Raw genomic sequence first — 72089 nt, forward strand, 5'->3', positions numbered from 1 at the left:
TTCCAAGGTCTTTTATGTACTTACGGAAATATACCACATATTAAGTGGAGGTTTGATATGTCTTCTACGTAGGATACCCAGGCTATTTCTTAAATCAAATTAACAAATTTAAAATGCTTTATTATGCCAAAGGATTCCCAGGGACTTCTGTACTTGAATCATGACATTTTGTTAAGAGGAACTATTGGACGGACATAGAAGAAAAAATCCTATTATATGCTGCGCTGTACTTTAGAAGATCATTTTTCTTATAATGTTCTTGGGAAGTGTTTTAATATACTCAAGAACCTTGAGAGATTATAGAAGATAGAGAATGCTAGGCTTACCTGAAATTGCATTAATGGCTTTGCTGTTGAATGTAAAACAAATCCAGCCAGGGGAATTTGGGGGCCCGTTAAACATGTTTGTGTTTTACCAGAAGGCAGAAAATCCACTCACAGAAAATCTGCAACAGCAAATCACTGAGAATGCTCTGTGGTTTACTTCGTGTGTTTTTGTCTCAGAATTTCTGAGGTGATGAGGTTTATTGCCGGCCAATACACTGGATTTTAAAGCTCTTCTCTTCAGAATTTATTGCACAGACATATGCTTTGGAGAGTCCACACACACTCCCATGCACGTGCAAGGCGGGAGCCAGGGCCCTGCCGGTGAGCTGGGGGGATGGTGGGCGCGCACTTCACTGCTCCTCTGACCCCAAAGGTGGCCCACACAGGGTCCTGCTTTACCTCAGGAGACAGCGGTGCATTGCCAGCTCCTCCTCCTGCAGATGTGAGAGCTCTCCTCCCTTCCACCCCCAGACATTGCGTCTTTAATCCCTTTTACACAGTTTGGTAAAACTTCTTCCCCACTCTTTTCCTGGTACCTAAGAGAAGGTTGCTTTTTGTAAACTATCCCAAGTCTGGGAAGGAGATTAGGGCCTCTTTGGTCTAGAACGGTTTGAAAGAATCAGAATGAGGTTAGACTTAGCAATGAGTTTGGTTTGCTTGTCTTTTAAATACTCCATTCTGGAGCCAGATCTCTGTGATGGCCTCTACCCTGCCTGCTTCCAGCTTCACCATCTGAAGCTCCCTTACATCCCCCCTCCCCATCCAGCTGCAGCATTAGAATTTGTTAAAAATGCCAATAACTGGGGTGAGAGCCTGGGTGGAGGTGGGAGACAAAGGGGCTACAAATATCTAAGGGTTTGGAAGAGCGAAAGGTGAGAGAGTGGTAATGAAAGGGTGTGGCTATGGATAAGGGATGACCCTGTGGTGTCCACCAAGAGTACAGAACTGGAGTCCTGCCCCTGTGTACAAAGGGAGGGCCCAGATTAAGATGCACAGGAGCCACTAAAAGGCCCCCAGTACCACCCTGTACAGACTGTGTCAGTTGGTGTACAGGACTGACTGTATGTTCCCCAGGATTCCATGTACATGCTCAAGCAGCTAAAAGTGAGACCTTCTATTTTTTTTTTCTCAACTGTATGCCCTCCTCTCTCTTTCCATGATAAAGGATATAGTAATGATGGCATAACACCAGTAATACAAGTTACCTGCAGCAAAGTCAGAAAACACAGGTGAGCAACAACAACAACAAACCGTATTCTGAAATCTCAGTATCCTGTAAAAAAACCACAATTTAAGACTTTGGTGTGTAGATTAGTAGATCTTTCCTATGCAAATAGGTACAGAATCAGCCTAGAGAACAGCAAGTACAGATTGGAGCTGGAGGGCAGAATTCTAGCAGGGATGTCACTTAAAAAAATAGTAACTGATGAGTTTCCTAACGTGGTCAACTGCACTGAGAAGGAATTTATAGTTCTGACATTGTTGGAAAGAATTGGTACTAGGTAAAAAGCAAACCAAAGCAAATAAAATGTGAGGGAATTTTTAAATCTAAGGGAAAAATGTCACACAAGAAAGGAAATGTGATGAGAATACTCTACGTGGCTCAGCTGCGAGCTGTTTTTCATCTTCATAATGTAAACACTAAATATTGGCTTTTTAAAATGTTTGTTTGGAAATAATTATAGATTCACAGGAAGTTGCAAAGATAGTACAGAGAGGTCCCATGTACCCTTCCCCCAGTGGTTACAGCTTACATATCGACAAAAAATACCAAGTAGGAAATTGACACTGGTACAATGAGTGCAAGTTCTATGCCATTTTACAACATGTGTAGATCCACGTGACCATGACCATCGAGGCAGAACCATTCTATCACCACAAAGATGTCCCTCTGCTACTCCCGTATAGCCGCACGCTCCTCTCCACCAGCCCTAATGTTACCCTGGCAACCACTAATCTGTTTTTCATCTCTCTAATTTTGTCATTTCAAGAATGTTATATAAATGGATTCATAAATAACGTGGCCCTTTGAGTTTTATTTTTTTATTTTTTATTTTTTTGGAGATGGAGTTTCACTCGTGTTGCCTATGCTGGAGTGCAATGGCGTGAACTTGACTCACTGCCGCCTTTGCCTCTCGGGTTCAAGCGAGTCTCCTGCCTCAGCCTCCCGAGTAGCTGGGATTACAGGCGTGTGCCACCACGCCTGGCTAGTTTTGTATTTTTAGTAGAGATGGGATTTCTCCATGTTGGTCAGGCTGGTCTTGAACTCCCGACCTCAGGTGATCTGCCCACCTCGGCCTCCCAAAGTGCTGAGATTACCGGCGTGAGCCAACGTGCCCAGCCTGAGATTTTTTTTCACTCAGCAAATGCCATTGAGATGCACCTAGTTGTTGCTTACATCAAGAGTTTCTTCCTTTTTATTGTTGAGTGATATTCCAACTAAATATTCTTTTAAACAAAAATTGCAATACAACACATGACCAACCGTGAGCAGAATCTGGTCATAGCTCTAATAATGACAGCAGTTAACAATTCTTGAGTCCTTAAGATTTGCCAGACACTGTGCTTGGTGCTTTCCCTACCGGATCTCATTCAATCCCCACCACAACAACTTTCATTATCTCATTTTATTGATAAGGAAACTGAGGCTCTCAGGGGTTAAGTACTTTCTCAGGGTTAAGCAGCTACCAGGTTGATCCTGATCTACAGCCTAAGCTCTTAACATGTGCATGTGCTGAGGAAACAGGACACCATTTTATTCGTAGGCCTCAAAGGGAGAAAAGCCATAGGCTGAGTCTCTTCATAAATGTCGTCTCCCTGGAGGCCACACTAGCTGTCCAACCCCTCTTTTAAAGACAGGCTGAAGAGCACAGACTCTTTCTAAATACTCAGAAACTCAGCTGCTGGTGTTAAGCCACTCAAATAAGATTTTACCTTTACAACGGAATTAGATTAACTTACAACTGGCTTCTTGTTTTTATAACTTCTACCAGCGACTCTAGGATCTTCCACTCAGTAGAGACCATTAAGAGAATGTAAGTGACTACCCTAGAACTTAAAGTATAATAATAATAAAAAAAAAGAAATAAAAAAATAAAAAAAAAAGAAAGGGTAAAAAAAAGTAAAGAAAAAATTATCAAAGGGGATAATTTCAGATTAAGGATAAATCTTCAGAGTTATAGGGTCTGCCAAGTATACATTAAAAATATGTCTTGAAAATATAAAAATTATACTTAGATGCACCACTGTAAGATTTTTAGATTAAGAATAAAGAGTAAATCCTAAAAAATAAAAAAAAGAGAATGTAAGTGACAATATAAAGATTTAATATGCACAGAAATACAGAAATCAGACTGAGAGCCAATTTTGAGATGAATGCCTTTAGGCCCTAAATATGCCTGAGTGATTTTTATAAAGCCTTATAAAATTATGTTTGTTGTAAATGAGCAACCAACTGTTCTGACAATAGGGTTAAATTAATTTACTGACTTGCCAAAACCAAAGGAAGAGTAGATATGTAGTTAATAGGAGTTTCCAAAGAAAGGACATCTTGGATCAGAGCTGTTGCTCAAAGGGCACCACGGAATCCTTTCTGTGTCCAACATTCTTCCCTGGGAGGACGGGACTGCCCAGGCCTCCACAGGCCTCTGGCACTTGCCTTGCTGTGACTCCCATGGCTGACTCCTGTGGGTCTTCCCTGGGCCCTCTCTGCAGAGCAGATTGTTGATTACTGTCATAAGCATCAGAAAAAGCTCTATGCAGAGGGATGACTGTCTTTTTTGGGAACAGCTCCACTGATGGCTGCAATAAGCCTGTGGTAATGACAAGTGATAAAAACCCAAACCCTGCTCAGCATCCTCGTGATGCGTTCTCTGGGAGCCGGTTGAAAAATCCTCATTCTAACAATGAAAATAAGGATACCAGTTCACCTCCATGAAAGGCTTACATGTCAGGCCCCTGCCATGTGTTATTTTCTTTAATCTTTATAACAATTCGGAGTCGGGTCATATGATCATTCCCATTGTATAAATGGGAAAACAAATTCAGAAGGATTGGATGATTTGCCCACAGTCACGCAGCTAGCTGATGGTGCTCCTGGGGTCAGCCGAGCAGGCTGACTTTCCTGCACGAACTAAGCCTCAGGGTCACCAAAGAGCTGACAAAAGAAGTTTCCCTTCATAGGAGTATTGCAGCTAGTACATGAAAGAGGAATGATATCACCATTTTGCAACTCTCTACTGAATTAGTAGAAGTGATTGTTAAGCAATGATCATGAATAGTTTCTAACATTATAAAACTAGAACCTGAACCAGATCAAACATTTAGATGTGATTACCAATGTACTGGAAATAAAAGGGACAGAATAACAGGTAAAGAAACTATGGCATGCAATCAGCAAAATCCAAAATGTGGGAAATTCTATAGGGTAAACAGTCCAGTTTCTTCAACAGAAGAATGGCAGGAAAAAGAAAAAAAGGGAGAGAGAATCTATAAGTTAAAAGACACTTTAGAGACATATTAAGCAGTAGCAACATATGAACTTCATTTAGAGCCTGATTGAGACAAATAAACTGTTTTTAAAAGCTATTTATTATCAGACAATTGGGGATGTGTGAACACTGATTTGATGCTATTAAAGAGTTGTTGTATTGGGGGGAGTGTGGTTGGGTACATTGAGGTTCTGATTTTATAGATGGAGTCTTGCAGAAACACACAATGAAATTCTAACCGCTGAAACGATGACTGGGATTGACTTCACAATCCTCTGGGAGCAGGGAAGTGGAGTGGGGGATCTCTAGGGCAATTGAGATAGGCCACAAGTAGATCATTGTCAGAGCTTAGGGACAGATATGTAGGCCTTCATTGTACTATTTTCTCTGCTTTTATGAATGTTCGGAGTTTTCCATAATACATTTTTTTTAAAGGACTCTCAGAAAGAGCAGCTATAATGAAAGGAGAGGGGAAAACCCAGGCAAGTGTCATATCCCTGAATGCAAGGAAAGAAATGCCTCTAGAAGGAGGGTGTGGCCAGGTGGATGAGATGCCGCTGATGGGTCAGGCGTCCAGCACTGAGCCTGTCACCCGGTGTCTCCAGGGAGGGACCCACATCCCTCTGGACCCTCTCACTTCAGGGTGTGCTCCCTGCCACCCAGGAAATGCTCCTGGGCCAGGGATCCCCTTGTTCTCCTCACTTCCCAGCATCATCCTTGGTTACTCTGGAACATTAGCAATTTTGCAAGTAGGACTCAGAGCCTTTGAGGATGGTGGGGAGGTTATTCTGCTTCCCTTTCTAATTTATGCTGTGCCAGGGTTTCGTTTTAAAAGATTTGTTGACACAGCGTTCGAGGGGGAATTAGTGAAGCTACCAGCATGATGCAAATTTAGTTTCCAGAATCTAGACCAAAGGTTACTGACTTGTTAATTATGACCTCAGGAAACCCTCTTGTTGTTTGGCAAAGATCACCTCAATCATTTTTTAGGTTTTGGTAGTGATTTGGTTTTGCCATAAGAAGGGAGGAAGTCTTCCGGGGAAGATATTAACTGCTTGGGCCACAGTTTGTCAACTCTAGCTGTACTCTTAAATGATCTCTCTCTCTCCCTGTCCCTCTGCCCACCTTTGTCTCACCCGTTCCACATCCTCTTCTCTTTCTCCTTACCCTTTTATCTCTCTCCCCTAACTACCTACTGTAGGCAGGGAATATGGTGTCTGGAAGTTACTGGTTTTCAGCCCCCTCTGCCTGGCTTCTCTGGGTGAGCCAGGCAGCAGCCTCCCAGCATGGGCTTTCTGTATTCCAGGTACTGCCTGAAGAACACGGCCCTGGATACTCAGAATGATGTGTGACTCTCACCTCTCCTAGCCGTCAGCCTTGCTACTTGTTTTTGTTTATCATCTTCCCAACCCTTCAGATTTGATCCTTTCTCTTTTGTTGCCAGTGATAACAAAGGCCTGGTTTCCTTTCAGACTGGCCTGCCTCTGCCTCTCTGTTCCAGCAATTACGCCCTCGGAATGTGGGCCATCATCTGGATGGATGGCAGCTCCACCTGCCTCTCCCCAGCCTTAGGTGTGAGGCCAGGACAATTGCTGAGAAATCCCTGGAGGCCAGAGATTTTTGAGTGATGTGTGGTGCATAGCGAAGGTGTGTGTCCACCATTTTCTGACCTTAGGTGGAGTCCCTGATGGTGTGAAACAGTGTTCAGAGGTCCTCCAGTGGGCCTCACTCACCTCTGTAGCGGAAACAAGGCATCAGTGGAGATGCATTATCCAGAGCCATCAAGAATGGTTAAGAAATGAATCTTGGTCTCTTGTTTGGCTAATTTTTGTTACTGTCTGCCTCTAGCTCCCATGGGAGCACCTGTCTAGCTGTACCTCTTCATCAGGCTGTTGTAGGACCTCACGGGAATGATTCCATCCCCCTCCCCAGGATGATCACACACACACACACACACACACCCGGAAGTTGTATGCCTGTTGTAATTGCTTAATTAAAAAGGAAACTTAGCAGGACTCAAGGGCTTTCTTCTGATTGTTTTACATTTTCATTGAGTGGATTCTTCATCTTTGCTTCTGTGTTGGTGGATTGATTATTCAAGCTATAATAGGATGTGGGTCCTGTATTTCACCATCACTGTCAACTATTGTCCTGTTTCTCACGCACACTTCTTTTGTGTTAATTGCGAGTCTAAGTGTCTTCATTTCAATATCCATTATTTCTCTTGTATAGTTAAATTGCTGGTGATTTTTTGCTTTCATAGGGTCCAGAAAATATAGGAAGTTACACTAACAACACAGCTCTCAAAAAATTAATTTTTATAGTTAGCTTCTTTCCCGTGGGGGACACAGAGACTCACTCAAGTTGCCTAAGAAAAATGGTGTCTAGAGTGAAGATGCACATGGACAAATCTCAGCATTCTCTCCTCTCCATGTCGGCCTCTGCCTCAGAGCATTGCTGCCTCTCTCTGTGCATTTGCTTCCTTCTCTGTCTTCTACCAGCTTTCTTAGAGAGTCTGCTTCTTCAGCACTTCAGATGGCCCATGGTACATCGTGGCCTTATGGGACACAATTCAATTCTACTTGTGAACATTCTCTTTCAAAACCACCCCTAACCACTTTGCCTTGTTTCCCAATTTACATTCTCCAGAGTTAGGATCAGCTAAGTACAGCTCGTCTTTTTATCATGGTCACTGACCAGTCTGGTTGGCCTGGGGTCAGGTGCTGCACTCATTCTACCACACATAGTGTGTGTGATGTGCTGGATCTTGGTTAAACAAGGCAAAACATGGCCACCAAAGAAGTAGGGGCTGTGGTAGCTAGATAGTTTCCCTCAAAGGGGGTTGTGGGCAGGCAGGTACCAATGGATATTGCTAGTGCACTGGTTAACTACCAATCTCATTAACTATTGGCCTAGAGAATCAGAAAGTTAAAATGGATGTTATAAATTCCATTCACAAAAACCCATGTTTCCTTCTCACAAGAAATCCTCTCAGCCATTTGATGAGTATTTACCCTTTTTTCAGGCAAAATATGCCTAAATATCTGGGTTTCACACCCACCACAGGTTATAAATAGCAAAACTAAGGGGGCAAAGAAGCACTAATACAGACAGACACTAATAGCATGGAGAGTCAATAACTGAGAGGCTGACAGCATGGCAGAAAATCTATGAGAAGCAGACATAAGAACTCAAATAGCACAGTAGTCTGGGACCACTTAAAAATGTAGGTTAAAAACAGTCCTACGTACTTCAACAGTCCCCGAAGGCATTGCTGTCTTACAGCCTCGTTAACTGTAGCTAATGTTCATGTTGGTGAACCTTGAGTCTATAAGGAAAGGCTAGAGGCTAAATTATGTTTAGAATATCCAGCTTAAGAAGCCAAAAAAATTACATAATACACTTAAGAAACATTTCCATACACATTAAAAATTGGTGTTTAAATGAGTAAACCCTAAGCTTTCCAAAGCAAGTCATTTGCTAAGTGTTCCAGAATAGCCACAGTCATAACCACGTGCTCTGAGTTTTAATGTTGGCTATCAGGAACCAGGGTGGTAAAATGTCCTTGCTCCTGCAAGCTGCCCAGGGACGATCACCCGGTTAAATCTCCCAAACCTCTCTCAGGAGGCAGAGAGGCATGGCCGCTGAGAGCATGTGCTCTGCAGTCAAGTCAGTCTGGATTTGAATCCTGGGATCCTGAGCAGTCTCTTGACAGGCCTAAGCCTTCATTTCCACATCAGGAAAATGGACACAATAATATGTATCACACAGAGTTGTGAGAACTTACTGTCCATAGATTTTTTTTTTTACCTTATTTGGAATTTTTAATTTTTATGTAATCTTCTAAATAAACAAATGCAATCCACTTGCTTTGAATTTATACGGTTCTCAATTATTATTTTTTTCCTATGGGGCAGTGGCTCCTAGTAGGAAAAGACTAAAATAACACCTCAGCTTGAATCCGTTTATCGGATTAGCCAAGGAGTCATGCAGTTTTTCTAGAAGGTGGGATAGAGAAGTCCTAGAAGGGACTGGGGAGGAAAAGGATGGCTTCAGTGTCTACACGTGAAGACAAAGGGTTGCTTGCAGGGAAAGGAAGTGAGAGGAGAGTGGGATGTTTGAAAGGGAGAAGGGGCCACAGGACAGCAAGCAGAGAGGTGCAGAAGAGAATTATAGTTACCTCTACAACTTTCCCAGGATTATTCCTTGGTTAAACTATGATTTTAAAATGTTCTAGAAAGGACAATTAGAGAATTTCAGTCACTGTGACTTTTTCTTTCTCTCTCCACCCCACCCCTTTTCCACAGGTAATTTGCTTGAAAGCTGAAAAGGCCACCATGAAAGAATAAGATAGATGAGTGTGAGGTCTGCAGAATCCTTGCAATCTTGGGTTAAAAACTATCTCAGTCATGTGGCCTGCCTGCCTGCCCAGGAATTCAATCACCTCAGTCATTTTCTTCAAATAACCGTTATTACATTCCTTTTAAAAATAAACAACTTTAGGCTTCCCAGAATCCCTGATAGATGAGAGACGAAATTTAGCTGTCAGTTGTAGGTGAAGACATCGAATTCACAAACAGAAAATTGAAAAAGAGAGGGCATATTCACTTCATGCTCTTTCCTAGACCTGTTAAAATAATGTGCATTGAACAAACATCAAAAATAATATAGCCAGGCGCAGTGGCTCACTCCTGTAATCCCAGCACTTTGGGAGGCCGAGGCAGATCGTGAGGTCAAGAGATTGAGGCCATCCTGACCAACATGGTGAAACCCCGTCTCTGTAAAAATACAAAAATTAGCTGGGCGTGGTGGCAGGCACCTGCAGTCCCAGCTACTCGGGAGGCTGAGGTGGGAGAATTGCTTGAACCCAGGAGGCGGAGGTTGCAGTGAGCTGAGACCATGCCATTGCACTCCATCCTGGGTGACAGAGTGAGACTCCATCTCAATAATAATGAATAATAAATAATAATAGTAATAATAATACATGTACCAATGGGCCCTTTCACTGTGTGCTCACCTCATCAAACCGAAATCAAAGACCCTGCCTCTGAACTATCCCACAAAGCTGGCAATCTTCAATCACCGACTGGACTGTGGGTTCATCTCATCATAATTATCTTTTTGTTTTTTTTTTTTAGAGATTCTTCCCTGTTTTTTTTTTTTTTTTTTTTTTTTTAAGGGGTTAAATATTTTTCTTATATACCAGGGATTTGGGTTTATTTGTTTTTAATAAAAGTGGTTCTTGGCATCTACAGATTGCTATTGTTGTTTTATGGCCAAATTCTCAAAAACCATGATAAAAGCATGTCCACCGTGTTCATCTACAAACCTAATATAACAAAATTTTTGCAAACAGTTTCTGCAAAGCCATACATTCTTTTGTGTGCACCTGATTAAACAATAGTTAAATCCTTCTGTCTGGGGATGAGCCAGTGAAAACCAGTCTCAACTCTTGCAGAGAACACCGGGGTTGGCAAAGTTATTTCACATTGTGTGCCAGCCCTGATCACTTGGTTTTCGTGTTTTGCTGGGAGCTTTATTGAGAAGCATTTTAAGGCAGGATTCTTGCTCATTCGGAAAAGTTCTATAATTAGTGATGTCTGCTTAGGTGCAGAGTAGGAGAGTCATGCATGTTTGCCACTTACTTACCATTTTTACAGAAAATCTTTGACATTGAAAAATTCAGACTTTGTGGTTTTGAAGTTTTATTGCAGATAAATATTTATTTATATACACATAGCATATACATAACATATATCTAACAGATAAATAACATTATATATATAATGTTATATATATAACAGATAATGTGATAGCTATATATATGTGTGTGTATATATATATTTGAGGGAGAGTTCCTATTCCATGTATATCTTGATGCATAACAATTACTACAAATTGTGTTGCTTAAAACAATAATTTTTTAGAAACATTATTTATTTTATTATACTTTAAGTCCTGGGATACATGTGCAGAATGTGCGGGTTTGTTGCATAGGTATACATGTGCCATGGTGGTGTGCTGTACCTGTCAACCCGTCATCTACATTAGGTATTTCTCCTAAGGCCAATAATTTTATTATACTTAGAGATTCCGTAGGTCAGGAATTTGGAAAGAGCAAGGTGGGGACAGCTTGTCTGTGCTCCACAAAGTCTGGGGCCTTCTTTAAAAAGACTCAAAGGCTGCGGGTGACCCGATGGTTGAGGGCAGAGCCATCTAAAGGCTTGTCACTACTCACATGTCTGGCAATTAATGCTGAGGACCCAATTAATGCTGACTTTGGCTAGAACACCTACATGCAGCTGCTTGTGCTTCCCGATGTTCCAAGAAAACCACAAGGAAGAGGAAGCTATATGCCTTTTGTGACCTTGCCTCAGAAGTCACATAGTGTGCCACGGCCATAAAAACCTGCCAGATTCAACTGGAGGGAACATAGGCCCCACCCTTCAATGGGAGGAATGCCAAAGTCACATTCGATAAGAGCATGGAGGAGGAGGATATTGATGCAGCCACTTTCAGAAAATACAGTCTGCCACAGTCATTGGGTGAATGAGCCAGTCATTTCATTTCAATACACTTTGTAGTTTTTTCTGTTCCCGCAGTAATTACTTGCCTAGATTAATAAAAACTTGATTTTTGTGTGAAAAGTGGTTAACAGTAAAAAATCAAAATCAAACTTCAAGGAAAAGTTCAAAATTCTTAAATTACGGTATGAAAACCTGTATAGTAAACCACTGATAAGGAAATAAAATTCAGAAGAAAGTCATTTGCCTTTATATTCATTTTAATCTTTACAAATACGAGGTTTTGCTAATGGTTTGTTTCCCTGAATAACACCATAATGGTGACAGACCAGATATATCCATCTAACTTAGGGCTTCTCAACCTTGGCACTATGATTCTTTGTTGTCCGGGACTGTCCTATGTTATTGCAGAATATTTAGCAGCATCTCTGGTTTGTATCCCTTCCCCCCATCGTGGAAACTGAAAATGTCTTCAAACATCGCCAAATGTCCCCTGGGGTGCAAAATCTTCTTCAGCTGAGAATTGCTGATATATGAGGCTGCAAATCTATTCTCCAAAATTTGTTTCCTAGGACACTCTTAAGAGGTTTGCATAATCTAGTTTTTGAAAGTTTGCATTGCCTGATGCTATAGGAACCTCTATAGTTCATAATCATTTAACATGTGCCATTCATTCAAGATACTAAGTCTCTAGTAAACTGAGTCTTTTTCCTGTTAACAACATTCATTCTGCAGGGCAGAGGCCCCTCCTCTACTGATAAGACTGGAGGATTAAGTCAGGCAGAATAATTTAAGTGAAAGAATAATGAGGATATTAATGTCTTGGCTCATCCTACCTGAGAATACGTGGGTGTGCCTTTGGGGGGAGTTGCAGCTGCACACACTCTTCCTCATCACCCACCCATCACAACCTACCCCTCCCACTTTCCAAGGAGAAGGTGTGAGTGGAAATAAAAAGCAGTGTGGTGATCACTTTATTTCTTGCATTCACAATTTGCTAGGGGCTGAGAGTGAACACTGAAAAGGTGTGAAAACAAGGAACAATTTCTGCACTGGGGTGCTACAACATTCAAGCTACAAGGTGCAGGGTAGAGTGCAGAATCACTGCATGTACCTTAGGTGGAAATCAAACCCTTTCCTGTAGACTCACGGGTATTTAAACTGGTTGGAATTTCAGGATTGAGTGGCAATAGGGATGGCATGGATAGGCAGTTCTCAGTTTATAGATAAGTGGATTCTGAAAGTAGATTAGTTGAAATGAGTAATGCATGTTGCATAGGAAAGTAATGTTATAACATGCTAGTTATACCCCTAGACCAGTTGAGAAAATCCTGCTTAACTCCTTTGGGGCAGTGCCGTGGGTCTAAAGAACATAATCACCATGTCTAACGGTGCTTCTCAGGACAGTTGCATTCAGATTTCTAACATGGGATGCCAGAAGTTGGACAGAGAACCTGCTGACTGGCCTGCAGCCCATGCTCATTGCAGCCAGCGCTCATGGCAGGCCAGAGCTCCCTGCAGGCCAGTCAGCAGGCTCTCTCTCCAACTTCTCTTCAATTCAGCAAGCCTTACCTGAAAAAAAATAATGTGCCAGGCAGGCTATAGGTGTTGGGGGTTACAAAAAATGTATTCCTGTTTTTAAAAGGCTGAACTGCCAGCCTGTGCCATTCTTCCCTCTTGTACACACGAGAAAACAAACTCCCTTTCAAACCTGGAGGTGACCTCCAAGACAGCCTGAAAGGTTGGAGCTCTTACAGAAGGAGGTAGTGAGGGAAATGGATCTGGGGACTTCTGCTTTTATTTTCTCTTGTTTGTCAGGGCCTCTGACTAGTGTTCCTGTCCTTCCTAATAACCAGTTACTGCAGAACAGAAGGTGACTTCACAGTTTCTCCCAGTCCTCTAGTCCCTGAAAAATATAAATATTTGTGGAAAGCTGTTTTACCAACCCAGGGATGGGGTGGATTTTGATCCTCATTGTCTCCATTCCCTGCTGCCTACTGAGAATAAGCAAGAGGTGGCTTAAGGTTCAGGAAAGTGTCATTGCAAAGCTGATGCCAAGTTTTTAGGCATTGTAGTATGGAAATTCCCTTATGTAGTGGTATTCTTCAAGTACACCACCAGGTAAGCTATTCCAAGGGTCACAGAAGGGAAAGACTCAGAGGTCAAATTAAGGTGATTCAATAACGGGGTTTATTAAATCCATTTAAAACTTACAGCAAGAAGCAAGAGGAAAGAAATGAGAGGTTAACACTCAGGGTAGGGTATACATGGGTAGGACCACACTATCTCATTCCTGGGTTGTGCGATGCTTCTGCCTTCTGTCTCTTTTGCAGCAGCATCAGACTTGCCTGATAATGGGGAGGTTAGAGAACTGCAGTTGAGGGAGGCTAGTGATAGTTAATCACATGGGCCAACTTGGTTAGGCCACGGTACCCAGATGTCTGCTTAAATATTATCCAAGATATTTCTGTGAAGGTATTTTTGGATGGGATTAAGATTTAAACCAGTAGACTTTGAGTGAAGCAGTTTGCCTTCCATACTGTGGGTAGGCCTCATCCATTCGATTGAACGGAGTCCAAAGTCAGTCACTCAGGTAGAATTCCCTATCTCTCAAGGGAGCTCTGACAGCAGACTGACTTTGGATACTTCCCTGGGTCTCCGGCCTGCTGGCCTACCCTGCAGATTTTAGGCTTGCACAAAGCCTCCACAATCATGTGAGCTGATTCCTTAAAATCCCTCTCTCCCTCTCCCTTTCTCCACATTCTCCACATTCTGTGAGTTTCTCTTGGGTGTCACAATTCTCCCATTTAGGTAGGTCTGACATCAAGTACTCTTCATGCAGTCATGGTGGTAGGGTGGAGCGTTAACAGTCATGGTGGTAGGGTGGAGCGTTAAGGAACAGGACAGAAAGGGAAGGGCAGCCTGCCTTCCATCACCCACTGGGGGAGGGAGAGATATCCTCTCAAGGGGTCTCTGCCCAGGAGATCTAGGCACAGATGTGGGCAGAGACATGAGTGGCAGAAGAGGCACCTGCCAGGTGGATGATTCGGGGGTCATCCCTGGGATAAAGGGAGACGAATGTCCTCAGTCTCAAAAACAACAAACTTGACTATATTAATAACACATTTTGAGTTTCTCCTGAAGCTAGTTTACTTCCTTTTTGCTTCTACCTCTGCTATGGCTTGAATATGTCCCTCAAAGTTCATGTGTTAGAAAATTAATCCCCAGTGCAATAGTGTTTGGAGGCGGAGCCTAGTAAGAGGTGATTAGTCATGAGGGCTCTAGACTTCATGGATGGATTAACGTTGTTGTCACAGGAGTAAGTTAGTAATCAGGAAAGTAGGGTGGTTATAAAGTGAGTTTAGCCCCCCTTCCTGTCTTGCTCTCAAGTGCTCTCTTGTTCTTCGGCCTTCTGCCATGGGTCGATGCAGCACAAAGGCCTTATCAGATGCCAACTCCATGCTCTTGCACTTCCCAGCCTCCAGAACTAAATACATTTCTGTTCATTATAATTTACCCAGTCAGTGGTATTCTGTTATAGTGGCAAAAAAATAGACCAGACTAAGACAACCTCCCAGAACCTGCAAGAAAAAGGAAAAAACACACAAAGCTAATAATAGTTGGTCTTAGACTATACAGAGGGCTAGAGTGAGATTCATCTGAATATTTGAGGAAAGTTCAAACTCAATGAGGCTTCAAGGCATTTTTGGCACACAAACAAAATGAGGCCTCACCTTGGTGGCCTTCCCCTCCCCACTTGCTGCACAGGTCCTGTCTCAGGTGACCCAGGTCCCACTAGTTCCCTCCCCTCTGCTGGAGTGGAACCCTATGCTGGTTTCCTTTATCGCATGCTGTCACTGCCTGACTCCTTAGGTGCCTCCCCCACTGCATTGTAGTTTATTGAAGTTAAGGAGCAGGACTTTTGCACCACTAAGCACAATGCTTAGCACATAGTCAGCACTCAAAAGAAATTTGTTTAATGAATAATTGACCCAGCACCAGACCAATCTAGAATGAGATGGGAAGCAGGACCTAAGGATGGGAGCCCCAGGCAGACTGAAAGTCAGCTGTCAGGTAAGGAACAAAGAGAAAAACATCGCTGTTGGAGACAGCTGAGGCCACGCAGCTGAACAGCTAGTTCCCACGAAGGTAACAGGCATATAAAGTAGGGGGCAACCTTTATTAGAAAAGAAAAATTTCTAACTCGTATGCAGAGAGGCAGACAATCTTATCAAACAACCAAATGTCAGATCTCAAATATTTACACACTGTCTTGCCATGGAACATGTTTTTCCACCAGGGAAACTGGTGAAACCCCATTCTACCGTGTGCTGTTGCCAGAGTAATACTCCCAAAACCTGCTCAAGAGGCTTTTATGCAGTGTTTGCTTACTGTTCGTGGTCACAACATTTTTGAGAATCTGATGAAAGCTATGGTTTTCCTAGAAAAACATACCCAAATTTGCATTCAATTATAGGGGCCGGTGGTTTAGCCCACCCCCCTTCAGGTGGTCTCCCATTTCCTTGAATAAAATCTATCCCTTGCTGCTCTGCCTCTTCCCCACCTGGCTTTGGAGTGACACTGTCCCATCCACTCTGCTCCTTTTCCCACACCCCAAACACACCTTGTGGCTTTCCCACCTTTGAACTTGGAGTCAAAGGTCCTAAAATTCTTTTAAGGTGCCATGGGGACAGGAGCTGGGCCCCCACAGCCCACTCACTGCCAGGGGAATCAAAGTAAAGGGAACAGTCATAACCTGTTCTGTAGCACAGTCCTGGCTGGCCCCACCCGTCTTTCTGTGACTCTGGGCAGTGCAGGCTTCTGACTTGGTGTAGTCTCTTGGCCTCTCTGACTCAGATCTGTCCCTGGACTTGCAAATCCTGCTGCTTCCAGAGACTCCCTAATGGCTCAGACTCCTAGAAATTACTGATACAGAGCCTGCTAGATTTGACCCCGGGAGAGGGCTCATGCTTTCTACCTACTCATCCAATAAACAATCAATCCAGTATCCATGCTGTGTCATGGAGTGCTCCGGAAAGCTGTGGGAGTATAGCTAAACCCAGTTCCTGCCTCAGGAGCTCAGTCTTAGAGGGGCGGCCGCTACACACAGAAATGCCTCCACAGGGATGTCATAGAGAAACAATCACCCCTGGTGTTAGCAGGAAGGAGGTGACTGCTAAGATGAGGCCAGAGGAACAAGGCCTGACATGTTCCAGGAAAAAGAAAAACATTCAAGGCCAGAAGAAAGAGAGGATGGTGTGGGAACTGCAAGTTTTTTGGGATGTGTGGACTCTGGAGTCCCTGGAGGGAGTGATGAAGCTGGGCAGGTCCGGAGGGCCAGGGAGATGAGGGGCCCTTGTGAGCAGGATTAAAGAGACCCCACCCTACCCCGAGGGTAGGGGAAGCCATGGAAGTGGGGTCTGGATCAACTGGTTTCTCTCAGGCCCGGGCAGTTCTCTTGCTTCAGTTGCCCTGGGCTTGTTAATGCTGCCACCTCCTACTCTATCCCTTAGGGCTTTTTTGAGTCTGAGCATTACAGAACCACAAATATGACACACACTTTCATCTCATTCCTCTTTTTTGCCATTGAACTTCAACCAGCACCTCAAAAACAGCTGGTCCAAGATGGAACTCGGGGTTCCTGTGAAGCCCCTCATCCTCAGGCCTGCTCCCATGGCACTGAGAATAGGACACAGCCCTCCTTTCTCCCTCTGCCCCTGCCAACGAGGACACAAGTCCTTATGATTTCAGGGGTTGGTGTTTCTTTTTTAAACTGTTGATCCCTAAAAGGAGCCAGAAATGGATATCATAATAACCTGAGGTATGGGTGGGGCCTGTGGTGGAGTGGGAAAGGTTCCAGCACCTTCCAGTACCTTCCATTCAGTCTCTATCCTTAGTCCTGACTCCCTTGGTCATAAGAGTACTCCCTTGTGTTTTGTTCTTTGGATGGGCTTAATAAACACTCCTTATACCTCAATCTTCCCTACATTTGAGCAGTGGCTCATATACTTCTTTGACCACTAACCATAGAAAGAAAGACATTTTATATCATGAACCAGCACACACACACATGTAAAACAAATTCCCTGAAATAATATTATACTTTCTACAAATGATGCCCTCTGATATTTTAGTCCAGTCTTTCCCTCCCTCCCTCCCTCCCTCCCTCCCTCCCTCCCTCCCTCCCTCTTTCCCTCCTTCCTTCCTTCTTTTTTTCTTTCCTGGTCACAGCCCACCAAACTGATTTCAATATCCAACTAATGGGATGCAACTTACAGTTGGAAAAGCACTGCTCAGCAGAAGAACATGCAGAGACCTTCCCTAAGAGTACCTGTCTCCAGCCAAGGCAATCCAGATGAAGTCAAAAGTGCCCCCTATCTTAAAGGTTATTTTGAGTTTTGAGCTGCTTCCTGGGCCTTGGTTGACTTAGAAATGTTCCCTTTTGGTAACTACCTTAAAGAGTATGGATCCTAAAAGAGTGTTAGGTCTGTGTGTTGTTCCACCCACAGTCTGCTGGCAAGTGAGAATGGCAGAGGGAAAAGGAGCAGACCATGTTGTCAGTGTCTGGTGATAATAACAGCAATGATAATACCAACAGCTATCGATCTTGGCCAGACACTGTGCTGGGCTTTGTCTCACTCAGTCCACACTACAACCACTGAGTTCAACATTATCCCCATTTTACAGAGCGTCAAAGGGAGGTGCAGAGGATTCACCCAGGTAGGTACTAGCAGAAGACCAAGCTGGGATTCGCCCAGGTCTGCGGGACACCAGAGCCTGGGTCTCGACAAACCTGAGTGTTCTGGGTGTACTCCGTGGTCTAAAGGTGCTGGGGAGATTGGTCACCTCTAATTTCACATAGAGTGTGTGTGTTCCATATGTTGCCCTGTCTCAGGGATTCCTCATTGAAGTTGGTTTCATTCCCAGAAGTTTCATGAGCTCTTGAAATGGTGAAACAAGACTTTGAATGCACATTTTTCTGGCTACCCTCTCAAAGCAGTCCTTGACTCACTGACCCATCTGGCTGAGCTAAATGATCTGAATATAATTACAGTCAGCTCTTTGTATCCACAGGTTCTGCATCTGTGAATTCAGCCAACCACAGATAGAAAATATTTGATAAAAAATCGTGTTTGTACTGAACATGTGCAGACTTTTTTTCTCATCATAATTCCCTAAACAAAATAGTATAACAGCTACTAACATAGCATTTACATGCATTAGGTGGTATAACTAATCTAGAGATGATTGAAAGTATAGGGGTGACTGTGCATTAGTGATATGCAAATACTACACCATTTTATATCAGGGACTTGAACATTCATGGATTTTGGTATCCACGAGGAAGTCCTGGAACCAGTTCCCCCACTGGTATCGAGGGACGACTGTACATTTTGGCAGCAACGATCGATTCAAGTATGTGTATGGTTGGGAGGGGCCTGGTTGTTGGCGATCAGTACAATAAGAGAGATTGTCTATTTGTAGGTCCCTGTGGGACAGGAAATTCATGTGGGAAGGAGATGCATGCAACTGAAGTGGGTGGGTGATGGGGATGTTCCTGCCCAGAAAAGGGGAGTGGAGGCTGGTGAGAGCACAGCTTCCTGGTCTATAAATGAGGGATTGTTCTAGACTAGGTTTCTGAGAGCCCCGCAGAGTCTGCAGAGACGCCTTGAGGCCGAGGCTCTTCTGCTATTACCTCAGGCTTTAACCATAGCTATTCCCTCTTTCTGTTGGAGGGAGAAGGAGGCCACCTCTGCTACATTAAAAAGGAGGGGAAGGAGAGAACCTCAGACAAATCCCAACTGAGGAACGTCATACAAAATACTCAGCCAGCATGCCCCGAAATTGTCAAGGTCATCGAAAACAAGGAAAGCCTGAGAAAGCACAACAGTCTAGAGGGGCCTAATGAGACACGATGCCTAAATGTGGCCCTTAGTCAATAATGTATCAAAATTGGTTCATTAATTGTGATAAATATACCAGTATAAGACAGTAATCATAGGAGAAACTGAGCATCGGGGATACGGGAACTCTGTACTCTCTTTGCAACTTTTCTGTGAATGTAAATCAATTTTAAAATTTAAAACTATTAAAAGAAGGGGGTGCTACTGACTAGTTGACCTCTGAGGTCCTTCCCAGCTCTGACAATCCCTGAGTAGTCTGTGCAGTGGCCTGGCCTGGGGCCCTAGGGAAGAGGGGGTTTTCCAGAGGTTCTGAGCATGGAATCCAGGGGTGCATTTGACACCCAGATGCTTTGGGGGAATAGAATTTCAACTTGAGCCTGGGTCTTGCCCTTTGTGTCTGGCTAGAAAGCTGGCAACCTTTGCGTCCCAGAGCCATAGATGTGACCCACACTTTGATGTCTTTCCTCTTTTTTGCTCTTGAACATCAACAGTACCTCAGAGACATCTTGGTCCAAAATTGAGCTCAGGGCCCCCCGCCCTGCTCACTGCTCCCCCCTAGGTCTGCTTCTCTTCATGTGTCCTGGGCACAGCACCACCCTTCTCCAGTCACTCGTGCAATGACCAGCAAGTCATCCTCAATGCTCAACATCTCTCTCCACTCCTGCCATGCTCAGCTAGTCATAACCCCCTAAGGATCCCTGTCCCTGGTATGGTGGGTATACACAGACCCTCCTCATCCTCGCTGCTACTGTCTTAGCTCAGCCTCTCCCCACTGGCCTAACTGGTGTCCACTCTTTTTAAAGTATTATGATAAAATGTTTCAGGCAAACCAAAGGATGCAGGTAGTAAATGAACCTACTACCAAGCATAAGAAAGACAACCTTACTGATGCAATTAAGGGTCCCTGCATTCCCTGTCTCGTTCCCCACTCTCCAACCTATTTCTTCCCATTCTCAGACCTCTTATGTTGTTCCTTCTCAACATGGCCTACTCTGACCACTCAATTTAACATTGCAATCCAGAGCTCAGCTTCCTCAGCACCACAATCTCTTTTACCTCTGCTCTTTTTTAAAAAAAATGCATTTGATCACTTTTTTCAGGTTAAGGAAGTTCTCTTCTATTTTTAGTTTTCATCATGGAAAAAGTCTGAATTTTGTTGAATGCTTTCTTTGCATCAGCTGAGAAGCTCATGCGCTTCTTCTCCTTTAATCTGTTAGCATGGTGTTTTGTAGAACTAGATATGCTGGCGTTCCCGGGATAACAGTTCAGGGTTTTCATCAGGTGATTAACATGATCTACTTTTCATTCTAACAAGTTCACACTGACTGCTGTGTGGAGAATGCATTGTGGGGAGCAAGGGTGAATGAAGGGAGATTAGCCAGGCAGCTAGGACAATTGTCTGGGCCAGAGAGGATGGGAAAGTGGCAATGGAGATAAGTGGGAGGATTAGGAAGATATTTTGGAGATAAAACTGACAGAGCTCACAGATGGATTAGAGGAAAAGGGAAGAGCTGAGAATGATGATTAGGTTTTGGTGGAGCAGCGAGGTGGTCCCACATTTCTTAATGGAGAGCACAGGGAGAGTCAAAGCAGGGAGGGCAGGAATCAAGGTTCTTTTCCAGATTTGTTAGGATTCAGATACCTGTTAGACTCCCAAGGGGAGGTATGAGCCGGTGGTTGGGTATTTGAGTATGCAACTCAGTAGCAAGAGAGTTATCAGTGTACAGGTGGTGTTTAAAGCCACACTCATTGATGCGATCCCCAAGAGGGAGAGGGAGACAGAGAGGATGGGGCACAAGGCCAAGCACAGGGCTTTCTAGCACCAGTCAGGTAGCTAGTAAGGGCCACCAAAGGAGACTGGATAAAGGAGGCTGCAGGTGGGAAGAGAAACCCAGAGAGGAGGAAGGTGAAGGCAGGGCTAGCCAGCCATGCAAATGCTGTTGAGAAGTAGAGGAGGGTGAGGGCAGAGAAGTGTCCAGTGGTTACCAATGGACTTCATTAACTTAACATTCCTGAGTTTTGTTGTTTTCTGTGCTCAGTTATGTGAGGAAAACACCAAGGACCATTTATTTTGCACACGGTACTGAATAAAAGCAAACATATCCTCAGCCCTCTTTCAGACGTTTTAGGGACAGGAAGGTGACTTTTCTGAATGTCTTCTCAAAAGAGCATCTCTGGATTTGCCTCTGGTCACCAGCTCCCAGTGTTTTTGTAGCTGTGACACTCCACGTTGAGTTTGATTTTGCTGTCTCCTAAGCTTGACTCACAGAGCTATAAATACAACTGTTTCCACACACACACTGAACTCATTCTCCACATAAAGCACCCTAAAGGGCTGTGGAGTTCACAGAGAGGAGCACTGCCTCACCCCTGCCCTGAAGGTCCATTAAAAAAATGAAACTGAATTTAAATTACCTTCACTTAGGCAGTTTCATCACACACCCTTTGAGATAACATTTACACCTAACACTGGGACTCCTTGCAGTAAGATGTCAAAACAATTGCGGCTGGGGTTTAAGGTATGCATGTAGGTTACCAGAATCTGGAAAGACAGCCTTACCTTAACCCGGTGGCATTCAAGTTTAAAGTTTCCACCTTGGGATTTATGTTTGGCCAAGAAAGTGGTAAGGGCCTCCTCTTAGCCATCGTCATTTAGTTGTTCCTATTTCAACAAGCCTTCCCTTTCTTAAATAACCAAGATTATTCTCAACAAAGGTAATTTTCTGCTTCTCTGGTTCAATTCAATTTATCTTTTAAAAAGTAATTAGTATCCCTTTAGAGTTCCTTTATGCCCGACTAATTGCACCTTAGTTCAGGAGTTATAAAGCTCTCTCTATCCACTTAGGCAACTACAACAATATCTAGTTAAAGTCCAGGTCAGACAAAAATGCCCATTTTGGATAACACAGTCTCCTTAGCTTTCTAAGTATTTAAATTTCCACCAGTCAGGGAGAGGTAGGGGATCCATTTATATTGTAAGGCATTCCTGAGAAGGAGGTATTTCCAATTAACTGAGCATGGGAGGAATTGGAAACTAGCACAACTAGAGGACTTAAATATGCATTAAGAAAAATTCCACTACTCATTTGAAACTAGTTGGTAGGCCCGTAAGTATCAGCAACACCATGTAGCTTGTATTTTTCCTTTGTAAACCAACACTACTTGTTTACTTAAGCCTGGTAAGTCAATCTGGACTTAACCAACACAGCGACCCGATTAGACAGATCTTTTTACAGGATAGATAGCTTTAGAGAAGTGCCAGGTGTTACAGAAAAACAGCTGGCCCTGCTATGTTCTTTGTTTCAAAGAGAGAGACCAGTTGAAAGAGAATCATAGAATTTTAGAGCTCAAATCATCTTAGAATAGAGTCATTCATGATTTTTAGTCCAACAAATTTATTAACGGCAAAGGCAGGATTTGAAAATTGCTAATTTTATTCCCAGCCCTTTGGTCTTTCCACTAGAGAGGTGGTTCTTGACTGTGCAGCATACTGGAATCAACAGGGAAATTAAAGCAAGTGAAGACACAAGAAAAAGCCTTCTACAGAGATGGAGATTTAACTGATCTGGGGAGCTCTCTGGGCATTGGGATTTTTTTTTTTTTTTTTTTTTTTTTTTTTTTTTTTGAGACAAAAGTCTCCATCTGTTGCCCAGGCTGAGGTGCAGTGGTGGGATCACGGCTCACCACAACCTTGACCTTCCTGGCTTAAGCAATCCTCCTGCTTCAGCTTCCTGAGTAGCTGAAACTACAGGCACATGCCACCACACCTGGCTAATTTTTGTATTTTTTTGTAGAGATGGAATTTTGCCTTGTTTCCCAGACTGATCTCAAACTCCTGGGTCAAATGATCCACCTGCCTTGGCCTCCTAGAGTGCTACGGTTACAGGCATGAGCCACTGCACCCCGCCAATATTGAGATTTTAAAATACTCCTTCTCCCACCCTCCCACCCCCCTGCACCCCACCTGCTCTGGGTACTAGAGGGAGCAGAAAAGGCAACTGAGTTGCAAGACACATACTATACATTTGCAAGGTATTTACTGTAATCCATCTGACCTCACCTACCAGTGGCATGAACTTCTGAATTAAAAAAGCCTCTTTTTGAAATTCAACCCCCAGACTTTCTTTTTGATTTACAATATATAGCATTATTTTCTTCTTTAGTGGAGAGGGCCAGGAACAGATTTCTTTTTTTTTTTTTTTTTGAGACGGAGTCTCACTCTGCTGCCCAGGCTGGAGTGCTGTGGCCGGATCTCAGCTCACTGCAAGCTCCGCCTCCCGGGTTCACGCCATTCTCCTGCCTCAGCCTCCCGAGTAGCTGGGACTACAGGCGACCGCCACCTCGCCCGGCTAATTTTTTGTATTTTTTAGTAGAGACGAGGTTTCACCGTGTTAGCCAGGATGGTCTTGATCTCCTGACCTCGTGATCCGCCCGTCTCGGCCTCCCAAAGTGCTGGGATTACAGGCTTGAGCCACCGCGCCTGGCCAGGAACAGATTTCTATTTGGCTCCTGGACTGGTGTATTTATTTGGTAAACAGAAAATGGCCTTGCAGAAATATAGAGGTTGTGGGAGCCAAAAGAATCATCTCATCTCCTAGGAACCAATTAGGATCCTTAAATGGCAAAACTCCCATTAACAAAAAAAAAAAAAAAAAAAAAAAAAAAAATATTACAAAGCCCCTCGAAGAGGCACACTCTTAGAATTACCCCCCGAAAGTTTCCACTAAACTGGCAAAGGAGGGAGGCTCTGGGACACTTTGGTAGAAAGTTAGGCAGCAGTTTGACACGAAGCAATTAGGGAAGGAGACGGAGTGTCAAACCTGCGGCAGGCAGACATACAAACAAACATGATGTATCGATTTTGGCAGTGGTTCCCATTAGTTTTTGTCAGAAGCCAGCCACATTGAAAAACCATTGGCAGCCTAGGTCGAAAGCTGAACTGAGAGCTGGGGTCCAGTGGGCCTCTGCTCAATTCTGTAGCCTTGCATCTGTTTTGGGGGCCTCATGTCTAGCTGAAAAGATGCTAGAGCCATGAAACCTAAGCCCAGGTTGCTAACCTTTCTCAACAATCCCAAGTAAACCATTCACCTAATGAAGCTGAAAGTTTCGTCTGTTCAACCGAGTGGTAAGAAATAAAAGGGAACTCCCTTAACCTGCCCAACTGGTTCTGAGGCTTGAACTGGGTCCAGCACCTTTATATAACATAGAACCCAGGACGCGAGTTCCAACTCCATTCTGACTCTGATCACAGCAACACCCCAAAACCTACCATATACACCACCTCCCCGTACAGATTTCCCTCTCTGTAACAAATCCTAAAAATTTAAGTGTCACGCATTTGTCTTGAGGATCCATAGGAAGGCACATAATTTTAAGAGAAGCATTTTGTGGTAACAAAGAAGAGGGAAGAATGCCTGAGTGAATGACAATCGTAGAAACAGCCAATTAACTGGTAAATCCCTGTGGTCTGCAAGCTGAACCAGGAACAAGTGCGGGAGGAAGAAAAGCAGCTGCAGCCCAATTAAACTCAGTAACTCAAATACCTCAGGAGGATTCTTACTACTGGTTTACCTAAACAGACCTGCTTTCTCAGAGATCTTAGGAGACGCCGTACAGAAGCACAGACTCTGATGATCTCCTTCTTTATTATTGTGGGCAACTGAGCTAAAATATGCATATAAGCAAATTAAGAAGATGGAAGGGTCACAAGCCTCAGAAAACATACTTTTCTTGGCCTCTGGGTAGAAGAGAGAGAGAATGCTAGATCTCGCAATAAACCGGATTAAAGCAACTGGATACACGCACAGTCCAACAGCTGGAGGAAATAATTCCAGAACTGGCATCCACTTAGTAAGTCTTTGAGAATCCAACTGATCCTTCAATTAATGAGTTCAGAGAATCCAGAATACCCTGTTTTGAAATGGGCTCTCACAGAAAGATGATGTTATGAAACCCTAGGGGTTGGGCATCCTGGTCAGGCCCATGGAATATTCTCTTTGCCTGTTTTTATCATGTTTCTTTTTTTCCCCATATTTCTTTCATACGGATAGAATTTTCCAACTTCAATTCCTGACTGAAATACAGACTTCACCTTCATTCAATAAATCCCTATGAAGAGCTTGCCTCCTACCCAGAGCACTGTTCAACTAGGGCAGATTCTGTCAGTCTGGTCCTGGACTATCTGAGTCCAGGGCTGAATTAAGCCACCTGGGCTGCTTGCTTAAACGACCCCTAACATAGAATTAAAATCTCCTTGTACCCAAAACACTTGTGCTAATCTTTTTTTTTGAGATAGAGTCTCACTCTGTCACCCAAGCTGGAGTGTAGTGGTGTGATCACAACTTACTGCAACCTCGACCTCCCGAAGCTCAGATGATTCTCCCGCCTCAGTCTCCTGAGTAGCTGGGACTACAGGTGCACGCCAGCACGCCCAACTAATTTTCTGTATTTTATGTAGAGATGGGGTTTCACTATGTTGCCCAGGCTGGTCTCGAACTCCTAGGCTCAACCGATCTGCCTGCCTTGGCCTCCCAAAGTGCTGGCATTACAGGCATGAGCCACTGTGCCCAGCACTGTACCTACTTTTTAAAATAAAAAAAAGTTTTTTACTATTTATCATGAACATGTTTAAACATTAGAGAGAATAGTATATTATCTATTAGAGAGAATAGTATAAAGAACCTCATGCACCCATCATTCAGCTTCCATAACTATCAACATCCTGTTATTCTTGTTTCAATTCTACCCAGCTGTACCACTTTTTTGGATGCGAAAGTACTTGAGTATTTTAAAGTGAATTCCCAACTCTTATCCTCTTATCCTTTCATCCATTAGTTCTTCAGTGCGTTTCTGTAGCAGATAAAAACTTTTTTTAAACATAATCACAATGCCAGCATCATACCGAGCATTAACTATATTTCTTAATATTAATTATCAAATTCTCAGTCTGTGATCAGTTTTCCATAGCAGTCTCAAAATGTCTTTTTGCATTTGGTTTATTCAAATCAGGATTTAAAATGATCCATACATTGTGTTTGTTTGGGATGTCTCTTTTAATTTATAATAGCTTCATTATTTTAGTATCATTTATTTGTTGAGGAAACTGTATCATTCCTCCTGCAGAATTTCCCACTTTCTGGATTTGACTGATTATATCTTCGCAGTGCTGTTTTTAACATGTTTCCCTATCTCTCTTATTTCCTGTAAGCTGATGGTTAGAAGTTTGATTAGATTCAATTTTTTTTGCAAGAATATTCCACAGGTGGAGGAACATTATGTCTGGCTGTTTCACTTTTAGTTAAGGTTGATCAGTGGGTTCAAGTGTGGTCAGCCTGATCCATCCACTATAAAGTTCTCCATTAACATTTTATTTAATGGCTCCGGCAGGCAATTCGATCACCGCCTGGTTCTACTATTTCATTGATTTTCTAGTTCTGTCTCTCATCTTGCATTTATTAGCTATGATTCTTCTAGAGAGAAGAAATTTCCTTGATAAAATATTTGGTTACCAAGAAATTCACTCTGTACAGGAAAGGCAAGATAAAAGCTTTATTTTTTTCCTTTTATTTATCATTTTCATATTTATCCAAATGATTGATGCCCTAGTATTCCCCAAAGATGACTGATGAAGTTTTCTTTCTTATAGGGGAGGGACATTATGAGCTCATAATTTTAACATACTTGATGTGTTTTAATCTATTACAGTCATTACTTTTTTTCATGTTCAAACTGTCCCTCCTTGGCCAATGGGGGCCACTTCAAGTTGGCTTCTCTGTTTGTCTTTTTGACATGAACTTGTAATCTCCATGATTTTCTTGCTTTCAGATATGGAAAGATGTTCCAGGCTCATCTATTGCAGATCTGTAAGTAGCCATTTCTCCAAGGAACCCTGATTCTGTTTAGTGGGTCATGGTCCTTAGAGACTATAATCTGGGCTCTAGGGGTGCTCACTGCTCATCGATCCTGGCCATTTTCATTGGATAGAGCTAGGAAATATGCACTATTTTAAAAGAGAAAAAGTAAATTATGAGTTTATACTTATATTTCCAATTCAAATAAAGATTATATTTTTATATACTTTGGTTTTATATTTTTATTCCTTTTCTCTTATGCTGAAAAGCTTGGCTCCTAATGATATTAGCATAGTTATGTATTTTCTCTCTTTCTCTTTCTCCAAATTGGTACGAAATACCAATATTGTAACTAGCATAATAATACTGAAGGGAATACAAAATTTCTTTGTGTGTATATTTGTCCTCAAAATATATGTGTGCATATTTGTTTCAAAATCATTTAGAATAATTCTGTTTATGTTTATAGAATCAACTTGATATACAGCTAGGTTTATTTGCTTTAGATTTTCAAGTAAACTTTTTATTTCATATGTACAGAAAAATGATGAGGATAATACAAAGAATTCCCATCTATCTCACACTCAGTTTACCCTATTATTTACATCTTATATGAATGTGGTGCTTTTGCCACAATTAATGAACCAATATTGATACATTACTGAAGTCCACACTTCATTCAGATTTTTTTTAGTTTTGACCTAATGTCCTTTTTCTGTTTGACATTTGGAAATCATGTCTGCTTAGGCTTTCCTTGGCTGTGACGGTTTCTCAGACTTTGTTTTTGATGACCTTGACAGTTTGAGGAGTATTGGTCTGATATTTTGTCAAATGTCCCTCAATTGGTATTTATCTGATATTTTTCTCATGATGAGACTGGAATTACTTGGTTTTGGGAGGAAGACAACAGAGATAAAGTGTTATTTTCATAACATATCAAAGGTACATAGTATCAACATGACTTATCACAGTTGATGTTGACCTTGTTCACCTGGCTGAGGTAGTGTTGGTCAGGTTTCTCCACTGTAAAGTTACTCTTTTTTCCCACCCTTTCCATATATTTTTTTTTTTGCGGGGGGTGAAGAAAGTCACTATGCACAGCGCACACATAAGGAATAGGGAATTATGCTCCATCTCCTTGAAGGTGGATATTTACATACATTATTTGGAATTCTTTTGCATGTGAGATTTGTCTCTTATTTATTTAAAAATTTATTTATATCAGTATGGACTCAGATATTTACTTAATACTTTGAGTTATAACCCAATTCTATTTTTATTTATTTTATTGCTCAAATTGGTCCACCATTAGCCATTGGGACTTTTGTGTTCTTTATAGACATGCCCCCTTAATTTTTTTTTCTTTTTGAGCACTGTCTTACTTTCTGGTACTACAAGATGCTCCAGGCTTATCTTGTAGTTTTCCTGACCCAATCCTAAAATCAGCCATTTCTACAGGGAGCTCTGGTTCCCCTCATTGGATAATGGTATTGGAAACTAAGATCTGGGCACTAGATGTGTTTGTTGCTACTGGGGTGTCATTGCTTCTAGCTCCTCTCAGCTGACAGGCCAAGGAAATATATGCGTGTAGACTAACCTGTGCATATATGCATCTCTCTAAGTATTTCTATGTGTAAGCATCTGTGTCTATATTCAGCTAAACACGAGTTCATACTAATGTCTCCAACTCTAATCCATTGCTGTGTGGCTCATTCTCTTGCTTATCTGTAACCTCCCACCCCAGCAGTAGAAACCTGGCTGCCAATCATTTACTTGATTGTTTAATTCCAGCATACATACATAGCTGTTTCCATTTGTTTTTAACGTTTTCTTTTGATTAATTTTGTTTTTGATTTATGTAAAATACTTGGTTCCAAAGTCAAAACATAAACCAAGATACATTCAGGAAGGTCCATTTTGACCCCAGTTCCCTCCCCACTGATTTCCCCTCCATCATAGATAGCAATTTTTGTTGGTTTTCGGTTTAATCTTTCATTGTTTCCTTTGGAAAACACAAGCAAATGTATAAATAGTCATATTCCCTCCTTTCTTGCATAAATTGTAGCATATCACACACATTTTTCATTGTTTTTGGTTTTAATTATACTTTAAGTTCTAGGGTACATGTGCACAATGTGCAGGTCTGTTACATATGTATACATGTGCCATGTTGGTGTGCTGCACCCGTTAACTCATCATTTACATAGCATATCTTCTAATGCTATCCCTCCCCCCTCCCCCTACCCCACGACAGGCCCCAGTGTGTGATGTTCCCCTTCCTGTGTCCAAGGGTTCTCATTGTTCAATTCCCACCTATGAGTGAGAACATACAGTGTTCGGTTTTCTGTCCTTGTGATAGTTTGCTGAGAATGATGGTTTCCAGCTTCACCTATGTCTCTACAAAGGACATGAACTCATCCTTTTTTATGACTGCAGAGTATTCCATGTATATGTGCCACATTTTCTTAATCCAGTCTATCATTGATGGACATTTGGGTTGGTTCCAAGTCTTTGCTATTGTGAATAGTGCTGCAATAAACATCATACGTGTGCATGTGTCTTTATAACAGCATGATTTATAACCGTTTGGGTATATACCCAGTAATGGGACAGCTGGGTCAAATGGTATTTCTAGTTCTAGATCCTTGAGGAATCGCCACACTGTCTTCCACAATGGTTGAACTAGTTTACAGTCCCACCAACAGTGTAAAGTGTTCCTATTTCTCCACATCCTCTCCAGCACCTGTTGTTTCCTGACTTTTTAATGATCACCATTCTAACTGGCTCACACACATTTTTCTTCACCTCGCTGTGTTTACTTGCCAATAGATCCTGGAGATCATCCAGAATAACCTGTAGTGATCTTTCCTCATCCCTGCACCGTCCTCTTTTATATGGATGTACCACAGTTAACTAGGCCTGTACTGATTGACATTGACGTATTTTCCAGTCTTGCACTTTTATAAATAGTAAAAATAGTAAAGAATAGCTTTGAACACACAGCATTTCAGATTTTTGCCTGTGTATCTTCAGGATAGATTCCCCAAACTGAGACTTCTGGGTCAAAAAGAGTGTGCATACAACATTGCTGGATGCTGCCAAATTTCCTTCCTTAAGGGATGTATCATTTTGCATTCTCACCAGTGATGTATGAGAGGTCCTTTTTCCCTATAGCTTTGTCATCAGACTTTTTTTTTCTCAGATTTTTGCTTATCTGGGTGGTGATAGTCAGTCAGTGAGATGGTGCATGTCTCTTATTCTAATGAGGTCTAGCATCTTTTAGAACATTTAAGCGTCATGTACAGTTCTTATTTTGCAAACTGTCTGTTTCTACCTATGTGCACTAAAGTTTGAGAGCCACTGCCCTGGTGAATATAAGAAGAGCATGGAACATAGACCCTTATTCTGGAAGGAACGTACATGGGCTTGCCCAAATCACATACCCAAAATGACAATAGAGAAACAAACGTCATGACTTTAACTTTTGAAGTCCTTGACACAGACGAAATGTTTTGAGAGTTCAGAGAATAGAGATAACTGTAGAAATTAAGGAAGGCTTCATAGAAGAGGAGGCGTTTGAGCAGATCTGAAAGATATCTGGGATGGCATAAGCAGAAGAAAGGGAGGCAGGAAGACATGCCAAAAGTAGGCTGAGAGCAAAGAATATATTAATACAAGGAGAGGAAGCAGTATGCTTTGCTCTGGAGTCAGACTTCTTGGATTCCAATCACAGCCTCTCCGTTTTATTAGCTGGTTTCAGACTCTGCATCTGTAAAATGAGGGTAATAATAGTACCAATCTCAAAAGGTTGTTGTGAGGATTAAATGAAAAAAAAAAAAAAAAAAAAAAAACGCCTAGCACGAAAACACAGAGGACCACCTGACTGGAGTCAAATGTTTTCTTTTTGGAATTGTGGGAGGTTCTGTTGAAAAACATAGGCGAGCTCAGATAATAGAGGACATCAAACTCTATGCTCAGGAGTCTGGATTTCATCTAAAAGTGAAGAGAGAGGCACTGAAGGGAGCTTTTAAAGCAAGAGACTGACAAAGTGAAGGTGTCTTCAGCTGTGTATAACCGGAATGCTGAACAAGGAGGACTCTTGAAATGTAATCAGAAAGAGACTTTATTTTGGACTTCCACTGCATCTAAAATGGGGCAAGTTCTTTCCCTGCTCATCATTTTAATTCAATAGTTAATAGTGTGCAGGGCCAATATAATGATCAGAATTCAAAGCTACGCCAGGCACGGTGGCTCAGGCCTGTCACCCTAGCACTTTGGGAGGCTGAAGGAGATGGATCACTTGAGCTCAGGAGTTTGAGACCAGCCTGGCCAACACGCCAAAACCCTGTCTCTACAAAATAACACAAAAATTAGCTGGGTGTAGTGGTGCATGCCCGTAGTCCCAGCTAATTGGGAGGCTGAGGGAAAGAATCAATTGAACCCGGGAGGTGGAGGTTGCAGTGAGCCAGGATCTTGCCACTGCACTATAGCCTGGATGACAAAGTGAGCCCTTGTCTCAAAAAAATAAAATAAATTGAAAGCTAAACCTTATTCTATTCTCTATTAGGTCCTTCTGCAGGTGGGAGGAAAAGGAGGGCTGCAGCTTCTCTCTCACTTGCCTGGCACATCCCCTCTCCTCAACCTTCTAGCCAACGGGGATTTCTGTCCTCCCTGTGGCTGAAGAGGGGGAAAGGAAGAAAGCAGGAAAGTTCTTATTTGACTAGTACTATCCCAATACTGCTTCACAATTTGGACACCTAATTTAAAGCTGACTTATGGGCTTTTCTGTGCGTTCTTGGGAGGCTTCATTGGTAACTTTGAGCAGCATTTCCTGTGACAGTTTCCTCTGAATGACACCCTCCTCAGCCCCAGTTTCCCAGCAGCCCTCTCTCTCTATGCAGACCTCCAGGTGGTTCTGTCAGGCCGACTTCAAAATGGCTCCAGGCCAGCTCTCATCCTGATACGATCCACATCCATTCCATGAGAATTACCATCACATTTTTTGTCTCCACAAATTGCATGTGCGGGCTTCCCAGTGCAAACTATGCTCCTCCACCCTGGCCATCAGAACAACTAGCCAGCCCATCTTTACCTTTTGGATTTTCTAGTCCAGAGTCAGACACCAGTCTATGAGGTCTCCCCAACTTTGGTGCCACATGATCCCCTGAAACCCATCTCTATTGACTTGAGGAGAAAAGGGAAGCAGCCCCTCCCCTACACTTGGGAGGAATGGCATTCACAGCCGGGTCACACATGGTCTTTGCTCCCGTCTCACTATCTCCAGTCTCAGGTCTTTGATATTACAGTGGGATCTTATTGGGCATTTAAGGATCTCCTTGGCCAATGACTTTGAAATTTTTGCATGGTAGCGTTTTTAAAATGTAGCACCTATTGTCTTCCTGTTTTAGCAAAACGGAGATAGAAGAGTCTAATTTTAGAACTCTGTTAACGTATCTTTCTCCAGTACACGGCAGTGCCTAGCCCTTGGTGAGTAGTGCCTGGTGCACTAGGAAGATGACTCTAGCTCAAGTTCATATGATAGATGGGTGCATGGTAGAAGGAAGACCAGTTTGAATCTGCCGGGATCCAGAAATAAGACAAAATTTGTGTAGATTAGGGATATTTCACCCAGAAAAGAATACTTAGCGGGGCATAGTAATTCTCAACCTAGGTAAAGAAAATGACAGTCATGTAGGAAGGAGGAAAGACAATTTCATTTTATTGAAAAGGAGGAATTAAGACAATTGGGCAAATTTGGACAGAAACAGAATTGAATTCAATGCAAGACTTTTCTGATATCAATGGCATCATAGCCTGTCCTTGTAGTGAGTGTCCCATCATTAAAAGTGTGCAAGCAGAGATTTGATTTTCTATATCCAACAACCTATCCCACCCCAGACTATTCCACCTCAGGAAATAACATCACTATCCACCCATTGCTTGAGCCAAAATCTAGGAGTCATTCTTAATTCCTCTTTTTCCTTTATCCCCACGTCCAATCCATCAACAAATCCTGTCATTTATACCTCAAAAATATTTTAACGTACATTTGTCCACTTGTGTCCACTTACACTGTGCTCAGCCATCCAGGCTGCCGTCATCCCTCAGCGGGACCCCTACCTGCCCTCCCTGCATCTTCTCATGAGCTGCAGGATTCATTCTCCATACACTAAGCAGCTAAAGTGATCTCATGAAAATGCAAAGCAGGCCAGGTGAGGTGGCTGAGGCCTGTAATCCCAGCACTCTGGGGGTCCGAGGCAGGCAGATCACTTGAAGTCAGGAGTTTGAGACCAGCCTGGCCAACATGGTGAAACCCCTGTCTACTGAAAATACAAAAATTAGCCGTGTGTGGTGGCACGCACCTGTAATCCCAGTTACTCGGGAGGCTGAGGCAGGAGAATCACTTGAACCTGGGAAATGAAGGTTGCAGTGAGCCAAGATCACGCCATTGCACTCCAGCCTGGGTGACAAGAGTGAATCTCCATCTCAAAAAACAAACAAACAAACAAACAAAAAACAAAATGCAAAGCAAATCATATCACTGTCTTGCTTAAAACCCTCCTATGACTTCTCTTTGAACTCAGGATAAAACTCTGATCCCTCAACCTAGCTGAAAAAGCCCCATGTGGTTTGGCCACAGCTGCCTCTGGAAAACCCATCTTTTACTGTTATCTCCTTAGCTCACTGCATTCATAACACACCCATCTTTCTTGATTTCCCAAACAAAGCCAGATTCATTTCCACATAAGGCCCTTCACACCAGATGTCCCTTGCCTAGGGTACCCTTGGAGCCTGGCATGATTGTCTCCTTCTGTTCATCTGGGTCTGAACTAAAATGTCACTTTCTCAGAAAGAACTTCTCTGACTACTCCATCCTACCCCCTCAACCATCTCTTTCCATGACATTATCATATGTTGTGCCTACCAGTTTTTGCTATCTGAAGTTATTTTATTTATTTTCATATTTGTTGTCTGTCTGAGTATAATATTCACTTTATGAGAGCAAGGACTTTGTCTTCTTTGTACAGCACTGTATTCCCAATTTACTTAATAGGTACTCAGTAAATATTTGTTGAATGAATAAGTGATGGAATGATCTTGGCTGGGGACATTGGAGAGGGAATTCTAGTCAACAGAAGAAGATGAGGCTAGACCTTTGAGGTCACTTCAAAGTCTGTATGTTGGGTGGATGAGTCAACAGGAATGGAGAAGGACTGTATCTGAGATGAGCTCATCACTGAAAAAGTGATGACTTATTATAGGAGGAGGCTGAGAGCTGAGGATAAGAAAAATTAACTCCACAGTTGGAATTATGGTGGACTCAAGAATGGTAATACTCACAGAAGCTTGGAACCTGAGAAGGGGTCTTTGCAGAAACATTTTAAAGCTTATTTTTGGATATGGATGATTTTAGGTTGGAAATATGACAACAGAATCTGAGGAGAGAAGTTTGGGCTAAAGGTGTGACTTGGGAGTCATAAACTGATAGTTGAGATTTAAGCTGGAAGACCACATAAATTTGGGAATAGTTGATGGCAGGAAAAGTAGACAAGCTCCCTGAGGACTAGGCCAGGCAGCGAGCAGGAGCTGAGTCTCAGTCAGTGCTCACGATGAGGGACTAAGAGAAGGAGAAAGAGCTGCAGAGAAAGGAAAGAGCATGGTGGCCACAGAGATAGAAAGAGACTCATGAGCCCTCGGTGTTCAGCAAATTCAGAACAAGAGTTTCAAATGAGAGGTGAAGGCAAGATAAGGAAGAAGCTCTTGCTGGTTACATATACACACACACAGAGATTCTAACAAGAAGGATAGGCAGAAATGATGGGTGACCTTTAAGGGAAATTTCAATAATGTGATGCAACAAAAATCATATGGCAAGACATTCGGGAGGGAACACGTGGTGAGAATATGGATAAGCAGACGCAGAAAGTGCCACTCACTGAAAGGTATATATAGGAGAAGAGACATAGGAAAATGGCTGGAACAGCTGCATCGCACAGCATTTTAAGGTTTAAAATTGGAGATCTGTGCATATTTAACGAGAACAGGAAGGAGAGTGGGGTTCAGTGTGGCAGATCCTTCAGGAAATGGTAAAAAATGGGGCCTACAACTTAACTGCTGAGGTTACTTTTAGAAAGGAGAAGGGTTTCCCACCAAAGCTGGGCCATCTGTGCTGCCAGAATCCTTCTCTGTTCTTGTCCCAAGGCATCCTGTTCCTCTCAAAAGATGTTCTAAACCTTCTCTCCTCTCCTCAGATCCCCTTGCCCAGCCATCCCTCATTCTCAGCACATGGCTTTGTTTCTCAGTGCACTGAGGGTGATGAAGGCCTTGAACTCTCCCCTTCAGCTCGCTCCTTCTTGCTTCCCCCCACGCCCAGTTTCCCCTGAGGTCTCAGTGTTGACGGCTCACCTCTCCACTTGGGCTCACAGCATTCTTACCTCTTCCCTTCTTACAGCGCCAGTGTTCAAGCCTGTCACTGCCTTCATTAGGGGCCACCCAATCCCTTCGACAACCAGATGGGATAAGAATGAGTTAATACATTAATAAACTGAAAATAAGTCTCACCATCTCCAAAAAATTAGCCTTTAAAAATCTAAATCTGATGGTATATTTTTCTACTTAAAACTGTCCACAGCTTCCATCTAGGCTGGAAGCAAACCTCTTTTTCGTGACCTGTAAAGCCCCGCGTGATCCTGCCCCTGGCTCCAGCTCCAGCCTCCTCTCCAACCACCTCCCACTTGCTGGCCACACTTCAGCTGCACCAGCCTTCGTGCTGCTCCTCCAACACGTCAAGCATGTTCCAGTCTGAGGGCCTCAGCACTTAATGTTTCCTCTGCTTGGTGTGCTGACACCCACATCTTCCCTCCATTCAGATCTGGGCTCAAATGTCCCCTCCTCGGAGGGGCAGGACTGGCTGCAAAGTTTGCAGAGCCCAGTGCACAGTGAAAATGCAGGGCAGGACCCCTTGTTCAAAAAGCAGGAAGAAAAGCTTTTTCCTTTCTTCTGTGGTCTGTCTCCGTCCATAATGGTGTGTTTTATTTGTCATTTTATGTCATGCCCCCTTGGGCACAGGGATACTCGTAAGTACAGACCTTCATAGATGCCCCCACACTGGGATTTGACCCGCAGGGTGCGTGCATCCCACCCTGACTCTCCCTTTGCCCACACCCAGACCCCTACTGGGGCTGAGAGTGGCAGAAATTGCTTGAGTGGTCTGGGAGCGGCCAGCCAAGAGCCCAATGGAAGTGGGACCACATACATGCTGAGGCTCCGAGCTCCTAGCCCATCAGGCTTCACTTACAAATCACAGACTCAGAAAATTTGAAGATGACTGCAGAGCCTTAAACCCCAATCACAGGGTTACCTTCTGAATGTAGTGGCTTGTGCGACTGCACTGGTCATACACTCACTCATGAAGCTGGCCCTGTAGAGGGGACTTTTTGACCACTGTATCCTAATAGGATCTCTCTATCCTCATTCTTATCTTTTCCACCTGAATCCACTTTATTTTCCTATAGCACTTATAACTACCTAAAATTATATGTGTTTATTATCTCTCTCTCCTATTAGAGTGGAAGGTGCGTGAGGATAAGGACTTTGTCTGCTTCACTTGCTGCTGTAGGCCAGGCATGTAGCAGATGCTCAATAAATAGTTGTCAAATTAATGCATGAACAGTTCACAGAATCAGTTCACACATTTGGCCTACTTTCAGTCACCCATGGCATCACCTCATAAAATCATAATGCTTTGCTCATAAAATTCACCTTGGCATATTTTGCTGCACTTGAGCTAAAGAAGAATTTTTAAATTTTCAGATCTAAAATATGTTGCATCTTTCCCAAGTCCTCATTTTCACCTTTCAAAAGAGAGATGAAAAACTAAAATCTTGTTTAAGAGAGGAAATAATAACAAGGACGACCACATTATTTTTTGTTTACTGCGCAGTGACGCCCCCTCCGCAGACAAGTCAAGAAGAATGATTCTCTCTTGCTCCATGACATTGCCTTGCTCAGTTTTGCTTTTCCCTATACCGCAGCCAGGGGCTCAGGGTCAGGCTTGAGAAGGCTCACCCTGCTGGAATCCACCCACAGTCCCACAACACAGTCCCTACAACACTAGATTGTAGCACATCCCCATCTAGCTAGGATCTGATGACTCATTCGTGTTTCTGGCTCCCTGCTCTAGTGGGAGCATTTGGAGGGAGAGACCAGAGCTGCCTCCCACCTCCCAGTGCAACCCCATCCTCACTTAGCTAACTCTGATTTATCCTTTGGTTCTCTCCTTAAACATTACTTCCTCACGGAAGCCTTCTTCAAGTGCTCAGAGCAGACCTTCACCACACTTTCTCATAGCACCTGGACATCTCCATCAATTTACACGATATCAATGAATTACTTAATTGTGTGATTATTTGTGTAATGACTGTCTCCCTTACAGTCTACAAGGTCTATGAGGGACGGGATCGTCTCACCTAGCACCTAGCCTACTGCCTGACAAAGGGCAGACACTCAGCAAATATATGGTGAATGAACATGCATCTCCTTGTGCCTAGTGGTGGTGGTCAACAGAAATTTGTTGGGTTGTATTGGAGAAATTTTTTTTTATCTCACCAATATGACTTGCTAAGAATGAGTTGTTTTTCCTTATTATCAAAATAAAAGACAGCTTGCATAATTAAGCCATTTTCCAAAGAATGGTCTTTCCGTAATTACTAGAAGACCAGGCGATTAAACCATTTAGAGGTAATAAATGAGCAACTCCTTGGAAACATACAAAACTCAAGGGTAGACTCAGGTGAGGGCATTTCTCTTTCTCTTATTTGTATCATCATGGACTTTCTTTTCTCTGCTTCCAGGCACAGCCAATTGCATACTATATTTAAACCTATTATCTATGGCCAAGCTTTGTATCCCTTAAAATCATTATGTTCTGGCTCTTCGAGCTATTTGATACTAAAAGTAATTATAGGCAGACTTGCGGACAAAAACCTAATTCTTTTATGGTTTCTCCTATCATAATAAAGACTCTAGAGGTAAGGATTCAAATAAGACTGAAGGTTGCAAATTGTATTGTGAGGAAGGATAAATCATTCTTTGTCAAGGCAGTGGAGCTCGTCCTCCTTCACAGGCAGAATCAATAGTGACAAATGGCGAGGCCGGAAACAAATGGTTTGCTCCAGTGGCCGGGAATCATGGTAAGTCCTAGTAGAAGATTTAGCTTTATTTGGTGATTGTTATTTCTGTGGGTCTTTTATGTTTTAATCCATTGATTCTCTATTTACAAATAATGGAACATGAGACTGATAAATATGTCAACAATATTTAGAACAGAGGTTAACACTTTTCTGAAGTGTTGGATAGGTCTTTTTAAAAAATAAGCAAAGGAGGTGTTGTCCACCAGTCCTGAAGTCTGAGGGTCCTGGCCCCTCAGGGCCAGTACTGCAGAGGCTGCTGTCACCATTGTCCCTGTGTCTCATTTGCTGCCGCTTCTCCCCACCATCCCTCCTACCGCCATCTCACCTCTGTCATGCCTCCCTGGTGTGACATTAATCACAGCATGCCTAGTGGCTTTGTGGAGAAACCACATTCTATGAAATGTAATTTATGACCTTAATACTGTTAACCGCATGGCATCTTTTATATTATTACAACTGATTAGGCAGTAGCCATAATGAAACTGCATATAAATTTAAAATATACATAACATATATATACATTTAAAATATATCTTAAATACATATAAATTTAAAATATATATACATAAATATGGGGGGTGTGTGTGTGTGTGAATAATTTTTTTTTTTTGAGACGGAATTTCACTCTTGTTGCCCAGGCTGGAGTGCAATGGCGTGATCTCGGCTCACCGCAACTTCCGCCCCCCGGGTTCAAGCAATTATCCTGCTTCAGCCTCCCAAGTAGCTGGGATTACAGGCATGTGCCACAGGCCTGGCTAATTTTGTATTTTTAGTATAGATGGGGTTTCTCCATTTTGGTCAGGCTGGTCTCGAACTCCCGACCTCAGGTGATCCACCTGTCTCAGCCTCCCAGTGTTGGGGTTGATTACAGGTGTGAGCCACTGCGCCCAGCCAGAATAACTTATTCTCATTTGAGTTTCCCTTTTATCAAGGCAAAATGATCACTGCCTTCCTCAAATGCAATTATGTTCTCTTTTTTGAGACAGGGTCTCACTCAGTCACCCAAGCTGGAGTGCAGAGATGCGATCACAGCTCACTGCAGCCTCTACCTCCTGGGCTCAGGTGTGTGGCACCACACTTGGCTAATTTTTCTGTATACTTTTGTAGAAATGGGGTTTTACCATGTTGCCCAGGCTGGTCTTGAGTTCCTGAGCTCCACCAATCCACCTGCCTCAGCCTCCCAGAGTGCTGGGATTATATGCATGAACCACCCTGTTCAGCCAATATGTTGTTTTTTCTTTAAGACATCTAACCAAATTTTCTTCCCTCTAAAAGTCTCATTTAATAGTTTTCCTCTGACTCAATATCCAAATAATGAAGCCAGAGCTGAAAGGCTCAAGGACCTCGGAGATGGTGGTTGGTGATGAGAGAGATTGAATCTAAGCTCACATCAGCCTATTATGAGAACCGGAACACTTCAGTAAACATCATTAGCTTTGTTTTATCTGTTCCCTGAAGGTGACAGTAGAGGCAGTTGACAATGAGAATGTAATGCAGTCTGGGCCGGAACAGGATCCTAAATGAAAAGCACTGATGTGAAAACAGGTGATGCTAAGTCCTGTTTAGGAATCAGGTTCAGGTTTAAAGAACCCTCTTCCCCACTGTAATAGACTTAGGCTGAGCACATCCTTGAAGCCTTGGTCCAGACACCATTCATAGTGCAGATGACAGTCAGTTTTTCCACTATGCTTATTAGCACTTACCATCTCAAACTGCACTCATTTGTGTTTGCAGTCACTCTGCTCCCACTAACCTTTGATATCTGGGAAGGCACAACCCCATTGACCATAACTTTATAGCCTAGTTTAAAGCCTGGTATACAAGGTGCACACATAGAAGCCACATGTTTTATTGGTGAGCAGATAAGTAACTCAGCAGGGTTTCCTAGAAGATTTAACCTTCTTTTACATTTTTCCTCATTAAGAGAAAGCTTTGGCCGGGCATGGTGGCTCATGCCTGTAATCCCAGCACTTTGGGAGGCTGAGGTGGGCAGATCACGAGGTCAGGAGTTCGAGACCAGCCTGGCCAAGATAGTGAAACCCCGTCTCTACTAAAAATACAAAAATTAGCCAGGTGTGGTGGCAGATGCCTGTAATCCCAGCTAATCAGGAGGCTGAAGTGGGAGAATCGCTTGAACCTAGGAGGCAGAGGTTGCAGTGAGCTGAGATTGCACCCTTGCACTCTAGCCTGGGGGACAAGAGCAAGACCTCATCTCAAAAAAAAAAAAAAAAAAAAAAAAAAAAAAAAGAAAGAAAGCTTTTTTATTATGGAGATTTTTGAAAATACACAAACATAGATTATTATAATACATGCCAATTTACACATCCACCCAGGCTAAGCCTAACCAATCCACATCCCATCTTCTTCCTTCCTCACATTGCTTTTTTCCCCGTAAGTTACTGGGGTACAGGTGGTATCTGCTTACATGAGTAAGTTCTTCAGTGGTGATTTGTGAGATTTTGGTACACCCATCACCCGAGCAGTATACACTGCACTATATTTGTAGTCTTTTATCCCTTGACCCCCTCCCACTCTTCCCCCCAAGTCCCCAAAGTCCAATGCATCATTCTTATGCCTATGTGTCCTCATAGCTTCGCTCCCACATATCAGTGAGAACATACAATGTTTGGCTTTCCATTCCTGAGTTACTTCACTTAGAATAATAGTCTTCAGTCTCATCCAGGTCACTGCAAATGCTATTCATTCATTCTTTTATATGGCTGAGTAATATTCCATCATATATATTTTTCATAGTTTCTTTATCCACTCATTGATTGATGGTCATTTGGGTTGGTTCCACGATTTTGCAATTGTGAATTGCCTCTCGTTGCTTTTTATTTTTATTTTTTTGAAGCAGGGTCTCACTCTGTCACCCAGGCTGGAGTGCAGTGGCACAATCACAGCTCACTGCAGCCTCTATCTACTGGGCTCAAGCCATCCTCCTGCGTCAGTCTCCTTAGTAGCTGGGACTACAGGGATGCACAACTACGCCCAGCTAGTTTTTTTTTTTTAACCTTATTTTTTGCACAGATGGGGTCTTGTCATGTTGTTCAGGCTGGTCTCTAACTCTTGGACTTAAGTGATTCTCCCACCTTGGCCTCCCAAAGTGCTGGGATTACAGGCATGATGAGCCACTGCACCTGGTCTGTTCACAATGTTTTGAAGCACTTACAGATACAATATGATTTCATCTCTAAATATTTTGGTTTGGGTCTCTAAAAGATAAGGACAGATTTTTAAAAATGGCCACAGTAATCTCCATCATCACATCTTTAAAAAAAAAAAAACCCTACAATTTCTTAATAGCATCAACTATTGAGCCAGTGTTGAAATCTGTAGTGTCATGTGTTTTTGTAGTTTGAATCAGGATCCCAATAAGATGCACAAATTGCAATCTTTTCTATTTATTTTATTTTTTAACTCTTTGAGATAATTGTAGGTTCACATGCAGTTGTAAAAACTAATGCAGAGAGATCCCTATGCCTTTCACCCACTTTCTCTCCATGTTAATACCTTGCCAATAAAAGTACAATATCACAACCAGGAAATTGACATTGATACAATCTTCCAACCTTACTCACATTTCAACAGTTCTACATATGCTAATTTGTATGTGTATTTAGTTCTATGCATTTCTAATCATGTGCAGATTTGTGTGACCACTACCACATCAAGATACAGAACAGTTCCATCACAAAGGTCCCTCCTGCATAGCCACCTTCTTCCTGCCTCTCCTTCCTAACCCATTCACCTGTTCCCCATCTCTATAATTTTGTCATTTCACGAATATCATATACATGGAATCATGTACTAATCTTTCAAGATGGACCTTTTTCATTCAGCATAATTCCTTGAGATCTATCCAAGTTACAGCATGTATTAATCGCTAGTTCCATTTGATTGCTAAGTAGTATTCTATGGAATAGGTGTATCACAGTTAAACAGTCAACCATTCACTCACTGAAGGACATCTAGGTTGTTTCTAGTTTGGGGCTGTTATTAACAAAGTTGTTATGAACATTCATGCATAGGTTCTAGTGTGAACATAAGTTATTATTTCTCTGGGATAAATGCCCAAGAGTGCAGTTGCTGGGTTGTTTGATAAGTACGTATGTTGTAAGAAATTGCTATATTCTCTTCTGAATGGGTGTACCATTTTACATTCCCACTAGTAATAGATGAGTGATTCAGTTTCTCTGCATCCTTACCAGCATTTGGTTTTAGTATTTTTTAGTTTAGCTATTTTGGCAGGTGAGTAGTGATATCTTGTTGTAGTTTTTTTAATTTTTAGTTTTAGTATGAAAGCTCACTTTTGTCCTAATAGAAAAGCTTATTATAAAAAAACATAGATAACAAGACAATCATAAAAAGGAAAATAAAAATCATCCATAATTCTCTCCATTCAGATATAACTACAGTTAATATGTTAGTACATATTTTTCTAGTATTTTTCTGCAGACTTATCTATTCATCTAGCTATTAACATTTGATAAAACCAGAAACATAAGATACTATTTTGCATTCTATTCTTTCTCATGATGTTATGTGGGGAATATTCTTATGTATCATATGGAATATTATTTGAAGACATGTTTTTAATGGCTGTATGATACTCTATTTTATGGGGCTAATTTTTAACTATTATATTTGGACATTTATGTTATTTTCAATTTTGATATTATAAATATTTCTTTGAATGTCATACATCTATGTGGATTTTTACTACGTTCTTTATAACAGATTGTTAGTTCTTTATAATAGATTGTATAACTGGGATCATAGGTCAAAGCATATAAACATTTTTAAGACTTTTGGCACATGCATACACATGTCCAAAGTGCTTTCCAGGAAGATTACATTTTTTACTCACCAGAGTGCATATCTCACCAGATCTTCAATAACAGTGAACATTTTTTAACTTTGTTTTTGTCTTTTTAATTTTTGTTTTTAATCTTTTTATCTTTGCCAAGTTGATAAATTAATTTGCATCGTTTGTTAGTAAATGAAGTCGAAATCTGTTCATACATTTTCTTAGTTAGATATTTGTATTTCTTCTTCCTTCATTATCAGTGTTTGGCCTTGGCCTGGTTTTCATTGGTATGTTCATCTTTTTCTTATTAATTTGAAAAAAAGTCTTTATATATTATGGATAGTAATTATTCTTTTCTTGTACTTGTAGAAAATATTTTTCTTTTTGGTCAGTTCCTATTTTTTGACTGTGAGATTTTTTCACTCATTTCTTTATTCTAGAAGCATTTATTGGATGTATTTTATACACCAAAGAGTGTACTAGTAATGGAATTAAAAAAAAAAATGAATATCAAAGTTCATGTCCTCAGGGAATTCAGAATTTAGTGAGAAACACACACATATAAATAAATGTTTTCATTATGCCTATTTCAAAAGAAATAGATATGGAATTCCATGGCACACAGAAAAAGGAAATATAACTGGGCAGGCTTCTTAGAGGAGGTAATATTTCAGTTGGACCCAAAGAATGAGCAGGAACTGGCTAAGTGCAGAGGTGGGAGAGGAAGTCCCAGGCAGGAGGAGCATATGCATAAAAGCACAGAGTCAAGATGGTGTCTGGTGGAAGCAGTGTAGCTGGAGCAGGGATGGGAAGTGAGATAATGAAAAAACTCATCTTGTTTCTGAAAATACAGAAACTAAAGATATTGGAGCAAAACAGGGAGTTATTCCACATCAAGGATCTAGTCAGGGCCTGTGTTTTTCGTCTGTGGAGTAACAAGCCCAGGGGAGACTTATTGCCCAGGAATAACCCACTTCTGCACTTACCCACACACCCTACCTTAGCCAAGGGGGTCAAGGGCTGAAAAGCCCCAAAAGATCTTGCTAAAATCACAGCAATAGGCTCCGCTGCATGGCCTTTTGTTTCTCTCATGGTTAAGGGATTTGGGATAGACTGGAAGATGGATAATGGAAGGGTGAAATGGAATCTGGCTATGGGTTTCTTCTCCAATGTTCCTACTCTTGGCCACACACCTGCCTTGAACTCAGGCTGAAGAACCCTAGAGGTTGCTGATCTTCATAAATGCAATGAGTGGCAGACATGCTCTTTCTCTGGTGACAGCTGAGACTGTAAGGAGCTAGGCTGTCTTAATCCTCATTCCGTGGTGAAGCATTCTGGAGAAGGCAGGACATCTGAGGGGCGTGACATCCTTGCCTGCTTGTAGCCTGAAGCTCAAATAGGTAGCCTGATACCAAAGATGTCAGCATTCCCTCTTTCCTCTAAATTCCTTTATAAATCAAGATGCAGCAGGTTCACATTGGCAGAAACAAAAACTACGCTGACCCAAGGTTGTTATTCTGTATGGCCAAACGTAAAGGGTATATTCAAAGTATTAAATACATACAGTATCTATCTCTGCTCATTTCATGCCTTTGTCCTCTGTACTCAGAGATGTCAATGGTGACAGCATTCAGAATGTTAATGAAGAGAGTCAGGAGAGGAAAAGGTGGATCGACTCTCAACAATTCACATGTTAGAATCAACAATCCTTTCCTGACCTCCTTGTCTCATCTACCTTTTAAAAATCTTCAGGATTCACCCAATCCACTGTCCCAGATTTGAAGGTGATTTTTTTAAAGTTTTATTTTTAAAGTTGCCCTTTGTGTGCTTTTTAGACATCCAAGTAGCTGCAACTGCTTATCTGGTGATTTTTTTTTTTCCTGTGGCGGTGGTCACACATTGATAGACTGGCTCTTGAGTGGGCAGATTGCTGAGTGATTATTACCTGCCTGGTGGATGATTCTAACGTATTTTGCATGCACGTCTCTTGGGAATCTGGAACTCAATGTATCTATCGGTGAAATAGGCTAAGGCAGGGGAGCATAATCTCTAAACTCACCCCTGCACACCCCCAGCCTCCCCAGTTCTAACCATTCTCAGAATCTGTGAGTCTCAGTGATGGGCTTTTTCTGGGAACTTTTGGAAACATAATGCTATCTCACAAAAGCCTCCAGGGATGCCTATTGGAGCTCCTTCACTTCAAAGGAGAGGTCCTTGGTCATTTTGATAACAGACAGTTGAAAAAGCACACACCCAGCAGTTTCAGGCTTTTCTCCTTTACGGTAGTTATGTTTTTAGATCACTATCCTTCTCAGAAATTTAAACGCAGGATGGTGGAATAGAAAGACAGCTGCATTGAAATCTGGGGCTTGAAAAATAATCTAAGGTCTCTCTCTCTCTCTCTCTCTTTTTAAATATATTTGAGTTTTCCCCTGAGAAACCTTGGCTTTTGAAAATAAGGCCTCCTCCCATGGAACGTTGTTTCATAGGTGGGATGCAGCACTTATGATTCTTCACTGAAAACATGGAAAGCAAATAAGACAATCCCAACAGCTCTGAATTGGAAACAATAATTCAATGTGTTGGTATTTCTGAAGCTTATGAGAAAGAAAATCTAGGCTGAAGGAAGAAAAGAAATAGGATGAAAATAATGGTAAAAAGTGGGGGAAGAACTATCCGCCAGTTACTTCGCACCAATTATTTCTGTTTTCCTCACCATCCTAGGAGGCAGGAGTGATCCCCATTCCACAGAGGAAGAAACCAAAGTTCCAAGAGGAAAAGTAACTTGCTCAGCATCACACAGCTGGAAAGTGTTGAAGTACGCCTGGAACCAGCCTAATTAACACCACAGTCTCTTTCCATTTCTCTCTGTTATCTGTTTAACAACACCACATACAAAACTCTGATCTGAGGAAAGCTATCTTTTGCATATGTGGCTGGGAAGGCCTAGGAGCACGCTTGTGAGTGCGCTCTCTCTCTTCTCCCCACTGCCACTGTGAATTTGTCATCAAATTATCCTGGTGGGGATGCTATGAATACTTGAATCTGTTTTTATTTTTCTCTAGATTTCCTGATTTATTTTTATTTTTTGGCTGGAGTGCAGCAGCATGGTCACGGCTCATTGTAACCTCAAACTTCTGGGCTCAAGTGATCCTCCCATCCCAGCCTCCCAAGTAGCTGGGATTACAGGTGCACACCACCATGCCTGGCTAATTTGGCTTCCCAATTCCTGATTTTCTTATCCTGGTGGAGACAAACTATTTTACTTCTGTTCCTCTCAATAACAACAAAAAATCCTGAAGACCAAGAAGAGGGCCCCAGCAATTTCCCCCTAACTGTAATATCCTGTAACTATTCCCCCTAACTATAATAACTATAATGTAATGTCAGGGAAAGGTATCTGTCAAAGCTAAGCCACTTTTATTTGCCCTAAGCTATTTTGGGGACCATGTGATCGGTTTACTGTTAACTTTAACTATAAAAGAGCAATTAACTATAGATATTTATAATCTTTTCATCTTCAAAGCACTTTACAGTATTAATTAATTAAATCTTAGCAACACCTTTGATGAACTCCTTTTTATGGATGTGGGAAAAGTGGCATGGAAATAATAGAAAATGCCCTTGGCCATGATGGAATCAGCATTCCAAGATAGGATTAGAATTCAAAATTTTCTGTCTCTACCTTTCATGATAAAACCAACAGATCAGTCTCCTGTTCTGATGCCTTGGTGGAAGAACATGATTTGACCAACTCATTCTTTAAATTCTTTTAAGAAAATAACTTCCTGATTTTTTTTTTTTTTTTTTTTTTTCTGAAACAGAGTCTCGCTCTGTCACCCAGGCTGCAGTGCAGTGGCGATCCGGGTCACTGCAAGCTCCGCCTCCCGGGTTCACACCATTCTCGTGCTTCAGCCTCCTGAGTAGCTGGGACTACAGACGCCCGCCACCTCGCCCGGCTAATTTTTTGTATTTGTAGTAGAGACGGGGTTTCACCGTGTTAGCCAGGATGGTCTCGATCTCCTGACCTCGTGACCTGCCTGCCTTGGCCTCCCAGAGCGCTATGATTACAGGCGAGAGCCACCGCTCCTGGCTGAAAAGAACTTTCTCAAAAGTGCCTATCACCTCTCCAGTGCTCTTTCCTATTAATTCTCCATGGCACTGTGCCATAACTTTATTCACTTCTTAAATCAAAGGCGTTACTGGAAAAAGTGAACAATATGCCCAATTCTTATGGTTCCACTGAGCTCCCTTGTGTCTCCCCTTGGAGTCTATTCTTAGACATACTGTTTGTTCAGGAATCCAAAGTAAGCCAACTTTATCTGGCAACGTCCCCAAAGATTTCTTCCTTCTGTATGTCCAGACAGAAAGCTAAGCAATAATTCAAAGACAGAAAGGGGTCAGCAATAACCATTTTCACAGCTACCAGGCAGAAACTCATCATCAATTTCATCTTCAGCACAATTTCCCCATCTTTTTAATGTTGGAAGAATTACTTGAAATGTGAGATTTATGGGCAGCTGTTCCAGCCGGGTGAGTCTTGCAGACAGGTATCAGACTGTTATTAGCATGTTGTGTTCTAAATTAAAGGAGATGACTTGTCTCTGAATATATCCTAGAGCCTCGGCAGGTTGGTAGAGATGGAGTGGGCATTGGAGTGCCTACCCTCAACAAAAACTTGGCAGAGTCTAAATGACCTTTAATGACCCCCTTCGCTAAAAAGTTCTTATTCTTTGCTGAACTTGATAGCTTTGGTATATTTCAGTTAAGATTATCACCGTGACAATAAGAACCTTATGTCAAAACCCAGTCCCAAAATTTGGTGGTGCTAGACGGCTGTATGATAGACACTCTTTATCCTCCAAAGTAAATCAGACTCAGCAAGTTAAAAAGAGTAACATGGAAGATTTGGCTTGGAAAACCTGGATTTGAATTTTGGTTCTGCTTCCTACTTGTTATGTGATCAATTAACCTTGTTGAGCTATGGTTTCCTCACTCTAAAATGGAATGGTAATAGCATTACTTGCATTACATAATTGTTGGAAAAATTAAATGAAAATATTTTCTGCACTCTAAAAATTGTTATCAGTTTTAGTTGTTAATAGTAATGGCCAATATTTATTGAACCCTTACCATGTGCCAGACACTGTGTGTGAGGGATGCTTTTATGTGCATTATCTTCTTTATCATCTCAACAACACTATGAGATAAGGACTGTAATTATGCCCCTCTTACGGATGCAGCAACAGAGGCCTAAAATCACCTGTCTCATAACTGGTGTAACCAGGATTCACACCCAGTCTGGTTAGAGACCCATGTTCTCGACCACCACACAATATTGTCTGTAATCTCCAGTTCCCTGCTAGACATTTCCTTTCAGATATCCTGCAGTTCTCTCAAATGTAACCAGTCTCAAACAAAATTCACTATCTCCTCTCAAATTACAGTCTTTTCATTGACTTTCTCATTTGCAAAAGTTATCTTTTTTTTCCTCCCTGGTTTGAAATCTCTGGGTCATCTGTGTCTGCGTCTCTCTCTTTTTAGCTGAGGAGTCGCTCTGGTTATTCAGTTCCACTCTTGAGACAGCATTCTACCCATTCCCTCTAATTCCTTTTGTCACCACCATGGATGAGAGCTCATCCCCCCAAGCATGCATTGTGCAATAACTTCCTAACTTGTTTTTCTACCTTTAGTTTATCTTGTATACTACCTGCTAATTAATCCTAAAATATCATTTTCAATAGTTACCTCCTTGATCAAAAACTTTCAGTTGCCTATGGGAGAAAGTCCACGTTCTGACATTCTTGGCCCTCCACAGCCTGGTCCCAGCACACCTTCCATTCCTGAGCATGCCCTGCACTTTCTTTTCTTTTTTTTTTTTTGAGACAGAGTCTTGCTCTGTTGCCCAGGCTGGAGTGCAGTGGTGCGATCTCGGCTCACTGCAAGCTCCGCCTCCCGGGTTTATGCCATTCTCCTGCCTTAGCCTCCTGAGTAGCTGGGACTACAGGCGCCCGCCACCTCGCCCGGCTAGTTTTTTGTATTTTTTTTAGTAGAGACGGGGTTTCACCGTGTTTGCCAGGATGGTCTCGATCTCCTGACCTCGTGATCCGCCCGTCTCGGTCTCCCAAAGTGCTGGGATTACAAGCTTGAGCCACCGCGCCCGGCCGCCCTGCACTTTCTTACCTTTGCACTTTAGTTAATAATGTTTCTCTTCTCCTTCCTCCTCTCCTTCTCTACCTACTGAATGGCAAACTCTCAAGATCCAAATCACTTTGTTGACTTTGCCATTCCCAAATATTTATTTCTCCCAAATCAGTAAGACTATACCACTCACCAACCTGTTTACTACTACCCATTGCTAGTTAATTTTTCACCAATAATGTGTATATCTTATCTTACCTTTCCAATGGGAGGGGGAGGATAGGAAATGTGCTTTGTATTTCTTTACTTTCCATACAACACTAAGTGAGTATCTACTGTAAAGCCAAGTGCTGTGTTGCACACTTGGGATACTGAGAAGAACAAGATATATTAAGGTGCTCACAGGCTAATAGTATAGATCAACATGTAGACAAATAGTCACAACTGGGTATGAAAGAGCTAGTAAAGATACGCCTTGAGGACTCTGGGAATACAGAGAAGAGCATGGACAACCAACTAGAGAAATCAGGGAAAGTTGCACAAAGGGAACTTTGAGCTGACTCTTGAAGGTTGAGTAGGAAATAAAAGCTCTTTAGGTAGAGAAGTAGAGAAGAGCTTTTGAGGAACAGAGAACACCATGTTCAAAGGTCCAGAGGCATGTATGGTATGTGTGAAGCCTGGTGAGATAAGAGCAAAATGTGGGAAAGAACACCATGAGAGGAGCCTGGAAAAATAGGCAGCTTCCAGATTATAAGCACCTTTTCATGCAAAGAATATGGGAATTGATCCTACAAGGTAGGTAGGAAGCCAATGGAGGTTTGTAACTAAGGAAGTGACATGGTCAGATTCATATTTTAGAAAATTAACTCTGGCAGCAGCATGTAAATAAATGGCAGCTGGAGACACTTGAGAGACACCAAGAGAGTTTAGGTGTCTGGACAAAGCCTAGGCTAATGGGGATAGAGAGGTCTGTATACCTGAGGCATGTAAGTCTACCACTGGATATGGTGAGTGAGGGAGAAAATGGGAGACTATGGATCACTAAGGTTTTTAGGTTGAGAGACTAGTAGTGTATGCATGACCTTATTCATCAAGGTAGAAAATACAGAGGTGAAAGACTGGGTTGTTTTGGCTATTGCCGCTGTTGTTGTCATTTCTATTGTTTGGGTGGGGTAGGTAATGAGGTTAGTGGCAGATATGTTAAGTTAAAGGCACTTGTAGACCATTGACAAGGAGATGTTGAGTAGCAGGTAAATTTTTCTTGTGCCTATCTCAGAGCCTGGCACGGAGTGTGTACTTAACAAATGTTTCCGTACAAACAAAATGAGAACCACCCAGAGTAGGCATGTAAGCAATACATGAATTGACTAATTACCCATGTAAAATCATACCCTTATTTTCATGGCAAGGAATATGATATGTACTAGTTCTTCTAGTGATAAGAGATCACACAAAAGTCACCTGAGAGTCCTCAAGTAGGTCAATGCCATGGCCTGGTTAGCACAGACACTCTGCTTTCTCTGGCAGACATCATCTGACGGACAGCATGAACCAGGGAACCTCAGAGTACAGTGACATTGACGTATCAACACACAAACCTTGCACAAGGCCTGTAAAATTTCTCTCAAGGACACAGAAAACAATGGATTTCAAGGTCCATAAATGTTGACTTCATATGAATTTTTAAAATGAGACATGGATATTTAGTACTTTTTTTAAACCTAAGAAATCTGAAATAAATCCTGATAAATCATATCCTATTCCATATGTATAACCCTTTTTCTAGTCTCTTATAAATAACATTCTCAATTAATCCCAGAAAAATGGGGGTGAGCTAGGGAAAAAGGTTGGAGAGAGGGAAAATAGAAATGGAAGAGAGAGGGAAAATGGAAATGGGAGAGAGAGGGAAACAGAAGCCCAACAGAGAGCGACTTGAGAAATGGCCTGATGCACCCAGCAGATTCCAGGCCATTCAGCTTCAGTCAGCAGATATAAGTGATGTCCTGGGACATGCAATTTTAAATATTAGTGGACATGTTTCAGTAGTACAGCACAAGGCCATTAATTTCTTTGGCATTTTCAGCACTTCATTGCTGCTAAGCATTCCCAGTATGTTCAAGTTAATAGAAAATTTGCAAACCAAGGATATTTTATGCCTGCATAACTCTAGTTAAAACCACAGTATTGGCCAATATTTATAAAAGGTATAGACAGTGTTCACACAGGTCCAACAAATGCTATTTAAAAGATGATAATGCACTTGTCTCACTTTAATTGCTTTTTCTGCTACTAGATGCTAATCACAATAGCAATATCATGTTCAAGGGCACGTTTCTACCCATGATATAATGGCAGTCAGTGTGATAATATACATTTACCTTTCATGGTGATGCAGAAAGAAATCACATGGGCTTAAAGTACAGTTGGCACTCAATAAATTGTTTTGAACTGATTACAAACATGGGAGGCAGTTTCTCTGGAAACACCTGTTTTGCTTCAGAATACTACAAGGCTCTTCCTCCACCATTCTTCTCTTAAAGTCAGAATTATAGGCTGTGGATTTATGATAACTTCCAGCAGAATTCCCCTATTTTCATAGATGAAAAATGTGATAAATATGCATAGTTAGTACTCTCTTGGTAGCAAGTGACAGAAAACATAACATCAATCAATTTAAGCAAAAAAATTGATTTTATTGTCCTGTGTACATGAAACGTCCAGAGGGTAAGCATAGTTTCAGATGTGGCTGGATTCAGAGCTCTATGTTCCACCTTATATGGCTGTCTTTCACCACATTTTTGGCTTTCATCCCAGAATCTAAGTGCCCCTGATAGAAAATGGCGGCGCCAGCCCTCAGCTTCCGGTAGAGCAGAAGTGTCTGTCTCAGTCCCAGAAGCCTATGGCATTTCATTGGTTCCAGTGGGGTCACATGCCCCTCCTTGGCCAGCTAAAAGGTGCCAGTGGCGGCTTAATCTAGGTCATGTGCCTGCTCTGGGGAACCAATGTCTTGCTGTAAGGGCACTGGCTTCCTGGAGAAGAGGGGTAGCTGTCTCTGTGCAGAATTGAAGCATACTATAACACCATGAGAAGGGAGAGTGAATCCTGGGGTGGGGAACCAATAAGTGACCTTGCAACCTTATGTAATATTTAAATTAAGATTTAAAAACAGCCTTCGCATCCCAGGGTAAAATCTTCCTCCATCTTAAAGAAGAGTCCCGTTAGGGGAAAAAATTATATATATGGCGGTTGTTTGAGGGCAGCTGAATGAAGCCATTTCTCCCATTTGTTTCTCTTCCTCCACCTTCCATTCTTCTCTGTTACCACCAGCATCAATCAGAATCCCCAGAGTGTCTTCTCCTCCAGAACAAAGTATTCAGCAAATATTCATTTCTGATTCCTGTGAGAAATGTTGAGTCTGGGCTTCTCCACTGAATCCGGAAAATTTCAGTGTATGTCCCCAACTTCCCCACCCACAATCCTGACAGTTTTGGTGTCACCTTAATCTAAGAACCCAACCTAATCTTCCAAGTCCGCTTGCATTTTGTTTGTTTGGGGAAGTTAACGAGTATTAACAGCTGTTTATTTGGACCTGGATGGGTCAAAGGCCCTGGATGTGGGCCAGAACCACATAGAAGTCAGAGGCTTTAGTAATATCCCTCTGCTCTGAATGCATCCATTTCTTTTGTTTCTCATTATCATTTTGAACCCTTCAGCTTCTTTCAGAGTTCATTTTCCATTCACTTCCTTGTCATAAATATACATTGTGCAGGCATTTCCTTTTTAACTGTGTCCCCCAGATTTTACTTGACCACTTGGCTGCATCCATTTGCCAGATGAAAATCTATGTTCTTCAAAAACTGCTGAAAATGCCAGTGTGGTCATGCATGCTAAGTGTCAGGAGGAAGAATTGGTGCTGCAACACACAAGATGATGTCAGAGAGTTATTCCTAGGAGCACAGCATGTCCTTGCTGCCAGCAAATCTCTCTTCTGCCATTCAGAAATTCTCACTTTGTTCAGGTGAAGGTTCTGTTGCAACACTTTTTTGAAAATTGCACAGACTCCACTTCACTTCTCATTTATCCAAAATCAACTAAAATGAATAAGTGGGCTTTCTGGATTTGCCACAAATGAATCTCATCTTTTATACAGTAAAATGTCTTTGCTAGAAACACAGAAAAGGACAAAAATAACTGCCACTGTATCTAGAAATTTTAATTTTAATTGCATTAGTTATCTATTGCTTTGACCATCCCACCACTTAATGTCTTAAAACAACAACTACTTTATATGTTCATTGTTCTGTAGGTCAACAGTTGGGGCTGAACTCAGCTGGTCTCTGCTGATCTCTTCTGGGGCCATTTTTACATGAAGCCTTTAATGTGGTTGCAATCATCTAACAAGTCAGATAGGATCAGATAGTCTGAGATAGCCAGACCCATATGGATGGGGGTTGATGCTGGCTGTTGGCTAGGTCATTGTTTCCAGCAGGCTGGCTTGGGTGTCTTCACATGGTCCCAGAAAAATTCTCGGCAACAAGAGACAGAGTCAAGCCCAGTGGGCAAACATGCTTCAAGCCTCTGCCTCTGTCAAATTTGCTAATGTCGCATCAGCCGAATCTAGTCATATGGCCAAGCCCAAGTCAATGTGGGAGGGCACTACTCAAATGCATGGGTTTGAGGTGGTGGAATCCATTGACAACCATTATTATAAAAATCTATCACATTAGGTTAAACATCTACATCATTTTTTTTTCTGAAAAATGAGATTTACTTGGGAAGATGTCAAGGCAAACTCATTACCAGGAAGAATATCTGTCAGAGATTTACAGCTACAGAGCAGAGATATAAACCTTTTATAGATTTATTAGCACCAGTGAAGCATAATCTGTGCACTGAGGCATTACCCCAATTGTAAAACCAAATCCACTTCAAAAATAGGAGTATAGGCCCTGAACACTGGCTCATGCCTGTAATCCCAGCACTTTGGGAGGCTGAGGTGGGAGGATCGCTTGAGTCCAAGAGTTTGAGACCAGCCTGGGCAACATGGTGGGCCCTATTTCTACAAAAAATTGTAAAATTAGCCAGGCATGGTGGCATGTATCTGTGGTTCCAGCTACTCAGGAGGCAGGACAATCACTTGAGCCCAGGAGGTCGAGTCTGCAGTGAGCCATGTTGGCACCACTACACGCTAGCCTGGACAACAGGGTGATACCCTATCTCCAAATAAAACAAAATTTAAAAATATACTTAAGGCTGGGTGCGGTGGCTCACGCCTGTAATCCCAGCACTTTGGGAGGCCGAGGCGGGTGGATAACCTGACATCAGGAGTTTGAGACCAGCCTGGCCAACATGGTGAAACCCCATCTCTACTAAAAATACAAAAATTAGCTGAGTGTGGTGGTGGGCACCTGTAATCCCAACTACTTGAGAGGCTGAGGCAGGAGAATCACTTGAACCCAGGAGGTGGAGGTTTCAGTGAGCCAAGATCACGCCATTGCACTCCAGCCTGGGCAACAAGAGTGAGACTCCATCTCAAAAACAAACAAAACAAAACAAAATTTAAAAAACAGAAGTCTAGGCCTGTATATTGATTCTGCCTAGATATTCAATATACAGTTGCATTTAAGGTCCTTTCAAAGGACTTCTACAATAGGGGAAGGTGAGACATTCATTGGGTTAGATAAATCAAATTAGTCATCCCAGTTCTGGTAACAGGGAGAGAATAAGACAACTCTGACAGTTAATAGTAACTAGCATTTCCTGAACACTTATTCTTAGCTACTGTGTGTGGTTTACTTTCTTTAAGCCTTGAACAGTTCTGTGATGCAGGTAGTAATCTTACATCCATTCCACAAATGTGGAAACTGAGGTCTAGAAAGTTTAACTTACCCAAGCACACACAGCTTAAATAGAAAGGTTGTGACTTGAACTCTGTCTGTAGAGCCTCAGTAATTGTCCACTAAGTCATGCTACTTATTCCATCACATGGGAAAAATGGATGGGGTCCACGAAATGATGTCTCTCCCAGGCCCAACACTTCAAACGTATGGTCCTGTTGCATGTTGCTCCTTCATGGAATGCTTCCCTTCTTGTAAGACCTCTGGACTTCCAAGTCATAAACAGGGAGTCCCAGAGGGCCTGAGGGAGGGAAATGGCTTCCATACAACATAAGAATTGATTATAGGATTGATTGTTTCCTACTTGGATTATACTGGGATCCTTTCCTAGTATAATTACTCCTCCAGAGCACTTTCACATTGCTGTGACTATTGTGTGAGAGAAGTCAAACCTTTCTCTCTTGACTCTCTTGACCAGCTCTCAGTCAACATCCCTTATGTTTCTCAGTGAAGTAACTGCTAAGCCCAGCATATCTGGGCTTAAAGATGTAAATGATCCTCTGTTTATGCCAGCACCTTCTCATCAAATAGCATTATTGAAAATCCGAGATTTAGAATGACTGCCCTCCAACACATCTTAATGGATGTGTTGGATATTAATGGATATTATTGGTTATTCCAATAATATCAATAAGTACAGATGATGATTAGCATGTAATGAGGGAAGAGAAATACTATTCTAGGATTAAGTCAGTTTTCTCATAAACATTTTCATAAAATCATAAATAAATTTAGGCTCTGTACTTTTGTGGTCTATTCCCAAAAATAGACCCCCAGGAAACTTGGCCTCCATTCTTTCATGTTTGCTGCTACACACCTTGAGCATCATACAGATTTTAAATTAGGTTTTGTGAAATGAGGCCCCACAGATTTTTTACCACTGTCCAGTCAGATGCCTTTTGGCAAAGGGGAGCTAAGAAGCAACAGCATGTGTCAGAGAAGAGTCCTTACATCTGCCTTTGCAGGCAGATTGATTTAGCAGAAGAGAAGGCAGTGTTTAGCTAATTTTGAAGAAGAATAAATGCATTAGATGGTATTCAGTGGAGCATGATTTGCATAGCATATAAATTATATAGAATTGCAGTGCAGAAAACTCAGAGCTTTCCAGTGGTGAATGGGTCTAATTTGTAGCTATTTCTAGGCACTAAAACATTCTGAAATAATAACTGGAAGATTCACTTTCCATTTCACAATTTGTGGAAAACACAAAATAGGTTAATGTCTTTTTTTATGTTGTTGTTTTCAAGTAAACCTCTTGACCAATTCATCTTGATTTTAAAAACATAATGCACTGGTTTTTCCCTAATTCTGCACTGAGGTTGTACACGTATTATCTGCCTCAATTTCCAAGCTTCAGTTCGTATTTATGTATTTATAAAGTTTGCTGTTCTCAAAATGGAAGAAATCCTAGAAAAATTAATTATTTAATGAATTTCAATATTCAGATTTGTGAGTTTTCACTTAGAAATAGAATATAAATTTGGAGGCACATTCAAAATTTAAGCATAGCTTGACACAAATTAATATCCGCATGAGCAGTGTGCAGTCAGATGAAAAAGAGATAAGAAGAAGGTCTTCAAAGAAGATAGGACAAAGAATCTCTTTCCCTGTGAAGCTTGTTGTTTTGACTCAGTGATGTAACGAAGGTACACTGCAGGAAAAAGGCATTGATTCTGATCCCAAATCCAGCCATTCAAGTGCTGCTCAGAAGAAGAAATAGGGAATAGGGAAACTGGAATTCCATTCAACTAGAATTTTCTGGGCATTAGAATGTTTACAAGTATGTAGATGAAACTGACATAGATATTGGCTTCAAGAAATGAATCGTCCAGTATGATAGACAAACAAACATCTATCAAATGGGAGGCAAAATGTGCTATAAGTTTGGATCTTGGTAGAGGAGTTGGTTGTACATTATGAATGTGCTAAATGCCACTGAATTCTATACTTTAAAATGGTTAATTTTATGTTATATGAATGTCACCTCAATATTTCAAAAAATATACTGTGAAAAGGCACAAAAGGAGAAAGGAAGAACCCCACTTCCTTGGGAATCTTTGCCTATCATCTCTGAGGAAAAGAAGGCTTGCACATGGAAGATGGGGAGCATTTGGGGGCTTGAAGTACCTGAGTATCTCAGTTCTGTTTTTGTTTTACTAGTGGACATCTGGTATTTTGAAAACTCTGCTGTTGTCTGGCCATTCTGGTTAGAACATAAGTCCCGTGAAGAGTAGGTCCACTGGAAATGTATTTGTCTACCTGGTGAGAGTTGGGGGACCACAGATGTGACCAAAATACCAGTGAACTGGGGAAAGGACCTTAGATTTTAAAACTAACTCTGCCCCTACTTGCTGTGTGGCCTTGGACAAGTTAATTAACCTCTCTGAAATTCTGCTTCCTCACTAGCAGATTAGGGGGCATGAAAACTGTCTCAGATGGTTTTGGAAAAGATTAATACCGTAATGCAAAGTGTATTGCACAGAAGAGACACTAATACATGTTAACAGTTCCCCTTTCTTTCCCATCTCCCAGCCCCCTCACCTTGCCCCTATGATTTCACTTGATGCTCTCATCATAGAAGTCATTTCCTATGAAGCAGCAACAACAGTGGCCCGAAAAATTACCCTCGTTAGGTTACAGTTACGCTGGAGGAACTCCTTTCTCTCGACTTCATATTTTCTTATGAAACAGCTTCCACTAGAGCAGGGATCTGCAAACCAGATCTAGCCACCACTTGATTTTGGACAGCCCACGAGCTACAAAATGATTTGTAACATTTTTAAATGGTTGAAAATCAGTCATAAGTAGGCTGTTGTGTGGAACATGAAAATTCCAATTTCAGCATTCATAAATAAAGTTTTATTGGAACACAGTCACATTCATTCATGTATGTTCTGCTTATGGCTGCTCTTGCACTACAGTGGCAGAACTGTGTAGTGTGACAGAGACCCAGTGGCCTGCATACGACACAATTCTTATTTTCTGGCTTTTTATGGGAAATGTTTGTGACCCCTGCCCTAGCATGTCATTCCTGGCCCTTCGCTCCCCTCTCCACTTAATTCCCATTGACAGGTGACTCTCTTGGCTGGGTGGGGCCAATCTGTTAAAGACTGCAAGATTTCATCTCCTTTTCTTTCTATTCTGTCATCCACCAGTGGGAAGCACTGATTCTGAGTGACAATATCTACTCTACAGGGCTGTTCCAAGGCCTAGGCTGGGAGAGGGGGAATAGGAGGGTCCCAAGAGTTTGAGCTGACTCCCTAGATTTCTAGCAATCCATTTCTCCCCAACGCTAGGTCCTTAGTTTGAACCCTCATCGTCTCTCATCTGGATCACTAAAACATCCTCCTACATGGCCTTGCTGCCCCCAACATCATCTTCTTCCAACACAGAGCAGCCAATATGATCTTCTTAAAACAAAAATCTGATCTTATTTCTTCTCTAACTGTGAAGATTAATGGCATGAATGGCCCAATCTTTCATGCCTCTCTGTACCCACACCCAAGGTGGTGCCTTCCCACACCAATTCTAGGCTCAAGCATGTAAATTGCTTCAGCTAAGGGAATAATAGAAAACTTGACACAGAAGAGGCTTGAAAAAGCACTTTCATGCTTCCTCCTCTCTTGGATCCCCACTAGTGCCACAAGAACATGCCCACACTAGCCTGCTGGAGGGATGTGGGAGACACGTGGAAGAGAGGCGAGTTGTCCCAGTCAAGGCTGTCCTAGATGAGCCAGGTCCCAACCAACCTGCTAGCTGCCTGAAAATGCATAATGAGTCTAAACCAGAGAAGCAGAACTGTCTAGCCAACCAGTAGATTTGTGAAAAACGATTGAAGATTGTCATTTTAAGTTTCTAAGTTTTGGTGTGGCTTGTTATTCAGCAATAGCTAACTGATAGACCTACTTTAAACTCTTCAATGCCTTTAATTGCCTCTGCAAAAAGCCCAAACTTCTTACCTTAATAACATAGAAGGTCTTTCATCATCTTGCTGAGCTCCATACCTTTAGGTAACCAGCCCTTTCCAGCGATGTGCAGCTATCATTTTAAGAACAGGCTCCCAACACCCTTGCCTCGTTCTATCTTTACTGAACAGTTCCTGGTTTCCCCTGCTTAGATTGCCCCTCAAACTGAGTTGATCTTAGATTCCCTTTTTGACTATAACTTACACTCACCCTCTAAATCAAGGTGTTTTCCAAACTTTGAGTTGATCCACTGGGTTATGAGATAAATTTAGAGAGTTACGACTAGCATTTTTTTAAAGATGACATTGAAAAAAAAAAAAAAAGAAACAGGCAGGATAAAATAGAAAAATATCAGAGTGAATTCTAGGTAGTAAATTTTCAATGTGTGCACATTGGTTTACTATGCAATATGTGTATATTTTTTCTGCTGGCCATGATAAAAAAAATGTTTGAAAACACACTGTTTTAGAACATTACTTCTGGCTACTCTGCATAAATACCGCCCCAGTCTGCCTGTCCTCACACCCAACCGGTGATGGCCCCCAGCAGGCAGCTTTCCCCAGGGCCTGCCCTGTCTCACCTGCCCTCACCAGCCTCTCTGCCCACATCACCCTCCACTCCCCAACAGACCCTGTCATACAATGAAGCAGCAGCTCCCCTGCACAATTAGCACCCTCTCATGCCTGTGTGCCTTTGCAATTTTGTTTTTCCTCTGCCAATAAAAACCTTTCCTTCCTCATTCGGCTGGAAAATTCCTATTTGTTAGGAGTGGTGTAAGTGCATCCTCCATGATTCAATCTTCAAGATATAGCACATTCTCTGGGAAGCTGCTTCTTCCCCTCCCTTCTCTTACATACCAAAGCTTACAATACATCAAACTTAAAAGCATTGTTTTTAAATTTTAACTTCGATTTCCCATGTTTTTTACTGGAGAATCATCTGTTTTTCTATGTGCTCCCATACGCCCCTGTGCAGGCAGCTGGCATACCCTTAGCAATTACAGATTTATAGTTGTTGCATCTGTGTGCACATTTTCCATTCAAGGTTGGAAACTCCTTGAGGTTAAGGACTGAGTCTTGTTTATCTTTGTATGACCAGCACCTAGAGCAGGGCCTGGCATCAATACAAATTGGCATTCAACTCGAGTTAAAATTGTCCCCTGGTATGTTTTGGGAAGCACGAGTGGCCTGTGGGGATGAGATACAGGGCCACTTGGCCTCAGTGGGAAGACGATGGCCCAAGGAAACAGACAGGAGTGGGCATGCTCCAGTGCTGGGGTTCCTTCAGAGGAAAAGGGTGAGCTCCCGTGAAGCCCATTCAGTTTCCTTAGTAATTCATCCAGCCATGTTCCCAAGCACTTGAAAAACAAAGCGAAAGAAGCCCAAGCCCGCACAATGTGAAGAAGCAGGAAAACACTCCACAGCCTCTTCTAGAGGGTTTGTGTGCTGCGACACAGGAGATGAATAAAAGAGCACACAAAGTAATCAGAGATAAGAAAAATCCCGTGAAAGGCACAGAAACCTCAGGGCTGGGGACGGATGGGGCCGTTTACAGAGTGTAAAGAGGAAGAAACAAGATAAGAGCTGAAGCTGAGACTGACATGAAGATGGGCATGCAAGGGGCCCTGACAAGTCAAAAGGAAAACGTTTCTCACGGATTACATAAAGGAACAGAAGTGAACCGGGAAGTAACGACAGCTTCAGAGAGACCAGGGGGAATAATTTAGTTACTCAAAACGTACACTCTGTGGAAAATTCACACGAATTCTTTGCTCCATGTTGCACTTGCACTGTACTGTTGTGGGATTTTTCCACAGACTGCTTGTCCCAGTTACCAGGTTTCCGATAAAGGGCTCTGTTGTGGCCATGGTTAATTAATTACAGGTACAACGAATGGTTGCGGAGTACCAAATGGAGAAAGTTAGTACAGGAGGCTTTGAAAATTTCACCCTAACTTACACAAGTTATAAACGGGGGATTGACTTTCCCTTGGGTGTTTATAAATAATTCCAGCACCTAGCACAGTGCCTGGCACACTCGTAGGAGGAAACAGCTGAAGAGGAGTCAATGAATCATTTTATAGCTCTTTTACCCTTGCTAAAGCAACCAAACCACTTTGGTTTGTAAGAATAGCAGTTCCTAAAATAGACAACATGTCTCTAGAAGACTGTGCTAACTGGGCAGTGAGGAGTAGAGAGAGGAAAGGGCGGAGGGGGAGGAGGGGAAAAGGGAGAGAAGGAAAACAAGTTTCTCTCTCCTTCAGGCCATACAGGCCAATTTCAAGGAGAAAACGTTCTGTATGAACATTTGATTCAACCAACTCAATCAGATTCGAAGGGAAATAAAGTAAGGCAGGTGAAACCCAAAGTCAGGAAGAGTGGAAGTGACTTTGGACTCAGAGTTCATGATGAGATAAGTCTACAAGAACATAACATAACTGTCAATTTCTTATACAGAGACAGCTTCCTGGTTTTTTAAATGACTTACGTCATCAACCTGGGGGATTTGAACCAGGTGATGAATCAATGACCTCAATGAGATAAAATGCCTTAACTCAATTAATGCATCTGGGAACAACAGAAACAACAACAACAAAATACTGTCAGGTGTCTCCTGCAAAGCAGATTGAGCAAATCTTCTGATGTTGGTCTCTTAGACTGAGTCCAGGGGTTATAAGCTATTTACCCCCACGGTGAACTCCAAGCAGTGCCTACAATAGGTTGTTGGGGCGAATACCTCACTGTCCTTGGGAATAACAATGAGAAAAGAGATGGCAGGGAGAAACCGAGAAGGAAAGGGGTCACTTAAGTAACCAGGGGTTAGACAAGGCAACCTAGGACACAAAAGGAAGGAAGAAATGGAACTAATAAGAAATAATTTGAGTATAGTCAGTTGGAGCTTCCACCTACATGGGCTGCTGAAAAAAACAAACAACTTCATGTCAGTTATTTATTGACTACTGCCTTCAAAGGCAGTCTATAATATCCCTAGCTATCCCCTAGGAAAAAAGTTCTCGAGCAATTCAGGCAGCTGGAAAAAACACACAAATACTCCAGGACAACAATTTTAGAATAGGAAAGCACCAACAGAGAGAGAAGAGATCTTTAGATTCTGAGTCACAGTGTTTGTACCTTTAACACAGTTTGATATATAAAAGTTACCACTATATATGAGCTGAATTTCTCTCTCTCTCTCTCTCTCTCTCTCTCTCTCTCTCTCTCTCTCTCTCTCTCTCTCCACACACACACACACACACACACACACACACACACGTACTGGTATACCCAAGGCACTCTATAGTCTGTGCCTGGTTCCTACCTCTTCTGCTGGTCTCTATCCAGATAGCTAGGCCATTTGGATCCCTACCTATAAACTAAGCCCTTGCTCTCATTTTTATGACCAGTCTGGACTTCAAACAGTAGGAATTTCTGGAGCTACAACTCAGTCTTATGGAGCAAACCATCAGGTTATCCAACTAGAAATTCAGCCCTGGTCTGTGCCCCCAGTTGGATAACTAGCTTTCTGTAACCATCACAACACTCACCATCTCCTTGTACAGCAGGATTGCCAAGGGGCTTCTATCTTGAGGACCCTCTGCCTGAGATCGTGTTTAGATAACTTGCCTACTACTTTCACTAGGACTGAGGGCTAACAAGCCCCAATCACGTCGTTTTGTTCCAATCACAAACAGGCATAGAGTTCAAGGCATTATGGTCCTCAGCAACCAGGACAGAACTAACAGTGAGGAGGAACCAGGCAACAGCTGCCAGACGCTCCCTCACCAGGGAAAGAATCACCTCATCTCACCAGAGTGGGGCAGAGAAGAAGCATGGAGTGTGTGGAGGGAAACTGGGTAATGCGATCAGAGCTTTAGGTCTTGCTTTAGAGTCACAGGGAATGCAGGGGGAGAGCAGTGTAGGGGAGATATGTGGGGAGGTGGCATGCTTGGAAGTTTTACTTACGTGCACCAGTGCTCTAGACAGCAGGCTGGATCTCAGAGACAAAAACTAGTCCCAGAGCACGGGTCTGGAAAGAATATACAAAGTGGCAGTCAATGGGTTCTTGTCCTAGGAAGAGGAGCTGATATCCTAGGCAGCACAGCTGAGCGCTAAGAAGACCTGTAGATCAGGGCCGGGCACGGTGGCTCACTCCTGTAATCCCGGCATTTTGGGAGGCTGAGGCAGGTGGATCATTTGAGGTCAGGAGTTCGAGATCAGCCTGGCCAACATGGTAAAACCCTGTCTCTACTACAAATACAAAAATTAGCTAGGCGGTAGTGGCACATGCCTGTAATCCCAGCTACCTGGGAGGCTGAGGCAGGAGGATGACTTGAACCCAGGAGGTGGAGGTTGTGGTGAGCCGAGATCATGCCACTGAACTCCAGCCTGGGCGACAGAGTGAGACCCTGTCCCAGAGTAGGGGGGAGAAAAAGAAGAAGAAGAAGACCTGTAGATCAGGAAATGCCTCCCAGAGAAGAAAGACATGAGACAGACACATGAGGATAAGTAAGGTGTCATTGTCTCGTAGTCCTTTCGCTGCCTCCAATCTTGCCCCTTTCCCCTCTGACCTGCCTCTCACATTCAGATCGGATTTCCTAAAACACACCTTGTGTCAGGGCACTTCCTATTCAGGATCTTGGCCAAATGCTTGCTTATCACCAGATACCTGTGTTTTCAGCTGTCCAACCTGGTAGCTGTCATGAGTTCTCCAAGACAGGACAGTGTGGCACCACCAAAGCCAAGGTCAGAGGTGTACTGCAGAGAAGTTTATAAGGCAAGAATTGAAAATAGATAGCTGTAGTTTGGGCGTGGAGGACTTGCTGAGACTTTCAAGTGGAGCACTTTTAGTGTAGTTTTGAGAATGGATGACCGATTATAGGGATGGGTGAAGAGAAGATAGTAGGAACTGGGTTTTTGATCAGCTGAAGAAAAAAAGACTAATGCTTAGTGTTTGTTGGAGTGAAGTCACATGTGATCAGTGTATTTTTTCACACCTTAATTTGTGTGCCCAATATTTATTCATTTATTCTACATATATTTGTCGAGGACTTATTCTGTCTGGGCCCGGTACAAAGAGTAGGGGATACAGTGCTAAACAAGATATACATGGTTCTCAGGGGCAAGGGTTGAGGGTGAGGAGACATTGGTCAAAGGATGCAAAAATTTCATTTAGGAGGAATAAGTTCAAGAGATCTGTTGTATAACACGGTGACTATAGTTGATAACAATGCGTTGTATTTTTGAAAAATGCTAGGAGAGTGAATGTTCAGTGTACTCACCACACAAATGATAATCATGTGAGGTAATACATATGTTCATTAGGTAGATTTAGTCATTCCACAATATATATATACTTCAAAACGCCATGTTATATACAATAAATACATATAATTTCATCAGTCAATTTTTAAAAATCAGATTTCCGAGCAGACCAAAAGTTTCATTTTTCTTGAGACAGATTCTCACTCTGTTGCCCAGGCTGGAGTGCAGTGGCGTGATCTCAGCTTGCTTCAACCTCTGCCTTCCAGGTTCATGTGATTCTCCTGCCTCAGCCTCCCCAGTAGCTGGGATTACAGGTGTGCACCACCAGACCTGGCTAGCTTTTGCATTTTTAGTAAAGACAGGGTTTTACCACGTTGGCCAGGCTGGTCTCGAACTCCTGACCTCAGGTGATCCACCTGCTTTGGCCTCCCAAAGTGCTGGGATTATAGGTGTGAGTCACCATGCCCCATCCAGACCAAAAGTTTTAAAAGCAATAGAAACTCCTTCTTATATAGAGATCTAATGTGCAACATGAGTAATGTAATTATAACATTGTATTGTATACTAGATATTTGCTAAGAGAGTAGATTGTAGAAATAACTATGTGAGATGATGAATATGCTAATTTGCTTGACTATAGTAACCGTTTCACTATGTACCAAAACATCATGCTGTACACCTTAACCAAATGTTAAAATGAAAGTTGTAACATTTTTGTTTTAAAGATATACAGGGTTGTGCCTTCAGGCAATTGCAAAGGGAGGATGGATGTGATGAGAGGGGATGTGTAGACTGTTCCAGAAACACATGCGAGGGGCACTAACACTGGCTTGGGGATCCTCTAGTCTCAACTGCCGTGGTTCTCCTTAGCCAGATTGGTTTTCTCCCATTTTCTTGCACACGTCCTACGTATTCCTGACTTCGACTCTGGGATTATAGTTTCAGCCAGCCTACTCAGGACCTATTAATTCTTTAAGACCTAGCCTGTGTCTCAAATTCCACTTAAAGAGACTTCTGTTCAAGATGGCATACATATTTACACGTTTAGATCCACACCCCGTCCCTCAGCTCCAAACACATAACAATGGTAGATAAAAATGTTTTTAAAGAAATCTAAACACAAATGGCCATGCTAAAAAAAATTCTTTTTTTATGAACCAGAAACAAAGCAAAAACTCACTACCATAAGCAAGGCTACTAGGGATGAAAGGAGGCACAGGCTGCGAAGTGGTAATACCTGGTACGCAAAGCAGGTCAGAGAGAGCCAATTTCATTGAGTGAAACCAGTACTTTTGCAGACTCTCTCACCCATGAAAGGAGGATGAAAAAAAAGTTGCAGTGGGTCCTTACCTGGAGCACTGGAGTATATGAAGTTGAGTATCTTGAAAGATAGGAAATAATGGATCTCATCTTGAAGCAAGAATATGGGCTAAGCAGCCCACTGGGTTAGTAACCTGTACCTTTTTCAATTTCAGTAGGACAGGAGCTTCTCAACTGCTGGGGGGAAAAAGCTGGTATCTACACACAAAATTGTCAGAGTCTGAGGGAACAAAGAGAGAGAAAACAATAAAGTCTCCTATTCACAATGAGCCTTCAAACCGAAATTCCAAAACACGTGGAGAAAACTAAGACAACAGAGATAAATAAGTAGGGATATATTTATTACCGATAAATCAAAATAATAGATTAATATGAAAATGTCTTCAAAATAGGTGAGTTTAAGATCCTCAAAGAGATAAAGGAAGGACCATCACTTATTAAAAAACAAGAATTCTGAAACAAAATAGTCAGATGAGACAAGAACAAGTAGATATAAAACATAACCAATTGAAAATCCTAGGAATGTAAAAAATGCAGTCACTGAAATAAAAACCATAATAAATAGGATAAGCTCTAGAACAGACATATTGGACAGATAATTAAAGAATTGGAAAATAGTATTGAGAAACTCACCCAGAATGCAGCACAGAATGATAGAGATTAAAACTACAAAATGTCAGGTAGAAAATATAGAAAACAGATGGAATGACTCCAGCATGGCTCTTACAGGAATTCTCTTTTTTAAGAGAATAGAGAGAGTAGCAGATAAGATATATTTGTAGAGATGATGGCTGAGAATGTTCTGGACTTGAAGACAGATGAAAGTATACAATTTGTGCTGAGCAAGAGACATTTTTAAAAATGCCTTAGGTTCCCTGGCTCTACCTACCTCCATGACATCATCTCTACCTCTTTGCTCCTCTCTTCCATTGATTAGCCATCCTGGCCTCCCTGCTTAGTCCTTGAACAAAACAAGGCACTCCTACCTCAGAGCATTTGCACTGCCTCTTACTCTGTTGAAATGCTTTTCCCCAGGATAATCTGTATGCTTTTTTTTTTTTTTTTATAGATTTCTCTTCAAATATGACCTAATTGGTAGAATCTTCCCTGTGATACAAACGAATAAATATTTGCTTAGGAAATGAATGACTGAATGGGTGGATAGAAGCATACTATCCTTTCTCTACCTCAAAACCTCACCCACCCTCACATATCTGGTACAGTGGTGGGTACAAGGATATATGTCTAATTTAGTTCTGCTAAATTCAATGAAAATCCCAATCTATGTCCTAAAACTTGCCATTACTACATGTGCATATGAATTAATATTTAATGACGATGTGCTCAATCTATTTCCCTCAAAAGTTTATCGTTCTTTACAACAGAAGAACGAAATCATGGAATTATAAAGTTAAAAGGGGTGTTTAGAGCTTACTAACTTCACCTTCTACATTTTACCCTTGAAAAACTAAGGCCAAGAAAGGTGAAGTGGACACACAGTCAAGTGATGTAACAGAGCCAGGACCAGAAATCAGTCTCTTGACTCTGAGCCTAGAGTTCTTTCTACCATACTTCATGTCTCCTGTATCCTACCTGCATTCAGAGAGAAACGAGGTCATAAATCTGTCCCTTAAACGAACATCTTAACCTCTCCGTACGTGTGCATTGTTCCTAGGTAACAACAGAGTACCCTTACTTGCTTCGGAGAAGTTGAGGTTTCCAAGTGCCACTTCATTAAAAATGTAATTTTAATGTGTTTTTATTTCTACAGCTTCTTGTCATTAAGAGCCTATAATTAAAATAATTAGAAGAAGAACCTTGCCTGTTAATCAGTCTACATTTCAATAAAACATTTTAAAATTCTCAGTCCAAAGCTGTTACCTTATTATTTAAGCATGAGTTCTATTATATAAATTGTCACCACAGCACTGCCAACCAGTTATTTATAGAAAAAAATCTGTTAGCTTTTCCTTGGTAAACCAATGTCACTCCATGCTGAAGTTATTGAAGAAATTACAGGGAGATGGAAGATGGGTGGGTTTGCATCCCCCCAGCGTAACTGGGCCCTGGAAGATTTCCAAAATCTTTTTTGGATGCAGTGTACGTCAAGAGGGTTGAGAAGGAACACAATTTTTTTGCAGCAGTGAGAATTCATGGTGCTAAATTTTGGGTGTCATGCATACATATATATATATACACACAGACATATGTATGTGGTGATAGTGATGAAAAGATTTTTTAAGCTGCTATAATTCAGGCAGGCTACATTCCACTGGCGCAGTGGGGTTTGAGACACTAAAAAGCAATAAAAATGATAACCTCTAAAACCAATTTCTCATTGTAAGTCTTCTGTTCTGTTTGCTGTAAGCCTGCACTGCCAGAAGCCTTGTGCTAGAGAGCTTCTGTAGGACACAGAAAACAGTTTGCATTTCCCCAGAGGGAACCTCTGTTTGACCCAGGAGAGTCTTGGTTGAAAGGCCACTAGCGCTCATTCACAGGGTGTGGAACTCATGCCATCTATTCATTTCATGACCCTGCTAACTTCATTAAATACCCACTTCCCTGGGGTCCTATATGCAATGAGCTTATTTCCAGTAACAAGGTGATCATGCAACTAATAAGAATCAGGGTCCAAGTCTTAAGAAATAATAAATAATATTTTAAGAAACTACTATAAGATAAATATCCCAGTGGGATTTTAAAATATTTTGAAAAATAATTGTGAACCTTTCTCTCTTCCTGGACAAGGAGCTTTAGGATAAGTTTACAGAATTAGAAGAAATATAAAGGAAAAACATGGAATATTTGACATAACTCCCTGTGGCATATAGACCCTAAGATGTCCACCCCCCCCCCGCCCCCCATCTCCTATTATCCACATCTTTATACAATCCTTTCCTCTCAAATGTGGGCAGGACTGGTGACTTGCCTCTAAGCAATAGAAGACTGTAAAGGTGGTGGAATGTCACTGTCATGATTATGTTACATAAGATCGTAATGTCCATCTTGCTAGCAGACTCTCTCCCCTGATAGCTTTGATGAAATAAGCTACCATGTAGAGATGCCCACACAGCAAGGAACCAAGGGTGTCCTCCAGGTGACAGACAGCAAGGAACTGAGGCCTTCAGTTCAGCAACCTGCAAGGAATGAAACACTGCCAAAAACCACGTGAGTGTGGAAGCCATTCCTTCCCCAGTCGAGCCTTGGAGGAGACCCCAATGCTGGCTGACACCTTGATTGCAATGTTTTGACAGACTCTGAAGCAGATGACCCAGCTGAGTTGTGCCCACATTCATGTCCTACAGATAATAAGTTGGCATCTTTTAAGCCACAAAGTTGGTGGCAATTTGTTATGGAGCAATAGCTAACTAATACATTGTTTATTGATAAAAGTGGGGTCACATTCCTAAGAAAGGAAACGTTGTATGAAATGGAAACGAGCATAGACTTGGATAACAGAGTCCCTGCTGTGCCATTTAGCATCCGGTTAGTTTCATATCTTTTCTAAACCTTGGTTTCTCTGTTTCTAATATGAAGATAATAGTTCCTGCCTCATGGTACTGTTTGCAGGGGTAAATCAGATACAGTATTTAGTAGTATGTCTGGCCGATATGAACTATTTAGTAGATGCTATTCATTGCTACTATATGATGTAGACTTCATCCACTGGAACAATTACAGCCTTCACCCAGGGACCTTAGCATGCTATAGCTATCCAGGTTGGTTTTGCTAGCTTTTTTGTTCCTCTTGTCAGGACTTTATGTTTCAGGGAGACTGAGTAACCTTCCATTCAGCCCTGAAAGGTTTTACTCTCATGGGTATTATAAATGTTCTCCTCTTGGTATGTGACATGATTATCTAATTCTTTTTGTCTGAAGTAAAACTAGGGAAATATAGAAGTGATGAGTTATTAAGAATCCTTTTTCAAATAAGGAAACAGATGAAATTCCCTCAGTGGTATGAATATATGACCTCAGTCTTGGCACACAAGGTGGCTCTGCATTCGGGAGAGACTTCATTATCTCCCTGAGAACACTGAGCTGTCAGTCACAAATTTTTAGCAGCCTTTTGCTTTTTTCATTGGCATTGCCACATTAGAAATTGTGAAATTTTTATCTTCCACTTGAATGGTGTCAGTCAATGCAATAGTAAAAAAACTTCAGTCTGTAATGCAAAGGCTTCTTAGACCCTGACCAGGCTACACCTACAGTTAAAAAGAAACTATAATTTCATTTGAATGCCTTGCCTTTGTGATTTTAAAAAAAATTAGTGAAACTTTATATTTAAAAGCCATCCAGCTTGGAAACCCAAGAAATAGGAGATCTGTTTGGCAGTCATGTGATGGCTATCTGCATGACAGGAGAGATGGGTTGACCTTTTTTCAAGGAGAACCCATTCTATTCTTTCATGGAGAATTATAGGAAGGTGAGTTTTTTTTCTATTCCTCCTCTACCTCACCCCTAAACCTGCCTTTCCATTTTTTACAACAGCCATATAAAGCAAAAACATATTCCTGTTATCACTTTGTGTATCGATTGACTGTTTAGAAGACCTGGGTTCAATTCTTGGCTCTGCCACTTACTAGTTTTGTCTCTTGGGCAAATCATTTCCTCTCTCAAAGTCTTAGTTTCCTCATTAGTCAAATGAAGAAAATAATAATAATAATCTCAAAGGTGGATATAAAGATGCAATGAGATATGTGAAAAGGCCAGACTCAATAATTTTGTTCTCCATACGTACTTTAGGGGACAGCATTAATTTCAGGGAAAAAAATTAATGCTTCTGTTTTTCTGTATACACTAAATTTTTCTTATGTCTGAGCAATAAGCTATCTAGTACACTGTTCATAAACGTTCATTGTATTCTAAGGTATATTGCAGGTCAAAATATTTGCTTATGATTCCTTTTAATGGAGATAATATCTAATATTTAATTAAGCACTTGCTATTGGCAAGTATGTCACATGTGTAATTCAATCAATTCTCATAGTAGCTCCATGAAGGAACTGAAGCTCAGAGAGGTTGAATAACCTGCTAAGAGTCATGCAGCTTGATGGAGTTAGGAATCAAACCTAGTTATCTGAATCAATAACCCGCACTACAGCTGACCCTGCAATGCTTCCACGCCCCTTGTGCAAGTATTAACTCTGTTGCGGACTTAACCTCTAAACCAGTAGAACCAAAGAAACAGGGAGCAGAAAGTTTTGCAAGTGGGGTATTAGATGCAGCTGGGGTTTACGCCGCAGACACTGCCAGCCTTGGTTCCGAGACAAGTATTCTGATTTGGGGAGAAAAAGCCGCATGTATTGTAGGTCCCTGGTTGCCACATATAGCAAGACGGCAGTTGCAGTAAACATTATGCAGAGCTCTTTGATTTTGCAACCTAACTGAAACCTTCAAAGGTGAGTGTGTTATTAGTAGAAAGTGGTGATTTTAATTCCTGTTTATTATAAGTATATGCTAATGAAAATTATATAATCAATGATAAAAGAAACTATTTAAATGGCATTGCCTCTAAATAGCTTTACCTCCACCAGCTTCTGCCCATTAGAGCAGCATTATAAATAAGCAGCTTTATATAGTTGTATTTTCTTATTTTCCTTTAGAATCACTGTGATCCATGAGCCTTCCAAAGCCTACCCTATCCAAAGCATCAGTAATAAATCATAAATATTTATAGCATTTAATCAGGAGGCAGCCAAAGAACTAAAGAAGTGTTATATTATTCAGCAACTCATTAAGCACCCAGCATGCTTATAATCCAATGGTGAGGCCTGTGAATGGTTTCCTCTATCACCAGCTTTCTTCTCCCTCTACTTTAGGAGAAAAATTCATTAATGCTTGCATATGTTTAAGTTGCAGCAGGTGTGAACCAAAGTCAATTAGACAACACCATCCCTGATGTCCTAGAGATGTGTAATTTACCAAAACAACAAAATGTATTCTCCTTGCCATCCCATTACAGAGGAAAGAAGGGAAAGATGAAAGGGAGGCGGGGCAGAAGGGAGAGAAACAATTACTGAGCCCTCCTGTGAGCGAGGCAATAATAGCTGGAACATCACATTTACATTATTAATGACTCGATTTCATTTCCATAGCCATATTCCCTTTATTATTTCTGAAGGGAAAATATTAGATATGTTACTCAGTATACAGGACACACAAACAATAAGAACCATTCAAATGTGGAATGGGGCCTCCCTTCAGAGACAAGGGTCTTATCACCGGCAGTGTTCATATAGAAGCAGGATGCCCCCTAGCAGGGGTTTTGAAGAGGGGATTTCCATCAGAAAAGATGACCAGAATCACTTCTTCAGCACACAAAGATGCAAACCTCCTTTTTCTTTTTCTACGACAGAGGTTTAAATTCTAAAATACTCACTTTCTCAGACTCAATTGTAGGTGGGAGTG

Source organism: Rhinopithecus roxellana, chromosome 8, assembly GCF_007565055.1.
Source record: "Rhinopithecus roxellana isolate Shanxi Qingling chromosome 8, ASM756505v1, whole genome shotgun sequence".
Lineage (NCBI taxonomy): Eukaryota > Metazoa > Chordata > Mammalia > Primates > Cercopithecidae > Rhinopithecus > Rhinopithecus roxellana.